Below are 65,629 nucleotides of genomic sequence, written 5' to 3'. Positions count from 1 at the left end.
AAAAAATTAACTTCAAGGAAAGAAAAGTTAGAATCGGTTTTGTTTGCTATCTAAATATATGCACCATTACAATAAATCACAACAAAAGTAGTTTGCATGACATTGCACTTATCACCAAACAAACAACTGTCAAAATGTCTTAAAGTAATGTTTGCAGAATTTTCACTACTGAATAACAGTCCAAATAAATGCTATTAATCAGAATCAATCTTTTGAGTCAAATTACTGAAAAGCAGCTTATCTTATTGAAAATATTAAATTTAAGGCCACGCTGTGTTGAACAATATCAGCCCTTGGCTGTGTACGTCCAAATACCTTTACTTGCAACCACACATATCCAAACACTCATGCAAGTGTAGGTTTTTAAATGCATCTTTAACATTTGAACATCAATTGACACTATCCATATTGCCAATATTGATAAAAAAAAAATAATAAGACAGGAGAAAACCAAGAAATAAAATATAAGAAAAAATTTGTTTCTTATATTTATATTTTATGCATTTGCTATTTGCGAGTATTTATGAAGAAATATTTTTTTAAATTTGGTTACAAAAGAAACAGAAAATTAACTAATAGTGTGACAGATATGCCATTAGTCTAACAAAAAGTATTTATTATGAATGACTATCAGACATTTTGCAAATAGCAAGTAGTGTGTAGCATGTATTTGGCTCAAAATATGCGGAAAAAATAAACACAAAATGCAATGCTCATAGTGGAACATACATATAAACATTCATTAATTAATGATATTTTAAAATATAAAAAACTAACACCCAACTTTAAGGGTAAACCGGGCCTTAATTAAACCTGAGTATTGCCAAGATGAGCAATATTATTCAACCTGTACAAAAACTCAAACCGTGAACAACATTAAAATAGTTACCCTTGTCCATGCTTTTTTTTTTACTTCAAAAAATTTGTGTTTGCTTGTAAACATTTATGTACCTACATATAGTGTTATTTAAACATCTCCCAGATTACTTAACGGACCTTAAGAACCGAAACAGGTTTGCAAATACTCATCCAACAAAATATTTGGCCTTTGGCACTTTGCTCACGGAAATACACATTAATTTGTTTGAACTGTTTTCTACATCTATGACACACAGGAAACATTTACTGGAAAACCCACAGTTAAAGAAATATTACTGAGAAAACAGAACAAAAAAATGACTATATTACAAACAAATGGAACTGTCACATTGTCTGCAAAATACTCGGGAGAAAGCTTTCCAGGACAGAACGTTAAAGGGGCAGCCGTGAACTTTAAGAGCACAAGAGTCGTATAAGTTACACTGACTAACTAGCGCATCACACGCCTCTACAAACTAGGACCCAACTGAAATACAGACTTCAGCGTGCGTTTATGAAACATAAAAGAGGTGGGCCTATAATTTTGTGGTAGATATGCACATACCCCACTCTATGATGCTGTGTACCAAAATCTTCATTTCTAAATATTCCTATTAACACACCAGTTTTAGCTTCTTTTTTTTTTTTCGCTGCCCGAAGAATACTTGTCGAATACCTGAAGCGAAACCACCACTGGAAAGTGCAATAGCTTTTAAATTCTATTCATAGGGACACGATCATATGGTGAATTGCGATAAAGCTGAAATAACATCAAAAATCATTTCAATATGCCATACAACACCAAAACTGGAAGTTAATACACCATGAAACACCAAAATGCAACATAAAATCATGAAATTAATCAGGATATTTTAACAAAACTCAATTCCATTTTTAAAAATTTGATCTTTTAATATATTAAATTCAATCAATGTAAATTATTTACTATGATGTTAATACAAAACTGTATGTACTAAATAAATAGATTTGAAATATATATATATTTGCAACTGTTAATAGTAAATAATTTTTACATTATGACATTGGTTCATTTTTCAAACGCACATATACTTGCTGATTTATTTGTATTGTTCCCAATAGTTTGACATGCTTATTACAAATTATTAGGTATATTGTAAAAGTGCATCATGTATAAGTCAAAATTAAACTATTTTGTTGAAAGTGTCATAGTGTCGTATTTGTTGAAAATTTTGCTATCTTTATTAATAAACAAGAGTTCATAAAAACAGTAACACCAAAATCTCTTGTTTTAAAAATGAAATGGGCCTAAAAATATACATAACCATAAAATCTTGTCTCTAGCTATTCGTAATCATAAATCTTAAATAAATATTGAGCTGTTTCTACATAGCGCGTTAACAACTGGAGCTCTGCAAGCCGTTTGGCCACCTTACATTTCTTGTGCAATTAGCTACTTATTCATTGTTTCCCAGTCAGTTCAAAAAAAATTTCTAATTGAAACTTTGTCTATTCAAACTACAATCTCGGCCTGAAGAGTTCTGATCTTATCATTACATTAATTTACAAAAAAAAAAACAATTGCCAAGAACAAAAAGATACATAATTTACTTTGAAGATGGTACAGGGTAACGCCTGATGTGAAACAATGTTTAGAAACGAAGTGAAAGCAAAACTTATAACCTTTGAAAGATTCAACTTCTCAAACTTACTCCGTTAAGTTTATTGCAGTAAGAATTAAATCATGAAAAATTTATACCTGTTATCAATACAAATGAGTATCTTTAGCGGTGACTCTGAGAAAATGATATACTAATTGGGAGGAAAATATGCACATTGTACACATAATTCTCAAACTAAATAATCATCTAGAAAAAACAAATAGGATGAATATAAATGATAAATCAGCTATTTAGAAAGTTAATCGCAAAACAAGGAATTAACCCATTCTTCCAAAAAAAAAACGACATACTGTCTTTATGAAAAATAGCAAAAAAATTGTCAATTTACAATAATAACTTGAAAACAATTGGAACATTATGAGCCTGTATTTATTCCATTCACGTGCATGAAGAGAGACACAATGATAAAATTGTCACAACCATGATAACAACTGTACAAGGTCAACAAAAAACTGAAAAAGATCACTTTTTGCTTATGATGAATGATGATATTTTCAAAAGTAGATATAAAACATGAATTTAAAGCAAATTCAAGGAACTTAAAAGTCGCTAAATGATTATGCGACAGGTCGTATTTCACGAAAGTACTAATGTCGCTGTTGCATGGAGTCTGCACATCTGGTGGGACTTAAGCTGCTGTTGCATAAAAAATAGAGAAGATTTTTTTTTTTCTATAATGGATTTACTAGCTTGAAAGTATTATTTTTCCCTTGTGTCTACAATTAACCACTCCAAGTGTTGGTTCTTTTTTTTTTGTATGTGTCATGCTTTACCTACTTTATGTGGTCAATTTTTATATGCTGCAGAATTCAAAATCAACAAGGTTACATAATTTACTCATAAATTGCCACCCAAAATTTATTACTGCATATGGATACGCAATATTGAGTCAAATTTCTGTTATTTAAAATGCTGTCCTAAAAGTCAAAAACAAGTCTTCCTTAAAGTTATAGTTTACCCCTTAAAAATTATTGTAACAACAAACTGTTAAATCTTCCATTACAACCTAGCATAGGATATAGCCAGAGAGAAAAAAATTAAGAAGGGTATTTATAACTGTCAATCTGTTACCAAAAGATTTCTTGCAACACATAAAGCCACCATTAAAGTCATTACAAATCAGAAAGAATTAAAGAGTTACAATATGACCCAGTGGCATATTTGCAGTTATTTGGTTAAGTGAATAGATAAAACATTAATGCCTGATATTAAATAAAATGCATTTTTGAAGAGTTTTGATGTAAACCACCACATTTTGACTAGAAACAAAATAAATAACATTCAAATGGTAACCATATTACACTTATCAATGGGACCACCGAAAACTCCATATTGAATTTTGACATATTTATTTAAAACTTAATTTTAGAGTTAATTTTTGTAAATCTAGTTCTATCATGGCATAGATAATATTGTAACTTTACTCACAAAAGTCTTGAAAAAGCTGCACTTAATTTTGTAATCCAGTGAAAATGTTTCAGGATCTCTTAATAAAATTTTATTACGATTTTATATACTACAGGATTAATTTAATATACTTATATATTTAAAGCAAAATTAAACATAATAAAACATAGATCTAATAATTGCAGGAAGTTGATAATTTTTTGATTTTAAAGCTAAAACCTTTTGAAGTAATTTCCACATGATTTACTATTCATACTTATTGTATGACTAAAAACTGAGTGTAACTTTGAAAAATCAAATGCAAGTTTTGAAAATATTACTGGTAAATAAAGTTTCTTGGCTTTGAGTACTGTTACTGAATGTTTTAGGAAATTATTTCATGATTTTCATTATCAGTCAAGTTTCCTTTCTTTTTAGTTACTTTTGAGACATGTAGACATCTTGGTAACAATGGTAACCATAATCAAAAGTTAATAAAAAAAATTTTTTTTAATACCTCTACCATAAAAAATGAATGTATCCTCTACCAGAAAATTCCTTCAGAAGATGCTATGTCATGATGTACTTATGATTTTTAATATTTTATCTATAATGTGAATTACGAGAGGATATAAAAGTTATTCAAGAGGAAATGGATTTCTCTACCTTAATAATTAATAATTATCCCAAATTAAAACTGTGGTACCCGGAACACTAAAAATCTAAGCATAAATAGTAACCAACCAGAAATGCAGTGTATGGAATCACAATAGTGCTAGGGACATGACGATGCAAATTAAATAATATTATAAACAGTCATGTTTGACACATCTGGGATGTCAGTGCAACAAAATTTGCCGGCATAACAGACTTTCAGATAAAAATTTTTTTTTTACATTACGCATCGCAGATGCAAAGTTACTGAAACGAGCAAAGGAATTTTGTTTTCAAAAGATGGTTGGACTAGCGAATTGATAATAATACAATGATTGTAAATTTTCAAAGTCTTTATTTACTAAATTTATCTTTGAAATCTTAAAAATTTGTTCACTCACAACTATTTTTCTGGAAATTAATTTTGAATTAAACATACTTCTCTCAAACAAGTATATCAAGAAAAAGCATTTAACCATTTGGTTGGATTTGCTTCGAAAATGTTTCTATATCCATGAATTATATGATAACCAATTAAATTTAAAAAAAAAAAAAAAATCAGGATTCACAGAAGCCTAATACAACATAGACTGAACCAAAATACAATATGCATGACCTTGTTAATTTACAGGATTAGCATGTACATCACTGACTTAATGATTGCGTAACGCTGTGAGATAGCGCCTGCCTGCAGAATGCCACTGTGTGGCGGGAAGTCTCCCATCAGGAGTCTGAGGCCGGTATTCTGCAGGTAGCCGCACTTGCTGTTTTACACACAGCAACACTTTCATTTTTTTTATATGTATTAAGAAGTGCATTTGAATTTTTCTACAAAAGATGGCACTAGAAGTTAAAGAAGAGCTTTTATTTTTATTTAATTTGTGAGATTTTAATCATTCTTTCACTTTTCTAATTTCAAATAATTAACTTCGCAAATTAAGCAAATATTCCATTTATCACTGTAAATCAATTTTGATTACACGAGTATTTCGTTATATTTGATTAAATATTATTATTATTGAATTAGATGATTCACATGCAATGTAGTTGTTCACGAGGTTCTTCATTAAAAACAATTTTTTGTCAAATACTTTTATTATATATATATAATTATCATTTGCATAATATTAAAATAAATTGATATTTCAATAAGTATTTTATGTATATTAAATTGTTTGTATTTTCATCATTTTTCAATTGGTTCCTTAGCAGCTTTACGACTAACTAGTTTCATATAAAATCCCTGACCAAAAATATATTTCCTTGATTTATTCATGCATTTCTCCCAAAATTCCGAATTTTTTTTACAGCTCCGTGTTTTCCTTAAGCCGGACATCCTGCTGATGTAGCCAGTCTGAAATCACTGCATATTTATTCTGATCAAGCTGTGTCCGTAATAAACCGGCACTGAAGGTTTAAAATGATTGGTACATGATACGCAAAACAAGAAGGAAAAGACAAGATAAGTAAAGAGCTGTGGATAGCAGACTGTCAAAACAGAAGAAGAAAAAAATGCCAAACGCTGTTAATGGGAGGTCCAGTCAACTCAAATTTTTATGTACCTTCAAATCCTTAGTATTCAATTTGATATTTAAGGAAAAAGATTCGAAGAAAAATATTTTGAGAAAGTAAAATTCATAATTTGAACCTGTGTGGTTGACAAATAACATGTTATTTACATCTATAGAAGCTCTCGCAGATAAATTTGTTTCTACCACCAGCTACAGTGCTCTGGGAATATTTGTTAAACACTTCGGAAAAACTTTTCAAACACAAAAAAAAAGGGGTTCATAATCCTAAACTTTAAACAAAAAAGAGCATGTGTAACTCAGGTGATACAAGAGAAACTTCTTTGGCAATTCAAACCTCGACTCATAAGTATATCATAAGGGGTGAAATGGCAAAAAGAGAGAGAGAGAGACAGAAGACAATTTCCTAAATAAATATTACTCACTGTTGAAATACTTATACCATAAAGAAAAATGTGCATGTTATTGTTTCTTCAAACAATTCTTCTCTTTGGAACTCGCCAAATCTCTGAACGAAATATGAAATTCATAACAGGTAGCGATATCTATGCAGGAAATGCAGGGACTGTCAACAGCGCTCTCTACACTGCTGGTTGAACAAGGAGGAACGCAAGCGCGCTAGTAGCAAATATAAAATAAATTCAAAGCATTCACAGATGATTGTACAGGATACTTGTATCTACATATTTTCTGAAACAAGCACTCTCTCTTGTCTTATACTTTCGTTCATCTATCTTGGGCAGGTGACGAATCATCGCACAAAGAGGAGAACGAAAATGAGCCCAGCAACGTATGTGTAGTGCTTTCTTTATATCTCTTTGGCCAAGTACCTGTTTTCTGTCCTTTTCAAGTCAGAAACGTTTACAAAAATGTTTCACGAAAACGTTGCATTAAAATTTTACTCGCATCGCGCCCAAAGAAGTTTACTTCAAAAAATAAACGGTTGAATGTTTCTTCACTTGACACTACACATTCAGTTCAGGGGCTATACTTAATGTTTTAAAAAAAATAAAGATGAAAAACATGCTATGATTACATAGTTATTACAATATATGAATATTGGAACATTCGTGCATTAACACAGTGCTAAGAAAAAATATTTGAAGGAACAAAGTCTTCCTCTGAAACATAATGTGTAGTTAGAGAAAAATTGAATTTTATAGACAGATTTTGTTAAACTATCTAGTGCAATAATCAAAATGTATGTAACTTTTTTACCACTGGTACAAATATTTTTCAGAAATTACTCAGACCAAATAAAAATCAACACATTTACAGAAATTTACCTCAAAATTGTTCATAATGACATATAGAATTATTCAAAAATTTGTTGTTCAACAAAACAACAAAGCAAGATATCAATGTTGAAACAAACCCTGTACTAAGCAAGTAAGTTGAAATTCACAGAATATTTATATAACTTTCTACAGTGAAACCTGATTAATGCAAAGAAAATAAAAGGAAACAGTGATGATTTAGTCAATCAGGTTTTTCTGTTAATAAATATTATTTAAATTATGATATTTTAATTGTGTGTTCTTGTTAGTCTTGACCAACAATAAAAAAATAACTGCACACAGATACATGAAAAATTTTTTACAAGCAAACAATTACAATCTTTGATGAAAGAGGTTTCAATGAATAAAATTTTGGTTGATGTTTCTAGATATACAATTAGGGGAAAATTTAAGTAAGCGAGTCTTTCATTAATCGCCAGTTATGTGTAAACATTAAACATCGGGTAACAAGTGAATTTATGTGTTCTCTTGCTGCAAATAAACTTATATGAAACTTGGTCACAAAATTTAACTTAAGATTCTTTAAAATAATGCAGTGTGTGATAAATATATGAAAATGGTATTTTCAACGACATTTATTGACGCAAATCACACGTATTTTCCACACTCAGCGCTACAATTTGCTACCGGAGCAGTTATGTCTACTATTGAATCATTCATTTTGCAGACCGAAAGGTTAAACTATATAACGAAACTGCTCCGAAAAAAATAAAATTGACTTGAAAAAATATTGCACCCCGTTTTTGGACCTGATTTTCGACAAGGAATTTTATTAAAATACTGCCCATCTTGTTAAAATTCATTAAACAGTTATTACTATAAATTTTCCCTTTGGTTTTGTGAACTTTGGTTTGCGCCATCCGCCACAGATGACAGCACCACAGTTAAACATTTCCGCTCAATGCAATTTCCATTCAATTCAAGAAATTACTCCTACCAAATGCTGTATTCAGAGAGCTAAGAAGTTTATAGATAAAAAAAATTAAAGAAAACAAATATTACAAAAATTCTTACTTTCCCTAAACATTGTTACTATCCAAGTTCCTAGTGTTCAGAAGTGGGAAAATTTTTGAAGCCCCGTAAACGTGGCTGAATAGGCAGGAGGCATCATTTTATGCAGAGGGTATTGGAAAGCTGGTGCATCGGTACGATAAATGTCTCAATCTGCACTGTGATTATGTGGCAAAATAGAGTAAAGATGTACGTTTCTTTTGACATTAAAATAATTTCCCAATTCATTCCCGTTTTTTTATTACAGTCGATCGGAGGTTGAAAAAAAAATAACCCTCGTATTTAACGTGCTACTAATAAATTGAAGTGAGGTGTAAAAAAAATGTGAGTCTTTCACTACTCACCACTGATGTGTAAACATCTAACCTCAGTAACGAGCAACATCATGTGTTCTCATGTTGTCCATGTTTCAAATACACTTATATGAAACTCTCACACAAAATTTAAAGTATAATTCATTAAAATGATGATAAATGTACTGATCAATAAAATATTTGCTTTTAAAATACCAAAATTTCTAGATGAGAATCTGAAACTATCTGAACCAGGCACTAGAAATCGCTGCCCGAATCGCAAATTGTGCCTACCACCATCATGCACAGATAGCAGCACAGCTCCGATGAAAGACTTGAAAAAATACTAAACCCTGGTTTTGGTCCTGATTTTCGACAAGGAATTTTATCAAAATACTGCCCATCTTGTTAAAATTCACTAGTTAACAGTTTATACAGTAAATTTTCCGCACAAGTTAGAAGTTATAATTCTACGGCATTACTACAGTATTACTTGAAACATTTTAAAACACATTTTAAACACTAAGTATGTGTGTGTGTATTTGTTTTTGCTTAAACAACTGAAATCAGTCATTAAATACTTACTAAAAACAAACCTTAACATTATTGAGCTGGTACAACATTATTATTACATATTATTATATTATTGTTCTTAAAAAGTGAAGAAAAATTTTTTTTTTCCAGTGACGAGGTTTCAACTACATCCCCTTAAGTTAACAAGTGCATGCTCTACTGCTGTGCTATTAAGCCAATCGAGAATTTAGAAGTAGAAGTATCTATTATAATAATTTTCTTAGGTATTTTTAAACCTGTGATTACTTTATTGTACTATGACTATTTTAGTTTACCAAATATATTCCAGGGTAGTTTCACTTTCATACACCAATACATTTGGTATGTACCCTAATGTTTCCAAAAGTGACTAAATACGGGTTTATGTTGCGACATTTGGGTCCGCAATCTTTGCGACGATTTCCGTTCACAGACTCATTTCCATTTTTTACGAAATCACTCCTACCATATGCCGTATAACGAGAGCCAAGATGTTTACACGTCAAAAACAAAATCAAGTTAGAAAAAAGGTGCTGGAAATTAAGTTTCACAACTTCCAGCAACATTATTGTTTATTTCGGGACTTAGTGACCAGTCCTAAAATTTCCCTACTGGTTTATGACTTTCGTGACCTGCAGTCACCCCAACTGTCCATGGGCTGTAGTATGTATTTTTGAAACAGATACAGTTCATAAGTAATAAAAATATAGTTTACTTTCATATCAACAACTTTACCATACATATTAAAAACTTACAGATTTTTAAATAGTTACTGTAATACAAATTTCTACTAAAAAAAAATCATAGCAGTCAATTCAACTGTAAAAATAAGACAAATATACTCAAGTTGTATTGATAAAATATTCAGCTATGCAAATTCATAAAAAAAAAAACATTTCTATGGAGGTTTCTGAAAATAAAGCAACTAACCCAACTTTATGCCATTTTTTTAGATGATTTGAATACTTAATATATCTGAATGTACAGAGAAAGATCAAGTCCCTACTTATGGTTTGTTTATACACTGTATGTAGTTTTCTTTGGCTTTCACAAGAACCACAAAATATAAAACAAGGTTATTTATGAAAAAGTAAAACCGGAACCACACACACTAGCACTTTCCACTGAATTCAGTTTTATAATCACACTATGTAAAGTTTTGCAACGTTTGTATGAGGAATACTTTTTCCCAGAGCTTGTAACAATTATTTCAAATATGTCAAAATTATTTATTTGGAAAAAAAAATTAATTTATCGCTTAAATTTTACATAGGCCTACATAACTAAGTTTTGGTAAAATTTATTTTGATGAGAATTTTCAGGTAATCCTATAGTTTATAGGCAGCTGTTAGTAATTGAATAAAAATCTTAACAATAATTTCTATACAGGAACAATTTTTATTTTGGTAAATAAGAATAAATTGTAGCAAAAAAACAGTGCTACAATTTGATAGCTTAAAGCAACATGTTCACAAGTCTAACACCTATGAGTGCTCATATTTACCATGAAAAAAACTTGTAAATTTCCAGAACCCATTAAATGAACTTTTTCTATATTCCAAAAAAAATAAAATTGTATTTCCCAAACACAAAATATTGTATGGAAAAATGTTTTTGGATAAATCATCGCTGTTGAAGGAAATACAATTTTTTTTTATGGAAATAAATTTAAATATGTAGTAGAAAAATATTTTCTATGAAATAATACTATAGAACAGTATTAAGTGTTACTGTTACCAAAAGTATGTCACTGCAAATTTTGGTGAGCTGCCAGCAGAACATTAACTTTCAAAGCTTGTAAGGAATATTTAGCAAGATTAAGTTTTAATGTTATACAGCCAGACATGATATCACCTTTAAAATTTTACCAAAGAAGCACTAATAATGCAAAATATTAACCATGAATTACTATGACAGGTTCAAGGCAAATAACAGATAAGTATGTATTACTTCAAGAGAGTAGAACTTGAATGATCAAAACTGGTTCACAACTCTTTTAACATTCCAGCATCATGACAGCTGGTCAATAAGAAAGCTCCACAAATGTTTAGACATTTCATTCATGTCAGTTTGGTGAGAAACTTGTAGAGCTTAGGAATAAACCAATTTTGTTTCTCTGAAACAACTCTCAATTTCATCCAAGGTCTTCATATTAATAGCATTAAAAAGAAAAAAACACTTTCATTCTTGTGAACCACTTTCAAAGCATGTGTTAAAAGCCATCAATGAAAAGTATCCTGAAAAAGGTTCTTCGCAACATGTTTTTATTTTGGGTGGAACCTGGCTTAAACTGTCGCAACTGTATTTCCGGGAATGTAAACTGTACGGGCACAACTTGAACCACTGGAATATTCATTCCCTGAAAGTGTGCATCATCAAGTCATAAGGTACAGTGAGAGTTATATGCCAGAAGATAGGGAACCTATCTCTTCACCTCACTCGAGCCAATCTACCCGCTTCAAGGCAATGATGGCGGCAACAAACGAAAACAGGGTAAAAGATGTAAGCTTTTAATCTCCCCACCACCATGACCAGGTATCAGTATCAGACAACAGGGGCTGCCACCAAATTTCAATAAATAAGACATCTAATTTTCTAGTTTAAGTTACATTTGAAGCAATTTCATAGTTTGAGAGGGACTTCCAATAAAATATGGTTGTGGTACACATTTTCTTTGGACATTTTAATCTTCAAAGTGACAAACAATGTGATTTTTCCTCTTGTTAATCCTTTAAAACTACCTAATATATGTATGGTGACTATTTTTTGTACAATTTTTTTTAACAAATTTTAAATTCTTTATTTTAGTGAAGTTAAATGTATGTATTTTTAAATGGCAAAAAAATCCCCTTCTTTAAGACATAGTTTTCTAAACAAAAATAGGTAATGTTAAGCATTAAATTTTGTTCAGTTTACAAAAGACTTTAGGTAATGTTCACAGACACTGTCCAATCTAGGGCATTATTCTGAAGGTTTCACACTCCTTTCACCTTGATCTTCAACCCTATAGAACATTCTTAATGAATAATCACTCACTAGATACCAGCCGAACATAATAGTATGATGTGTTACATTTGGCTGTAGTATGCATATGCATAAAACCTATATAGATATGCTTAACATATATAAAAATATTATAAATATGCCAATGCTTAAACATTATATAAATGTTACACATAGGTATAATATACTAAGTAAAAAATATGCATATGTATACTTAGAGGCATAAAAACATATGCAAGCAAAAGTATACATGTTTATCCCAGAGCATAATTTTACCAGACTTCTGATCATTTTCTGTGTGCTCCTGGTTATTCCTGCCAAGACTTCTTTTGGTTTTTCTCATTGTGCTTCTTGTTATTCTTGAGACTACAATCCTCTGTGGAGTTTTTATTAAATATATCACTTGAAATGTTGAAATATAATGAGATATCCTTTTGGTTTGTAAATTTCTGTTACCAAATCAGAACTTTTAATATTTCAATCAGGTGGCACTCAAAAAGATTCACTGCTCGATGACTATGCTTATTACAGCTGAGAAACACTATTATGCAAGATGATTCCCCTTCCCCTTGAAGTCTAGCGAAGCTCTTCTCTTGTGAGAGTGAGCGAGCATTCCGCAACCCACATTAAACAGAGACTGCTTTTAAAACACAGCGCATTACAAACGTTTGATACTTTTATTATTATACAAGGTAACTTATGCAAGGTGGATTCAGATATTGATTTTTAAAGCATAAACACACACTACGTCATAACATGATGCGACATATGTTGGGGAAAAGCAGATCTATTGAGCTTGAATTGTTCCAAATGAAAAACTTTAACTCCCACTGATGTATTATTTAAATTTCTATTTCAGTACACCTATCCCTCACTTAGCACGACTAATTCGTTCCTAGAAATGCTCGTGTTATTCGAAATCGCGTATTCTGAAGTATTAGTTTCCATATATAGCAAGGCTAATTTATTTAATGTGTTCCAAAATTGTGCAGGAATATACTTTACGTAATGTAAATGCTTTGAATAACACTCAACTATAAATATGTCACACCATTAATCTTTATATGCCTCCCATCGCACTTTGTATGGCAAATACGATACCGCGTAACGGGAGATACGTGGTTATGTACTTTATCGTCAGTCGGCTGGCTGACTTGCCCGCCCGGGCGTGACCTTCAACTCAAGTTGTGTACAATTCCAAACTATCCTTTACTTACGGTGAAACCGATATTACTGTCCGGATAATTATAATTTAATTTTTCACAAATTAAAGTGCTTATTCGCGTATCACCACCTGGTTCACACCAATCTTGTCAAGCCAATTTTTTGTCTTTGCAACATTTATTTAACAACGTTTTCCACGTGAATCATCTGTTCATTTATGTTCCTGTATCTAATGTCAAATATATTCCCGCTAGTACAACCAACATCATCAGATTTATGTATATAAACTTTTGTTAAGAATCCTTATTTCGTACGATTGTGCGCAGTTGACTTGCTTAAAACTAAAGTGCGACCAACATTAGCGTGGCCTTCATGACAATCTGCGCGCCGTAATACTTCTAGTTTTGTCTCAAATACTTGAACACGATGCATTATGAGTGATCAACCACGTACAGTTACCGGCAGCTGAATGGGCAGACGTTGCTTTTGCTTGAGTGAATTCCCTGTCACTGGCTAGACTGAGTTCACGGCCCGGTTTGTGGCCAGGCGACAACGGCACGGCACGGCGGCATACGCACGGACGTAAAAACATTTGGTCTTTTACACTCCATAGCCGCAATTTAACATGCCACAGCTGATGTTTGTACAACAGCCAATAGCGTAGACAGAACTGCGCGTGATTCTTCACCCCCCCCCCCCCCTATTTTTGTTTGGCTAACTGTATCCCACAGCACATGTTCATAGAAGTTGAAACAGACTTTGTGGCATCGTGGTCTACTTTTTTTTTTGCCTGCCGAAATTTCGTGCTAACTGAATTTTACAGACGTGCTATTTGAGACTGGGGCAGTAAAATTAAAATCGCGCTAAATGAATTCGCACAATCTGAAGCCGTGCTAAGTGAGGGATAGGTGTATTGGGTTTCAATATAAAATTTCAGTATGCATCCGACCACGGTCATTGAAGCTACTGTGGATTCTCAATCAATGCCTGCAGCATTATCTAAAGTCTACAAGTGTAGTCACTGCAACAAGGAATTTACCTTAAGAAAGAATGCTAGACTTCATGAGAAGAATAATTATGTTAAAAGCCCACTACATAATATGTTAAGTTGCGATCGGAGTGGCAGGATGTTTTCGCAAAGAGAGAGCATAAAAAAAAAGACATGGCAGGACTTGTAATGCTATTCACACTTACAACACAGAGATGAACGATGGAGCTACTACGTACGCTAAAGAATACGCAGAATGACAAAAATAATTTTCCTTGTCTTTAACATGATTATGTTCATAGCTCTCCTGATCTTGACAAAGAACTTGAATTGAAGGACATTAAAGTTTTAAGGAAGGCTGAACACAATGGAAGTATCATTACCATGGAAAGTGAGAAAACATTCAAGCCAATTTCAAACGGATCCTCTGAACTTTTGGAAAAATGGACACTTAGAAAGGATGCTTGTAGATGATGAAATAACTTAATCTTCAAAAATTTCAAATTGTTACAGTAATCTTGGTGAAGATGCAAATAGCTACGATGATGATAGTGACTTTCAGGCTGGTGATATAACATAAAACTAAAGAGATTTACAGAATATTGACAGTAAAAGTGTAAAGAAGAGACGGATTACATATCATTGGATGATCCAAATGGAATGGTTGACAAGCTGAGACATTTGACTTCTTCTCTGTGTACAGGAGACTGTTCTCACACGGATAAAATATCCTCCATACTTTAATTCAGGGGTGGGATTCAGAGAATAATACAATTATTATAGATAATAATAAAACTGTATTCTAATTTTTTTTGTGACCTACTAAATAATAATTTTTATCCAAGATGTCGAATGTGAATCCAAATGTGCGTCTTTTTCGTTGAGTGTGTGTCCGAATGTGTCTTTTGATGAATGTTTTGTACTATATGACAAATGTGTGACCAAGATTACAAATGTGTGTCAAAATTTGTGTCCTTTTTGTTGAATATGTCTCATATATTTTGAAAGTGTGTTCCAATGTGTTTTATAGATAAATGTGTCCTTTTTGTTGAATATATGTCCACATATGTGTCCTTTTTGTAGAATATGTGTTCTTCTTATTGAATGTGTCCAAAAGTGTGTCCTAGATGACAAATATTTATCCAAACAAGATGTCCACAAAAATCTGTAGAAAAATTTCCTTGACTTTCATGACTTTTCATAACCAAAATTACAAATTTCCTGTTTTTTTTTTTTTTTTAATAATTGATGTATTCTAAAATTTTCTAAAAGAAATAAAGATAATCCAGCTTCCATCATTCCTATAGCCGTACTTGTTCAAACAGAACCTTGCAAATGCCAAATTTACAGTGTAACTATGCATTAAAACACCATCTGAAAAAAGGTTTTTCAATGTCTGGGTTATGGCATACCAGAGCACTTCAAATTACTGACACTGAGGAATTTCTATGACTTTTCCAGGTTTTATAGTCAATTCCCTGACCAATTTCAACTTCCATAAATTTTCCCTGAATTTCCAGGCATCTGAATGTCATGTCCTTTCTGTTGACACCAAAATGTGCGTCCTTTATGTTATGGTTGTGGCTCCAAATGTGTGTCCTTGATGAGTATGAATAGTCCAGCCTTTGATCAGGTCTGAAGGTATAATGGTTCGGAACCCTTGGTCTTGTGGCAAGGTAAAACATTTTCCAGGACACTTGGGCCTATAGTTGGCGTAAAATATGTTTGGTTAGTTGGTTTATATGCTTGTAATACGTTATATCCATACTGTGAGGTCTAGCAGTTCAGACACTCGACTTGTTTGCCTGAAATAGGTCACTGCTTGTTTGAAAGTATGACAAGTAATGAAAAAGACGTGGTTTGGACACACATTGACTTTATAATTTTATTAGACAGTCTAGTAGTCATAAGGTGTACTGAATATGGTAGGCACAGTGATAGTGTGTACAATATCTATACAGCCAGGGAGGTATCTTAGTGATGCTTGCTCTTAGTAATGAAGATCAAATAAACTTGTCAAAAGATAATTCAGAAAAAAATTAAATATCTTTGAGCCTAAATTACTTAATTTACCTAGGATCAAACCACGGACAGAAATCAATTAAATTAATCAAAATATAAAAAAATACTTTTTATGATTTTTTTAATATTTTCCAAGATGGTAATTACTGATTTTTAATATAGCTGCCAAGATATCCGATAATATGGCGTACACAATTGTTAAAAATCTGGTGATTGACACTAGTGGGTTAAACTTAAATCACTGACCGCAGCAAACTCTAGCAGATGAAAGAAACAAGGCGGATCCAAGATGACTGCTGTGATATCATAATGTGGAAGTAATTTATGCATTGGTACTAGTGATGGGGAGTCAGTCTGATTGAGGACATCAATGAGGAAGGACCCATCGCCACGTATGTCCTCACTGGGTTTGAAACAAGTACTCCAAACGTAAACTTTTTTTATTTAAAATTTTTTATACATTTTTTATAATTTAAGTCATATTTTATTCAATTGAACTTGCTAGGTTTTAACTGGAGACGTAAGCTGGTTAGTAATCAAATACTGGAAATATAAAAAATTTTAATATATATTTTTTGGTTTTTTTTCATAAGTTTTTGGCCAAATTTAAATGTTTCAAGATGAATGTCTAAGTCAAGATCTCACAACCTCACATGGGAACTCTGAGGAATAAGTTCCTCTCTACAATAAAAAATTTCCCCTCTCTTGAGATTAATTGTCCCTCTCTCAAGAATGACTGCCCCCTCCTCTCTCAAGAATGAATGCCCCCCCCCCTCTCTCAAGAATGACTGCCCCCCCCCTCTCTCAAGAATGACTGCCCCCCCCTCTCTCAAAAATGACTGCCCCCCCTCTCTCAAGAATGACTGCCCCCCCTCTCTCAAGAATGACTGCCCCCCCTCTCTCAAGAATGACTGCCCCCCCTCTCTCTCAAGAATGACTGCCCCCCCTCTCTCTCAAGAATGACTGCCCCCCCCCCTCTCTCTCAAGAATGACTGCCCCCCTCTCTCTCAAGAATGACTGCCCCCCTCTCTCTCAAGAATGACTGCCCCCCTCTCTCTCAAGAATGACTGCCCCCCTCTCTCTCAAGAATGACTGCCCCCCTCTCTCTCAAGAATGATTGCCCCCCTCTCTCTCAAGAATGATTGCCCCCCTCTCTCTCAAGAATGATTGCCCCCTCTCTCAAGAATGATTGCCCCCCTCTCTCAAGAATGATTGCCCCCCTCTCTCAAGAATGATTGCCCCCCCCCCCCCCCCTTCTCAAGAATTATTGCCCCTCCAATTTTTTTTTAAGAAAAGAAAATGGGAAATGTTTGAAAATTTTTTTTAGATTTTTTGGTAAAAACTTTTCCCTACAAACTTGAAAATTAGGGTCATTTTGGTGAATTTGGGTCAATTTTAGCAAATTTTTAAGGTCAAGGTGATTGAATATGGCCACTGTGATCTCACAATCCAAGATGATGACCTGCTTCTTGGCTTCTCAGCCTGAAGCCTTGTGCCAGACAGACATATCTATACTACTGACTGTATCAATTTCTGATGAAACTTTCACACTTTCAGGCTAATTAAGGGGTTCTATGCAGTCAGAATATATATATATAATTTTTGTAATGTACATATTATTTATATACAGAGAAAATGTCATGCCAATCCAACAAATATTATTTTAGTTACACACACATTTTTTAAGATGTCTCTGAGCATTAGAAAACAATCAGGACTGAGGACAGCAGTAGTTTATCTGGAACGATGCACCTTTCATGACCCTTTCTATTGTATTCATATACAGTAGAACCCCTGTCATACACTTTTCAACGGAGGGCACATAAATGGTGTATGATGCGGGAAAGTGTATGAAAAAGGAATGGCAATAATGAAATTTTTTTCCAATCTAGCATACCAGCACAATGCCAGATTAAACATAAATACATATGTGTAAATAATTGCATTATATTAATGAAAGATATGAATTCATCATTATATTATACATATAATAAAACCACCAGAAATGTAAAATACAGTCCATAATCAAGTAAAGCTGACATGAGAAACAGTGGCCTTAAAAAATGTTATGAAGTCCTTTCTTGGAAAAGTCACCAAGCCTAAATTAGAAATTAAAAAAATTAGGCTATTGTAAAAAAAAAATCAGAAATTTTTGCTTATTTATTACATTTTACAAACAACTTTATGCAACAGAACAATTTTCAATAAAATTTTAACTTGAGAAATGTAAAATACAAAACAATCCAATCGTAAAAAAACAATAACAAACGGGTATATTCAGTTAAAAGATTAATGAATGCACAAAATATGAGATCCGTGCCTTGGTAAAGCGCGTGCACCATTTTCATGATCATTTCTTGTTTGCGCCACTAGTCTCGCTTGGTGCTGGCCATAGATGCTACTAGCGAAGTGCACAGTCTTCCTGATACTATCCATATCTATGGTGCGATAAAGTTATTTTCTTACGTTTGCAAATGTAAACAATGATCGTTTTTCAAAATAAAAGCATTAAAACGGAGTTTATAAGGAGGAATATAAAAAAAATTTGTGAATTTTAGGACTTTTCCGCTTCGTAAAAACGTATGAAACGGGAAATTAATGGTTTTATAAGTGTATGTTCCGGGAAAGTAAACCATTGTAAATATAGTACTTTCGGCGGGACCGAAATTAATCGGCGTATGACACGGAAAATGTATGAAACGGGAACGTATCATCGAGGTTCTACTGTACATTGAGTACAATGTAGTAGTGTCCTTTTTATAATTCTGAGCTACATGCAACTATTTCTCACTGCAAACTGGCAAATATTGAAGAGTAGTCAGTCCAAACAGCCAAGCCAAGCCAAGTAGTAAGGCCGTGTGCTCCTTTATACTTTCTGTTGTGGATTTTTCGTGAAAATGAAGTTTAGTTGAAAAAACAGGGCAGCTTCCAAGATGCAAAAGTCACGACCAAAAAACAAAAATGTTTTTAATCCAAAAACTGCTGAGACGGACAAAAGGAGTTTTAGTGCCTCTGCAAAAAAAAATTAAAAATGCACAGAGAGATTTTAGTTCCATGTGATTCAGCTAGTGAATATCGAATTCTGAAATTTATTACTGTGTTTGCAGCAATTTCTGAATATGTGAAGTGTAAAAACCTGTGATGGAGAGATGAGTTTGAAATTGCTTCTCAACGAAGACTTTGTTTTAAGATTGTTTTGCTGTGTGATAAGTGTGCAGGTTGTACCATAAATTCTAGTCCCTTTGTCAGGCATTCTCATGTGATAAATAAAAGTTTCTCATAGAGCTATGACGATACAAATTAGTAGAAGTCGATTTTGCCAATATTTACTTGAATCTGCATTTCTGCCATTCACGATACGGTTGTTAAGTTTTGGATGCTATTACTGGAAATTGAGTGTGTCTGTCATAATTTAAAAATCCACCAGTTTTCTTTTCACTTTTCGTACTACTACATACTTTGAACATCATCATCTTAGCTATGTGTGCCAGCCATACATATCAAACTTAAACATCCTTTTCTTTTAATGAAGTTCTTGAATCAAATACATCGTAAATAAATACATCACCAGCATGGTAAAGTTAGATAAAATCAAAAACTCTCTTTATTTAGAACCTGGTTACCACTACAAACAACAGACGATACCAACTGCATGAACTGCAAAGATATGTTCGTATTATCGTGATGAATACATTTTTTAACTGACTTCCGTAAAGTTTTTAAAATTTAATAAAAAAAATTTTACCAAATAATATAGGACTTCACATAACGTAAGTAATTTTACTGTTTCCCGCGCAAAGCGACCACATGAAATGCATTTCCGTATAAATGTTTGGTACTATAAATTTTCACCGCCGCATGCGTTAAGATGGTATTGGAATTATCAATCTTGAATCGTAAACATGTACAAAGTCTCACAATTTTAAATTAAATTTTTTTTAAACTTCGTATTTTGTGAGTCAATATATTCCATTGTTACCTATTATTAAATAATATTATTATACATAATTACGTCTTAATTAAATTTTCTAGCCTCCATTAGTAAATTCATGTTTCAATAAGAAACTAACCGGTCGTCAACAAAAAAAATATAAACACGCTAAAAATAAAGAGTTAAAAAAAGAGTATGTTCCATTTATAAACTAAAATACATTTTCTAAAAAGCATTTTCATTGCATGCTTTTCTTAGAATGAGTTATTTTGGGTAATTTAGTAAATTTATAAAAATTTTTTTTAGCAATATGCGTTTTTTCCTGTATCGGTTCGGAATCTGTGAATTGGCAACTGTTGTGTCTGCATTACGGTGTATCAGCATATCGGAAAAATTTTGTGAATGGGTACAGCTCTAATTCATATTATTGGTTGACCCTGTAGTAGAAAAAATATGTTCTGCATTAAAATATTTTCTTCACAAAGCATGTTTGCTGTGTTAACCAGTCTATGGCATAATGCAGATATTTCATTTCAAAATTATGTACGTTTCTAGTGTTTTGAGTTGTAAATAGCGGCATATATGTTTTCCGGATGTTGCAACTGTGTAAAATATACCATACAATAATGAAAATGTGTAAATGGCAGGAAAATGTTAATAGTAAGAATGTACATACAGGTTTCACAGTAAAATATTTGCATAATAGTTATATGTAATTTTATGTCACAGTTATTGGTGGTATAGAGTTAAATAAAAAAAATACTGTTGATTCTCATCTTGTCAAGTACAATGAACTCAACCTTTAAGACAAGTTGAGCTAAATTACTTGCTCGACTCAGCTGGAGTTTTCAAGATTTGGCCTATCTTTAATTACAATAGTGCAAATTGTTATAGTTATGCTAAATAGCTGAAGAGTCTTCTGAAATTAATTATCAAACTCAAATTTAACCTTTAGTGCATATGCACCGATTTCACTTTTTTTTTAAAGCTCCAATCACCCGTACTAATATCAACGTAATTTCAAAAAGAATAAATATCCAAATTTTTACAATGTACAGCACTCCGACATTTGTAGTAACTGCTCAAGAATGGTTTGAACCACCAGCAGATAAAACGTGTAGACGACATTACTTAACAGTTAAGTGCCAAACTCAACTGGCAAATTACATTAAATATACATTATTTGTACCTCAGAATATGTCACCAAACCGGCCCTCAAAATCATACATACGAAGAAAATGTCGCAAACAGCCAAAGAAAACTACTTTTAAAATAAAACTTGTTATTTTGGCAAAACTGTAGCAAGGCAGTTGCACATGCAAGGCAGACATCAAGATAATACTATGTATTTTATGTATTGAGAATATAATGAACAATAAATGTAGTTAAAATTTTTTTTAAAAGAACATCAAATTCAAATCATAACAAACTACTTCATACGAAAAATAATTTCTTTTAATTTACAAATTCTATGTAGGACAACAGTCCATGAGCCACACAGAAAATATGTTACATTTAAATCTGTACAAATTTTTTTTTGTAATTCTTTAACTAGTTGAGTTCTCCAGTATTTATACAAATATATCACTCTTCTATATTACATAATTGCACTTCTTCACAAAATAAATACTTAATATTATTACAAATTGTGCTAAGTGATGTGATAGTAAATTCAAAAAAACTGAATGATCAAAAATACTTGCTTGTTTTGTAATAAATACAAAGATAACAATTTTTTTTTTTCCACTTAGACTACAACATCTGTAAAAACTTCAATAATGGTGAACATTTAAAACAATGAAATACAGAATTAAAAAACAAACTGACATCAACTAAATCATACATTAAAAAAACACAAATACTTTGTGTAATCCACAAACAGAAGAAAATACATAATGTAGGTATGCAATAAGATGCTGAATGAACTGTTAGCTGGGTAGGAAGAGGGTAAAACGCTAACATCACGATCAGTGTGGTACGTTGTTTATGGCACACAGTCACCTCACTTTCTACCCCTGAGTTACGCCTGAATCACATGAAGCTGAAGAACCACACTCCTATCAACTTCTAACACAACTTTGGCATTCTTCTAGTAGATAGTGTACACGTATATCACAGGCCTTTTCCTAATCCGCAAAATGACTAAGTTCACTTCGAAGGTCTCCGGCAGACAATAGTTCCGTCCGACCTAGCAGCGTCTCCGCGAAACGACACTCTCACTGGTATAAAAACGAGCACCGTCCATTTGCTTCTTCTAAAAAAAAAAATCGTCTGAACGGTATTCTAATAATCATCTGGACCAACAACAACAATAACAACCGACTACAACATCAGACGAAACAATCGCGTCTCCGACTCGCGCCCGGGTAGACGAACCGACGAACTCCACGCACAAACGGCGGCTGGGGAACGAGTGACCGCGACACTCTATACTCCCTCGACCGCTCACCTCGACGCGTCTCGCTTCCGCTCGATCGCTGGTCCTCATTCCGTCTTCTGCTGGCAGTAGAGTTCCTTGAGCGACTTGAGCTCGTCTATGAGCGCCTTGTTCTGGTTCTCCAGCACGGCCACGCGGTTCTCCAGGCATTTGATGTACTCTTTCTTTTTCCTCCGGCACTCCCTCGCCGCCTCCCTGCAAGTTCCATTTCCAGGTAGTTCACCGCCAGTAAGTTCACTTCACATACACCATTACTTTAAGCTGGGCGGACAGTGAAACAGACTCTATTCCACAAGTTTATTTCTTTTCAATGATGCACAGTATTAATAATATTAATGTGGGAAAGGATATTCAAAGCCAATTTTAAGAAACAAATTCCTACCGCAGCAAATTCTATAAAATTTTGAGTATGGTGCTTGCATATATAAGTTATAATTTTTTGTGTTTGCAGTATAGGTTAATGTAAAAAAAAATATGACGACAATGTGCTAAATGACCGCAAATACATCCAAACGAAAACCATAAATACAGACCAAAAATTATGTAAAATCGACCACCATCGCTAGAAAATTCAAAACTGAATCATCTACATTGTTAATTGATGAAATGGCAGGAATATTATAAGCATTGCATGCTGAAGAACATTAATTGTAACAAATACCCTCTGAATCAGTTTTGCATCAACTTATGATTCCAATGAACTGCGTTGTTTGTAGGGATGGTATTTTTGAATCTTGGATTCGTCGAATATACCGAATCCTATGGATTCGAGGATTCGTAGGATCCGAGGTGGGATTCGAGGTGGGATTCGAGGTGGGATTCGAGGTGGGTTTTTAAGAGTTTTATGTAGTAATTGAAAATTGTAGTGCTGGGCGAAGTTTGAAAATTTTGAACCGAACCGAACCGAATCATTACGTTCGGTTCGAAACCTCTTAAAATATATTCGAAAAACCGAACGTTCGTTTAAAAAAAAATTACGTTTTTCTAATTTTCTAACCCCCATTTGAGACCATTCACAAAACAGCACAACAAAATTCCATTACTTGTAATATTCCGACTTTTATCGCATAATCGTCGCCTCAACAGTTTCAAGCGCAGACAAAATAATAAAAAAAAATTATTAATCGTCACATAACTCTCATAGCATTTTTTCATATAGGCGCGCTTTGTTTTTTGTTTACTTTAGAGAATTTTGTATGCATTTATCGTACTACGTAATATAAACTATCGTACAAATGCCAAAGGTATTGTATATTATACCTTTAACTATAGTGCGTGTACGAGAAGTGTTGTAAAATCACCAAAAATTGCGTACCCCATACGTTAAACTAAAGCGCATGTACGAGAACTCTCGTATTTCGGCAAAACTAACGTGATCAAGTTAACACAAGACAAATGCGGTAGGAAATGATTACGTAAATTATGTACATATTTAAATTACTGGGATGTATTTATTTTCTTTGGTCTTTTTGGTTATAACAGTCAGGTACTGAAAATATTAATTTAATCTTGTTTATTAAAAGTACTGATCCAGTAAATTTTACAGTACGGTACTAAGTTGACTAGCGTAGTCGCGGCACCCATCATTATTTCTCGTGTTTTCTTTTTTCCGACGCAAATTTTTATAACCACACTGACTTACGTTACGTTTACAATATTATTTTTCTTGAGGTGATTTGCGATGAGTAGGCTTACGTCGTTTAAGTTTTCCAAATGGAGAAAAGATAATGACGACCCAGATGACCCAGAACCACCCCAAAAAATGTCTAAAGTTTCTTCTGACGAGCAGCATTCTTCCAAGAAAACAGCAACTGCAGTCAGCGGGTTTTGTAATGTAGATTGGTAACTTAATTCACATTCGACTTTTTTTTAATGTCCTATTAAAAAGTTTTACTTGTTAAAAATGTTAGGTTATGTCTACCACAAAAAATATGTTATGTGGCCTTATGCTGAATGTTCGTCATCTTTATAATCTTATTTTTTTTTTTAATGAAGGTTAGTGTACACTGAAAAAAGGAAGATAGTCTTTTTGAAATTTACATGGAACTTCTTCATGAATTAAAAGTATACATATATAAAGAAATTAAATGCAAAATGATTTTCTCTAAACTGTTTTCTTTCCTTCATTATTTATTGCATAAACTTTACTTATAAAATGTTTTGCAATGTTTTAATAAAGCTAACCTTTATAATGTTTTAATTTTACATATGGCTGGAGAACCTTTCTTTCTCACCATTCAGTTAAAGACTAAAATGCTGGTGGTCGGTTCATTTTAATTCAAAACAATTATTTCTGTAAGAGGTTCGGTTCGGCTCGGTTCGAAATTTTTTTGCTATGGTTCGATTCAGTTTGGTTCGGTTCGAAACCAGAGAACTGAGGTTCGCCCAGCTCTAGAAAATTGTATACCTAAACTGTATTATAAAGGTAACGGAAATAGCACAAACATAAGATAAACTACGCTGCATTTTGTCAATTAGCATAACTACTCGATCATTTCCAACCTTCAATAATATAACATTGCAGAAAAAATGTAACTTTTTTTAAATGGTGTCTGTTATACAAACGTATTTTATTGAAAACATAGGAAAGATTAATTTAACAGAGAATTAAACAGATGCAAACTTACGTGTGTGGTTTTTGAGGTTATTTGTCTCTATTTTATATCAGGTGTAAACACTATGCACTTATTTTACAATTTTATAAATACACATGTGATTTTTTTTTTAATACATAGTCCTATGTAATTTTTTAAAATAAATGTGTGTTTTTTTTTAATAACATGTGGTGAAGTTTAGTGTGGGACTGGGATTCGAGATTCGATGACAAACACTGAGGATTCCAACAAGGATTCAGATTCGACCAAAATGTGGATTCGTCCCATCCCTAGTTGTTTGGCATTCACAATCTCTACGTATATAATCCTAGATCACTTCACGTTTGAATTAGTGATGTACTGATGTTTCACAAGTGTTTTATTATTTACCTAGAACAAACAGCAAACTACTCAAATTTTTTAACTTAGCAATTTGACTCCAGTAAAACTCAACTCAAAATTTTGGTACTCTCGCACCCCTAAATTAAATGTAATATTGCTGGGGTAGTACAAAGGCTTAATGGGTGGGTAGAGTAGATGGGATAACAACTAGAGCAAGTATAAGGATTTATTACACAGGTAGCGGAAACAGGATGACAACTAGATCAAGAATGCCATCACATTTACTTTACCAGTGCAATCGCTCCTCTACTATGAGCTGGTGGATCTCACAAAGGAAATGAGTTCTTATAGCCGAAGAGGAAGCGGAATGAACATGGAGGGAAGGACAACAGAATCCAGAGCAGAGCCATCAACTCACATGTCACAGAATCCAGAGTAAAGCCTTCACCTCACATGTCACAGAATCCAGAGTAAAGCCTTCAACTCACAAAGTCAAACACTAAGCCTGAACAAAAAATAAAAAATAAAACATTTTGTCTGTTCTTATAGAATTATAAATGAATATTAAACTAGTCTTGAATACAAATACTGAATAAGAATGAAAGGAAAATGTTTTCTCAATGAAAAAGTGTAGTTTGAACATCACAGTTAAGTAACAACATGTACTCATACTTTCATGCAACAGCACAGAATACAAATATCAATATCAGAAAAATTATTTTAAAAAAAAAAAACTGTGATTTCTGTTCTATTTATCTAATAAAATTAATTTTATTAGCGATGCACCATTTATGCTTAGTAGGCAATATTAGCCCTACTTTTTAAACAGTAACTGGTAAGTGACACCATAAGTTTGTACTAATTAGGAATGTGCATCGCTGCTGTAACATACTAAAATACTATAGCCAAAATCGCATTAATTAATTCCACTTGACTGTTTCCTGCGGTCAAGAAGTACCAATCTGTACACTGTGCTAATGTACATTTTTATGCTTGACACAAGTAAGAGTATGTAGTTATTTAAATAATACATTATTGGCAGTTTCATTTTTTTGACAACAGTTTAATTTTTTTCACTACTCTAAAATTCACTTGAAAACCAATTGATTTTAGTAAATTGCAAGACAAAGGATCTGATTGTTCGTACCTGTTTTTTAAGAGCCGCATCTCTCTCTTCCTTACTTGGTCTTCGGCGATAATCTGTCCGCCTCCAATGCCACCTCCTGGCGTCGTTACAACTTGAACAACAAAACGCACAAAAGCAAATGAGCACCTCGCAGCCAGAACTGAGCTTTGGGCAAGTGTTGCTCAGCTAGATTCACGCGACAGCCAATTTCACTGGTGCTTCACCTCAGACGAATTAATAAAGGCCGGCAGTTGGCAGAGCGCTGGCTGCTCCAGATGCAACAAATGACGTGAAATGAACAATCAAACATGACCAATCAAACATACACCTTTTACTCAATGGTTATAATTTATTAACGCACTTGAAAATCTTCTAGAATAACCAGAACCCTTTTCAGCCCTATCAATTCTGAACACTGCCAGTATTCCCGCATCTCCAAACGTTCTCAGATTTTTCTTGATGTGCGATCTCACAATAATTTAAACTTTCATCAGCAAAATTTTTCAAAGGGAAAAAATAGACAGTTTCATGGAAGAACATGGTGGGACCACAGTGTTTGACATCATCACTACCACCCCCCCCCCCCCCCCCCCCCCCATCAACCCACACAAGGCGATCCTGATTTGATTCCCGCCGGGGTCAACCCAGATTCTTCACAAGTGGAGAACCAGAACATGACAGACATTTCCATGAACCCGTGGGTTTTCTCAAGGGTGCTCTCATTTCTCCCACTCATTTCACTCATGCTCCATTATAACTAGTGGTGCACCGATATGACTTTACCGATTACCGATTCGATTACCGATTATGAGAGCAATAATCGGCAGATACCGATTCAGTTACTGATTATAATGAACAAATTTTTTTAAGTGTAATAATGCACACAAAAATTTTTATTCCCATGTGAATTTAATAACAAGATTAGGTAGAATTGAGAATACAGTTATAATAACAGTATAAAAATATATAAAATACACTATTAAGTCATTGCAAAGTGTAAATTAAATTAACTTCTATTTATATTTGTTATTGTAAACAACTTGAACTACAGTCTAATAATTGTAATTTACAGTGGGTAAGTTTTTGTTGCAGAAAACTAGCATTATTATCGACTATCACATAAGGTTGCATCGAGAAATTACCGTTTAACAATGTAAACATGTTGCTATATTTTGTTCACTTGAGTTTATAGAAAAATGTTTCCACACTTCACTTTTTTTTCTCCCTAGTCGCCATCTCACTATAATTATATAAAAATAACTCAAAACCAATTCTAGCACATGTGATTTTATTAATGTTGACTGAATGTATAAAATTATAAATACTTTTTCACTTTTCACGTCACATACAAATAACACAACAACGGATAATGTTACCAAAGACGCCCATAACGAGTTTGTAAAACGCAGTGATAAACTCTGAAAGGTATCGGGACCACGATTTTGAACCGCTTCTACGACTCGAAAAGATCGATTGTCATAGAATCCACTGCAACTGCTTGTGGTATTTTGATTGTGTGCCATCTATTTTACGTCTCTGGCTATAGGTAATGTACAAGGCCACTAAACAAAAGACAGAACAAAAGACGAAACGTAAATAAACGTGTAGGAAAAAAGGAATTTTTTATTGTTCGAGGCAATGAGATTTATCAAACTTAACGAAATATCTGTAATCTTGATATGACGGAGTTAGATGAATTTTGTAATATATACAAATATTACCGTATTTCGTCCTAAAATATGTAACAAAATATTACACGGTAAAAACAAAAACCTACTTAATTACGCCGGGACGTAGATAATCGGCAAAGTAATCGTTAAGATAATCCCCGATTACGATTAATCGGTAAGTACCCATAATCGCCGATTACGATTCATCGGTATCCGCATCGGTGCACCACTAATTATAACCTCGTCATCCTTCATATCTTAATGACCTCTATGCTGACAAGTAGTTTAGCCCAAACTAATTAATTTGTTTATTTAATTAGTTTTTGTGTTACGGTTATTCACAGAGGCTAAAGGCAACGGAACATCCTAAGATCATACAGGATGTATACGAATACCTAGTAAACCACTTTCTGGACTTTTAAAACTTTTAATAAAAAAATTTTAATAATTTTTTACATCATAGGGTTGATTTTTGATACAAGTAAAAGTAAACACAATAATAAATAAACCTGCTGTTTGCAGGAACTTGCAGATTTTCATATCAGAAAGCTGATACTTTTTCAGAAACAACTTTCACATGATGATTTTTGGTGACGAGGTTCCAACTGAAGTGAGACACCATAACAAAATGCAAGCTAGCGAAAGGCTGCTAGAAATGTACCATTTTGTGACTTTTAGCAAAATTACGGTTTGTCTCTGGACTTTTTCCATACCTTTCATGACCAGTCCAGTTTCGTGGCTATCATGACATGTACAAAACTATGGTTTGACATTTTCCAAAATATAACCCATAAAAATGAATATCTAAAAAAGTTATTATGTACATATAAATTATTCTAAAATAATCTTAAAAATGTTTTCATTTTCCTATTGCCAGCCATAATGAAAAAAAATATTGCTATGTGACAAACCGCAAATTTTTCTGGAGAGCTTAGTAACTTGATGCACCATGCCAAAATTGAACGATAGCAAGCGTTACAAAAAAAAAAGACCATAGCAGAGCATACTGTTGAATTTTTGGTGAAACACCTCGTCAGAAAATGCCAAATGCTCATGTTTCCATGGAGTAACCAAAATATAATTTTCGAAACAAAATTTTCTTTAGGCACACACACAGGCAGTGTTTTTTCTCAGAGGGACAAATTTTTTTTTTTTTGAGAGAGCAGACATTGCGGTTTCGAGATTCAATTAGGTCTTTGATCATGATGCACAGTGTCCATCAAATAAGGTTTTCTTCGACTGCAGATAGGCACGTGACAATTTGATAAATAAAAATAAGCACAACGTCATTGCTCTCGTGTTTGCTTATGGTACAGACAGCTGACTTTGCCACTGGGGCGCCGGGCCAAATCGGCGAGTGGACTTACCAGGCACGAAGAACTGGCCGTCCTGCCCCTGGGCGTACTGCACGATGGTGCCGCCGGCCCCCGTCGCATTGGTCATGGTCAGCGTGTGGAGTCCCTGGACACCCTCGCCCTGGCTGGACAGCTGGAGCGCTCCGGCCGGGATCACTGCGCACGCACGCACACACGCACGGGCCAGTGAGCCGACACCCTTCCAGGCACGAGGCCGCGACAGCCGACACTAGCACACGTGCACTTGTTCGCAAACGGCACCCACTCTAAAAGTACACATGGACGTAGTTATGCAAAAAAGGAACCAACCCACGTGAAACCTATTCTGAATATTTTGAGAAGTTAATTATAAATTGTAATTCTCGTATTTATAACATAACGTGGATATAATTTTAATGGTCTAGTATAAATACTGTATATAATAATAGCAACAATGGTACGATCAACCTTGTACTATTTTAATTTATTTTCCAAAAAAAATTGTAACAAAATTGTGGGTTGGTTCCTTTTTGCATAACTACGTCCATATTTTGTTGAAATTAGTTTTACCCAATTGGAATACAGACGTGCAAAGCACTGTGATGTTTTATAGAAGGGGTTCTCAAACTTTTTGAAGTCAGGTGCCATCTAAAATCCTACAAATGATTGTAGGCATACAGTGTACGAATTTCTGATAAACAATCAAGTCAAACATTACAGAAATAAATAATGCAACAACAAAAATAAACTGACACGTACGTTAAGTTTATTCATACTTGTGTTTATGAGAAACATGACCCTGTCAAATCTTTCAAATAACGAACAACAATGATGTGTTAACAAAAGGACTTGTATATTCATAACAAAATGGTATAAGAGAGTAGGTACGTAATATCTATATTTTTTTTTATATATCTGGACACACATTTCTCTGAAATTACACAGGTCGTGCCTGGAAATCAACTAGGGCGCACCAGTACACCACTTTGAGAACCACTGTTTCAAAACCTCAACAATGCACCAGATGCACAGTGATAACACACAATTTTGAGTTACACTGGCACGTAAACCGTTCCATGTTGGGCTCAAACATGTTCTACCACGCAGCTTGTGCATGGGCACAAACAAAACACTCTGCAGCACACCCAGCAATCACAGTCCATTCAGGCTTATCTCGGTACTGGTGAAATCACCTGTTGATGTAAACTGCTCACCATGAACTGGCAATGAAAAATATGTTCACCCTCTTTGGTGTACCGCACTCACGAAACAGCTGCTAAAATGAGCATCATCTGAAAAAATTCTGCGTGTGATATTTGAGGGCTGCTAAAGTTGGTTAAGGGCCCAGTAAAAACCCACACAATTTGAAAACTGCTCAAGATGAACAAGTGGTGTCTGTTTACGAAAAACATTTACAAATACTCTGAGGGAAGATGAGTATTTTTTTTTTTGTATTTCACTTTTAAACTGTATTTTTAGAAGAGTGAAAATGGGTCAAATGCATGTTTTCAGAATACTTTTTGGGCATGTAAAGCCCGGTACAGATTCTTGAACTCGAGGGACTTGCATTACATTTTATCTTCGCATAGTTGTCTTATTCTACTTGATGTCAATACTGCGTGCAAGTTCAGAGCCTTTCGCTTAAGAAGCAATACCATGCTAGAAGCACCAACAAGCATTACACCTCACTAACACCAGTAAACCCCTGACTAGCTGGCCCCTTAATTAAAGTTTATGTACATTTTACAAATTTGCACTTCCATCAATGCAACAGTTTTGCCTTGCATGACGCATGCCTATAGGCCACTAGACTCGTGGGCCAATGCTATTTTGACATGTGGCGGAATAATTCTGAAAGTAGGTATTATGCCTCTCTCTCTCGCTTATCCTTGATGATGTTATCGTGAAACAGCCTCAGTGGTCTAGGTTCCCGGCTGCTAATTCTAGAGGTTTTAGGTTCCCGTCACACTTCATTCAAACATTCATGTATTTAGATTATTTGATTTACTAAGCATCCGGGCATAAGATAAGGATACAAACTGCCTATTTATGATAATAAATCAACAAAAGTAATATTTTTACCAAAATTCAAAGAGTTCAGTAAAAATTTTTAAACTTTTTAATAACTAAGATTATGGAATGACGTTCTAATGCATCCCAGCAGAAAAAAAAAAGTTTTTGGACATCAAAAAAACTTATTCATATATATTTTTAATCTCAAAGGGTATAATTTTTTTTTCAAAGCACAATCATAATAAATAATAAATGTCAAAGCTGCAGTACTGTAGTTGTACTTGTGGTCACATTTAGTAGCACTTGTTTTATTATGTCCGAGATTCAAAAATGTAGAAAATAAAATTCTTTAGAATTTTTTACCTGGCTTGATTTATAAAGATTAGTTTCAATCTTAACTTGAGTCCACAGAAAAAAAAATCATCAATGATTAAACTCCAATGTTTGAAAACTTCTAAAGTAACTTGACGGACATTTAAAATCAAAATGCTGTACATACTTTATTACATATGAGCTCAATGTATTAAACACATATTAATTATATGATTTTGATGCATATTACACAAAATAAAACAATACATATGTGTGATTTCATAGCAGCAAAACTACTATCCTTTACTAAATATTATCAGCCTATTTAAGGATTTAACCATCTCAAGCACACACTTTTCTCATTGTGGCTATAATGTTAAAATTATGCACAAACAGCTTTAAAGCCACAGTTTGTATTTCAATATTTCACCTCCTTATAACTAAACTAATTCCATTAACAAGACCAAGAAATTATTTTTTTACATTAACAGTAACAATATAATTTATGCATACTAAACAAATAAGGTGGTATAGCCTGACTCTTTAAGTACACCATAATTAAAGGGAAATTCCTTTATTAACTATTTATAACCACCTTTCTGTTTTGAATTTCAGTCAACAAAATAAGCAACTTACTTGCATCAGCTATCACAAGGGGTAAAATGCAAGTCAGTTACCAGAAGAGAAAAAAAAATCCCTGATAAAGTCAAAAAAATAAAAAGGCAAAAGAAAGAAAACATCAAAGCAAACTATATGTAACAGGAAAGATGACAAAGAGGCAATTGTACCACCAATTGCGCAAAATCATACAAAATAAAAAAAGGGTACTATTTCATACTTTGTCCTATACTAAAGATCTTGTTAACATTAGTATGTAATTGTAGAATTTTCCTGTTTTAAGCTAGAAGAGAAATTCCATTATTTCTGGAGATTCTTCTCACAAAACAAAAGAAAAAGTGTATTCATATTTGGTGCACAGGTTATTTTACTCCATGTACTGTTATGTTATCGAAAGGCTACCTGGGTTTGGGTGAAAAACTGTGAAACGTACACAGCTGGAGAACTGTAAGAGAAATACAAGATGATCCTACACAATGTAATCACTGTTCTTCCCTCTACATATTTTGCTTCGATTTTTCTTCCTTTCCTGAGGAAATGTAGGTAAATGCAGCCTTGTTGTAAATGTAAGCTATGCTTCTAAGAAAATAAAGAGAGATTCTTCACCCAAGTAGTAATGCACTCAGTACAAAAAAAAAAGAGTTTGATCTAATATACATTGGAAAAACTTCAAAAGTTTTGTAAAGAGTTATATAAATATTATATCTTTTAAATGATGGCTTGGGCCAAATTGCACCCCTAAAACTGCATGTATGTATTGCCTATCAAAACCATTCATAGATTATTACTAAAAAATATCTAATTTTTGCTGTAACATTTCTTGAAACAATCAATTAGCTGCACTTCAAATTAATGCACTATAAAAAAATATATATATTTTAACAACCTAACCATCTCAGCCTTCTACTGGGTTTCTAACGCTTACAAATGTGTATCTTCTTAACACTAAACTAGCTTGTACCTGTAATTTTTGGTTGGTGTGTACCTTCCAAACTCTGAATAAAATCTCCTCTTCCAAACTTCGTTAAAAATCTCCTTCGCTCTGTAAACACAGTCAGTTTTATGAAACCACAGCACACACTTTGCATTCTCGAAATGCCATTTAAACGATTGTGACTGCAGTACCAAAATTGGCCAAATTTGTTAACTCAAAAGAGCAAAATTTTAAAATGAAAGGATAACCTATAAATAAATAATAAATTTGACTTTTTAACATTTGATGACTGAGCAATTTACATTGATAAGTTGAAAATCTACACTTCACGAAGACCACTAGTAATATTGAAAGGCACATATTTTCTCGCATAATCCACATGTTTATGAAATAATTTTAGCTGATAAAATGATAATACATAAAAATTATGCAGCTTAGTTAGCAAATAAACTAAATATATCATCCAATTAAAATAAAAAAGGTAGAAATAATAGTTTAAAACAATTATCTTTTGACTGTCACTTCATAAAACAAAACAGGATTCCTTTAAGGTAAGTGTTATCTTTAAAAGCTAGCTGATTTACCAGACACTGGCCCAAGCATATTGGCAACCAGGTCACAAAATTGTTTTCACTTCACAATATCACAACCCATGAAGTGTCTGGCATTCAAGAGGGAAACAAAGTAATTGGGCACAAATGTTCCACTACAAGGAAGGCAGAATAAAACGGATTTTAAGAAATCGACAAAGTACAGTCCGAGATCTGGCAGACTAGGCAAGGCCACTAAACAGTACACAGATGATTAAAAAAACCTACACTGGATTCGCAGAACTAAGTATGTATTGTGTGATAGCTAGGATTTTGCTAGTAAATAAGGTTAGTTGATTCATGTCACATGAACACTTCGGAAAGCAGTTAAAATTACTTGAACTTCTAAATAAAAAAAAATTATATGGAACAGAAATTTTTTTCTTAAATCAAACTAAAATAAAACAACATAAATAAAATTCTGGGTTGTAGCAAGGGTAAGCAGGAGGAGTTGATACTTAATATATTTTCAGTACTCCTTAATTTACAGTGTTTAGTGTTCATTCAACCAATCATTCCAGCACATCTTCTTTTACCTCTTCTTCCGGACAAGTCCACAATTATTTTCCCACGTCTTGCTTTAAGAAAACATTGCTTGGTTTGTTACATCTTCACTGCAGAATAAAGGGGTACACAATAGTGCCACTCGCATCAATTGATCAACAGCAACTTATGCAAGTCACTTACTTATTTAATTCACTGCAGTCGGGACGGTTCCACGTTTTACGTTTTTCACTTTATTCCATTAAAATGTCTGGTAATTTGTAAGAATCAGGGCACAATCCTTTTTTGTTTACATGAGAACAAAACCTGAGAAAAACACATCTATAGAGAGAGAGCAATTCAACGCAGAAAAAAATGCACAAACCCAATGACATATGGCAGTGACATTGAAGAGCTTTACTGCTGGTCCGACCAGAGTAGCTAGTTGTTTGCCCAAGAAATCCAGTTCTGAAAAATTGAATTTGTTAGCCGAACAACAAAACAGTAGGAAATAGAATTTTGCATGAACACTGGACTAGGATTTGAGAATATTTAAATCATTCATTTTGAATAAAATTAAGATAACAATTACGAGTTTGTATTAATGTGTTATTTTTATGGCACAAGATTCTAACTCAGAAATGCTCGAGATATATTTAATTTTTCATAACTTGCCGAATAGGAGCATCTATGGGAGAGCAAACAAGTGATTCATTAATGCATTACAAAATTAAAATTACAAATTTGTGGATTTGAACACAGAATAAAGTATCAATCTAGAGCAAGAAATATTATTTTATCTTGGAAAAAACTAAGCAACAAGTTAGCTTCAGCAATTTGTTACTTTCAGCACACACACTGCTACTGTCTATTTTTAATTAAGATAGCAGCAAAAGCATTGCTAGTTTTATGTACGTACTTGTTTAGGTATTTAAGATTATATTATGGAAAAACTGTATGATCCTAAAACTTTGTAATATACATTATCTCTGTGTTTTACATGTCTTTTACTACAACATGCACTAAAATTGCGAAGATTAAAACACTATGGAGGCAGACCTTCCAAGTGTAAATAAGAGCTGAATAATTCTAAGAGACAGGCGGATTGTGAAAAATAAATTACTAGTACAAAGTTTTTTATGATACAATGATTGTTCTCAAAGTATACAAAAAGGTGTAATTTTAATCAATCAACCTTCATTTGCTCAGAGTTAAAAAAAACAGAGTTTTGTTATTGATAATATAACTCACTAACTAACCATATGTTTATACGAATGATATTACTAAATCAGACTAAGTACAGTAAGTTTTTAACGCTTATTATAACTTTGCCGTGAACAGTAAGTTCTCATATTCTCATTGCTCATACTAAAATGATAATCATGGAAGTCCTAAGATTCAAACATGCAGTCAGTAAGCATTCATTTTATAGAGGTTTAATGCATCTAAAAATTTTAAACTGTAATATAATGAAACTAAAGTATGCTTGGAGATTAAATGAGTCATAGCTGTATTAAATTAGGTAATAACTTAAATGATATTAAGAAAAAATAATAATTCCTTAAAAATCATTCCTATTTCTTAATATCTTTCAAAATACTTTAATCATGGTTAAATGTAAAAAAAACAGCATCAGACAGAGTAACTTAACTTTTATACTGACCAAAAGTTCACCACTTGGTCAACTGCTTATATTTTATGTTCACATTTCTCAAATTTAACTCATGTTTATCTGTGATCAGTACTAAATACTTAAAAATAATATCCCATTCAGCATGAACAGCAGACATTTTGCTTACGTAAAAGTTTTTCTTCAATGAATGGTTCTTTATGGAACTTTGTTCTTCTCTTGTGCGAAATCTTCAGTATTTCTACACTTCCATGAATCATGTAGCATTTAACTTATCAAAAATTATCCATGCTCAGAAGCTCAACTTAAAGGAAAGCCTGCAATCTAGATTTAAGGACACTAGATGACATTTAACCTTAAAATATATGAAAAATTATATGAACAAACTGTAATGTGCTACATCCTGATACCTATGCAACAGCTAAAAATCTGTGTTGATATTAGGCTCTTCAATCTTCATGTGATTAATTATATTACATGTTAACCTTTGTAGATAGTTAAGTAACAACCAAGACATTATTTTATATTACAGTTTTTAATGCATTAGGAATACAGAGAACGACTATGTTAATTAATTTAAATTAATAGCCATACATATCTAACATCTATAAGATGATTAAATATGATAAAATAAATTTTATTTCACGAAACAAAGCAAATAATTTTATTGTAAACTGTATGAATTAATAAAAAGGTTTCCTGCAATATATAATGGTCAAACTAGCCATTTTGCTTTGTTAATGTATTATTCTATGCTAAATCATATATTAAACATGCACTAAAATAAGGTAAAGCAGGTAAACATCACATTAGTAACATACGTAGGCACAATTTACCCTTAATTAATGTTGCCAACAAAATCTCTTCACCTCCACGTCATTTTATAAATCCTTTATAAAACTAAGAACTATTTTTAGTTAGTCTCACACTATCAATCAAATTATATTAATGGCTAATATGCCTAGTTAAGAACATAAGAAAATGCCAGTTGTATAAAGATTATCTCATAGTGTTACCTAACACCATGTTATGTTAATACTTAATATGTTGCTACATATGTACTTTGGAGTTGTATCATCACATTTACACTTCTGGTTACTTACCACAGTGCTAAGAAATTTAACAGTTATTTTACAAGTATGTCTGGCATACTGTTACTAAAATTTATCACTTTTCTCAAGAGTAAGGTGAGTGATAAGCACTCTGAAGGCCAAATATTTCTCTCCCTACATCTATCCCGCCACCCATATATGTATTATTATACAGTATGCCCATGAAAGAATGTCCCAGTTATCAAATTTAATAGTATCAACTGTAAGCGTTGTAGTAGCGCTTTGGTACAAGGTCACAAAGAGTAATTCAAACAGTTTTAGATAAGCGCATGTGCGAATATGCTTTGTTTTCTCGCTTGCAGCGTGAAAGAATGGCTCTTTCCCCAATTAGTAGAGGATGAACATGTTAACTTCAAGGCAACAGGATGGAGCCCCCCATTGGAATCTCTTTGTACAAGAGTGGTTGAACGTCGAAGTCCCTGACCGTTGGATTGGTCGTAATGGTCGAGACGACAGAGCTCTCTTTAGCTGGCCTCCACGTTCACCTTACATAACATCATGTAATTTTTTCCTTTGGGGCTCTATAAAAGATTGTGTCTACATTCCACAGCTACCTAATGTTCTGCCAGAGTTGAGACACAGAATTGAAGAGGCTCTTGCTTCATTTACTCCGGACGTGTGGAAAGCATTGGACTTAAGGTTCGATGTGTGCCATATAACTAAAGGTGCACATATTGAACATTTTTAAGAAAAACTGGGTTGTTTTAGCTTCATTTTGCTGTATGACTTGTAAGTAGTCGCTGCTTCCATGTGCAAAAACCAAGGGACCTCATTCATACCTTGATTTTGATATGAGGGTGCAAATTAGTTTGCTGATATTAAATATCATTTTAATAATAATAATAATAAATTTTATTACTGAACAGCTAACCTCCTCTTATATTAGGTGCTTTCATATATATTGTAACCTACAGCAAATTTTATTAGTGTAGTGAAAAATAAATGGATTCCTTAGAAATAAAAAAAATAGAATAATTTCTAGTGCAATATATTAGCAAAACTTAATTGATGCTATACATATTTATAAGTGGTATTTTCTGCCCACTTAGTATATACAGTTCGAACATGCAGGAGATTACAAAATATTAAATTTTTTGACTCTTGGGAGGGAAATTTGTAACCACTTTGCCTTCGAATTCTTTTCTTTTGTTGGTGAGAATAATAGATATTTGACGATTTTTGGAGGAAGGGGATAATATCCCCCCCCCCTTCTTTTTCACCCCTGTGTATGCCTCTGCTAACATGCTTTATCAACCATGCATGAAAAACAACAGCAATTCAGGGTACAGTTAGTTAAATGTAGTAAAACCACGTTAAAGGGATTTTTAAGGGCCGTAGCAGGACAAAATTCTTAACTGGGAAAAAATGTATTTGTAAATGTAGGTTAACATGTTAGAATCACCCATTTCTACATTAGCAGATTTTCCACTCACATTTTCGTAAGCAATGACATATTTGTTTTAAAATCAATAAATCCAACCAATTGATGCTTGAAAACCAATGTTGATTTTAACACCATTCTCCTAAACTTTTCCTCGTACAAAGGTGCCATTCTGACAATATTTTGTACCAGTCTGCTGCCTTTTTCTGTCTCTTCATGTTTTCCTAATATTTTTTTTTTAATTTGATGCGTAACTACTTTACCTAAAATTTCCTTATGTCTCAATACAATTGAGATCAGAGTCAAAAATGTGTGTGTGTGTATATATATATAGCACATACATAAGATCTGCTCACAAGTGATGCTGTTGGATTGGAGTACATAATTTAAACACAACATGGCATTAAACTTCTCAAGAGGAAAATAATGCTGTTTGTTTACATCAGACAAACTTTAAGAAAGTCACAGAATGTGTGACAACTTGAGCAAGTTTAAACAAAAAAAAAAGCATCGTACTAGTGTGAAACTTAAAAAGATACTGATTCAATCGAACTTTGAAAAGAGGAGTTGGCAAACCCAGACAATTTCACTGATATTTATGATTGTTCCTAATCAACACAACCCAGACGTAAAGTAAAATTATTTAAACAAAAAATTAAACTTATTTTGTAGATATTCAATACATACTGCACTGTTTTACAGGGGAAATCAATTACACATGTTTTAAAATTTTGTTATGGCAAAATTGACGGGACCATAGCAGTTCACGGTTTCCCACACACTGAGTTTTCCCTGTCTACGCTAACATTTCCCCCCGTCTGAACAGATTATCTAACAAGATGACAAGATTATTACTAAAACATTTTTCAACAAATACACATAACATTCCGAATAGACTATAAAATGTTTTACTGCACAATATACACTTTTTACTCTCCATCAACACTAAATAACCAATTTTGCCAGTTGAAAAAAACAAAAACTAATATAGATGTTAAATAAGATTTTAAAAAAATACATTAATAATTGTAATCACGTGACCATGCTTAAAAATTAATACAGTGTTTCTTGTATCCCTCACATTAAATTAATGATACTTAAAAACAGTCCCTGATTATTAATGGCACACAAATTTATCAACAAAATAAAAACTGGTTATAAGACAATAAGGTACATATTATGAAAGAAAACATTACTGATACTGTTTTGTCACACAGATATTTAAGATTTCCCTGTGTTTTCCTGGTTTTTAAGACACCTATTCAACTCCCTCAGTTTTACCAGTTTTACAGATTATCCCCATCTGTAGGAATCCTGCAGTTACATGTAGCTGGGAAAACATCTCTCTGGGACATGACTTTTTAATAAATGTATTTTATACTTTTTACAGCACTGTAAAATTAAATTTTTTAAGTGTTTACAAGCTTTTTCAAAAAAAAAAAATTATGACTGCTTAAAGCTATTTCAAATAGTTTTCCTTAAGTTCTACCTAAATACTGATAAATCTTATTTAATTTTCTATTGCAATTTACTCAAAACGTGACATGAAACTTTGTACATCATTTTGACATTTTACAACAGAATGAGAAAAACTGTGTGCTTGTCAGCATAGCCATGAGAGAATCATATGCATTCTGGTCGAAAGATATGATTTAAGGATATGCATTTCCATAATAATATCCTTAAGTGGCTTGTTTCTGTCAAACCAAAAATTTTTATCAATAATATTCTACGTTTTTATAATTTAAATTCCACCGCTCATACATACATCAGCGAAAATTCCACTACACATAACCGCTAACAAACAAGAGTAATACACATCACAAAACAGATGCAGCTGCACACCTGCTTACATCACTGAGAGAAACAAGGACTGCCTATTTTTCTTTGTTGCACTCCACTCGTCATCTGAACATTAACGTCTTCCATGCACTATGTACAGAATGCAGGCTTTCTGTGCACGTGTTTAAAATCGCAAAATAAGGGTGAATTCAATCTACTATGGACGGTAAAAAAATTAGCATCAATCACTTACAGCATGACAGCAACCTTTCTTTCTTCTTTACCCAGAAAGCACTGTGATTAAGTCAAAACTAGCATGCAATAAACCAGAATATCAACGAAACTCAGGAGGGACAAACATTACATACCCGGTAAGCTTAAACTATAAAACTGCACACTTTACCAACCATTTACTTCACATCCTTGCCAATGAAATATCTGAACTGGTAGTTCATTATCAACATAAAGCATGGTTCGAGTTTCTATCTCTTACTTGTTTCCAACAACAAGACACAGCTTCGCTGTGACCTGTTCTTGACATTAACACAGAAACTCTTTTCTTACCGTTTAAAGATACAATTTTGAATAAACAGACAGATGCATTACCTCAGACATAAATACAGCCCGTTGCCATGTAAGTTTGCGATAGTAAGCCTGCATCCACAACACATAGCAAGCAGGTTGAAAGCTAAGTTTATCAAACTGAACGATTGGATTGAGAACTGGAGAAAATGTCACCCACTATTAAAATGAACAAACGATAATGCAATCCACCAAAAGCTTCACTTTCAAGTGAAACACCAAAATCACAAAAAAACTTTAACTATACATGTATGTATTGCATTAAACTTAACTAAAACTTTACAACTGAAAATGTTCTAAATCTTTATGGTCTATGCATGCGGACAACACACACTAGAGCACAATCTTACTGGAATAAGTGTGCTTTGGTGCTTCACTTCTAGCTTTACTATAAACAGCAAATTTACAAGAGTAAAGAGAAGTTTTTTTCCATTATTGCAACAAAGGTTATCGACAAGGGGAATATACAAGTGGGGGGAAGAAATGTTTACGCTAACCGGACAAGCAATGTTTGAACCAACCTGTGTGTGTCTGGTACTGAGAAGGAATCGAATGAGACGACAGCTCGCTATCCTCATTAGTATCGCAATCAGAGGAGGTTTCGACTCGACCCACTGCAAAAATATGGCTACTTTACATTTCTTGACTATGTATTTGCATGGGCTGAATTAATTTCTCCCTCCATGCTATGAACCAGGAATCAAATCAAGAAATTGTAAAATTAAATATATAGTTACAGAAAGAAATCATGCTAAAAATTAAAAGCATTAACAGAATAAAATGTTAACACACAAAACCTAAGTTAAATTTGAGGTCTGTATTACTACCTCCAAATACTATACATATTGAGTGACTTGGTAATTTCTGCCTAACAGGATGTAAAGTACCTTGAAACCACAGTGTTTTAAAACTCCCTCGGTAGTTACAAATATTTACCAACACTACCAGGTGATGTTGATAACATATTATTAGCTTAAAATTTTGAAAATAAAAATGAAAAAACAAACTCCACAAACAATTCAGTTAATTTTTCAGTATTCCTGTGGTTTATACATCATTATTTATTGAAATGAAATCTTAATTTAAAAAAAGTTCAGTTAATTTATGTACAGGATTCACATTATGTAAATCTTAGTTTAGGTGTTTTTATAAACATTTTTTTAGTTTATGCTTAGTAAATTTAATACATTCTCATATAGACAGTCTTAGAAGAGACAATCTCAAATATACAATGACTTCTAATGCAGGAAGTCATATTATTCATAATATTTACTAAAACTGACCCAATAATGCATGATTACCATCACCGCATACAAAAATTATGTTTTAGCACAAAAAATTTGCTTCAGCAGAAATGTATTAGTATTCAGATTTTTCCATTAATCTGTCGCTTTTCATGTTAATATTGAAATTTTCTAAAAAACAAATTTGAAATATTTAGGCGATTGGCAGTTCCATAAAAAAAATAATTAAGAGTTTGTTGTGATTAATATGCAATAAAATAAAATTTTAAGTTTGTGAAAGAAACTTGAAACTTTAGCATAAACAATATGAAAATCAACTAAGAGGTTGTTTGGACAGGTTTGATATTAAATTTTCATCTGGTCCTGTTGAACATATACACTAAGTTCTGTGTGTAAAAATTCATGCCAGGACTAAGAATAACAAAAAAATTTAGTTTGTTTACTTTACAGAAACTCATTACATTTCTTGAATTACAAATCAACAAAAAAAAAATCCAAAACTAAGAACACTATCCACAGAAAAGATTGAACAAAAAACAAAACCCCTCATTGTCGTTATTTATAATAAATAAACATTAATGTAATAAGTTACATAAAAACAGTAATAACTTAAAACGTTAAAACTGTTTAAAAAAAAAAATTAAAACCAGTACCGTCTTTTATTGCATAATGGTCGCACGTGCGTAATCGTCGCAGCCATATTTTAGGGAGTCAAAATTTGGATTAAAAAAAACCTCTCTCGTAAACGTTATATAATGTTTTTGGTCCCGCTATTTGATTCAGAGCGCTTTGTGTGGGTATTTTATCCGTATAAAACAATGTATTTTAAAATATAAATCTAATATATATTTGGACATTACCACTTACTTCTTTAATTAACGGAAATACGAAGTTTTCTGACGTGTAAATTTTCTTTTAAAGACTTTTTAAACATTATAACTTTCATCCGTTCGTCAGCGTCGCCGCGGTGTATACCGTACAAAACTGTAGCCAGCGCTCGTTGCAATCATTAATGTTTGGTTATGTTGCTTTCCGTATAGAGCGCGCGCACGTAGCTGAATATCGATATCTCGCCGATTGCATACAACGCGCGCTCTCTATCTGGTGCTGAGTTAACTACATTTGATAGCCCGCACTCTTTCGTGTTGTGTACTACGGTAGTTACGCATTCGTTTGGCTTGCATTTGGATCACAGATGTTTTTCTATTTAAAGTTGAATAAATGTTTTTGTTGTATGACTTATTAATTCAAATTGTTTGGCGTGCTCTTTTATAGTTCCATTTTTTAAATAAACGTACTTTCCATGAATGGGTTTTGTTTTTATGAATAACTTTATCTAACAAAAAAAAAATTTTTCCACATAATCGTCACACCCCTACTTTTCAAACTTGATTTTAGAATAAAATGTGCGACTATTATGCGAGAAAACACGGTAAATGTTGATATTACTAGATAATAAGACTCGTAACAAATATTCCAAAGAAATTTGCAATAAACATTTTTGCCAATCCTAGATCTTTTTTTTTTTGCATTATAAATGTAGAAATCTCAGCTATTTTAACAAAATGACAAATTACTAATGATATTTTTATGTAATATGACATCATCATGTATGCTTATTTTTTTTCTCTTATAATACAAGTAAGAGTAACACAATCACTTTCAACTGCAAAACTATATAACCACACTGCAAAGTACTTATGTCTCATTTTCAAAAAAGGAAGCACTAGAAGGCCAATCTACAAAAACATAGTAAGTACGTGCAGTCCCTAAATGATAACTGGAGGTAAAATGTTATCGAGAACTTAATTTGGAGATAGTATTCCAGACCTTTTAAAAAGCTATTTCAATAAAATAAAACTTTACAAGAAAAATTCTACACACAGTAAGAAAACTCTCGTTCTAGCACCTACCTGCTATTTCAGCACCTCCACCTAAATCATTCAAAATTTTTCTGTAAGACGGCCTTCTTGTCAAAATATCCCTTCGTTTCTTGGTCGCATCATCTTCATTTGACAAACTATCATCACTGCCACCGTCCACAACCTAATATGCAACACAAACTTTACAAGCAAACTTCCTCTAAAATGTGTAGCCACTTTACTACACTAAATGAAAAATGAACTCATATATGCAAGTTCATTATATTATTATCTATCCTAGTAACAAAACTGTTTGAGGTAAAAAGTCTGTTTATTGGATGAAACAATGAAAACTTGATTGGAAAAGGCTATTTATATTATATTATTTTTAAAATTTTTGCTGGTTTGTTTTGTTTGTTCCAGCATAAACTGAAAACTACTTCACATATTTGATTAATTTTTTTCCCTTAATGGCTTAAAAACTGGCATTCCACCCCAAATGGAGCGAAGAAGAGGTAAATAAGATAATTAATTCTCAGAATCTAATCAAACATAAGAAAATATACTGGGGATCAATAAACATACAACTACCAAACCACAATTTCACCATTTCGTGAAAGACAACGCCTAAGGGGTTAAAAGGGCTAAATTTGGTTAAGATAAATAAATGCATATACAATTCTAATCAAGCATAAGAAAATACAGTGGGTACCAATAATAAACAAACGAATACTACCAAACACAATTTTACCACTTTCCAAAACAACCTCTAAGGGAGTAAAAGGGATAAGTATGATTTTAAAAATAAAAAATGAACCCTTCAGATGCTGTTAGAACTTGAAATTATAAACTAAAAAACAAGAACTTGGATGTGACGTTATGTATTGCATTTTTCTCATTTATCGGAACTAGTCTTTTAAGGGGGTGAAAAGAGGGTAAGTTTTCATTTATTTTCAAAAAATATTATATCCGAAACCAATTAAGTAAGACGTAAATTATCTGGTAAGAATAATAAAAAAAATTATACATTATTATTTTACCACTTTGCGAGATTCTGGCTCTAAGGGATGTATAAGGGATAAGTTTGGTTTTAGGAAACATTGCATACTTCTAAATCTAACAGATCTAAGGGTACAAAATTAAGAATGAACTACAAGCGTAACTGACTGAGCATTGATTATGCAACTTTTTCATTTTTAAGGGTCAAAGTATTTGTATTTAACTTGAGCCAAAGTAAATGAAGTAATAATAAAGTACCAAAACAAGCAAAAATACTAGCCACCATGTAAGTAAATACATATGTGTCTTCAAATTTTAAGTACCTCCAAGTACACATACTGTAAATGTATGTTCACACATTTTACTGAAACAGTTAAAATTTAAAACATTCCCTGAATGCATTTATTCATGCAACACAATGTGTGTGATTACTGTACTGAGAATATGCGGTAGTTCCAATGTCCAAAACAATGTATAAAATGGAAGAAAATATATTTGCGTGAATGCATATTGCTCAGGTAGGCAAATAAAAAGTGTACCAAATGTATTGTGCTATTTTTACCTGCATTAACAATTACGTTATACATGAGTGTGTTTAAAAAAAAAATTAACGATTATCTCCCGCACATGCACAGAACAAACAAAAAAAAAAAGTTAAAATTTTCAACTGCAAAAATAAATCAAGACAGTTTATAATCACCTGTAACGTTTGTAAGCTCCCTTGCGTGGTCTGGATGACAGAGTTAGCTGGTTTGCTTACTAGAATAACATTTCCCTTCTGAATCTGGACTGGCTGGATGTTTGCAGGTGTCTGGATCACAGACTGCTGATTGGCTTGTATGACGGACTGCACCTGTACATTTAAACTGGACATGAATAAATTATAAAATAAAATGAAAAAATTATAACAAACATGTCATTCTGAAAAAGTGTTAAAAAAAAAAAATCAGAAAACTACCAAAAAAATTCCAACTTTCAAAATTTACATTTTTTTTTAAGTACAAGTGCCTTTTGACACTATGACTAAACTACTTAGTTCGCAACTGACTTTGATCCTACAGTCCCCGAACACTCAGGCAATGTTCAACGCAGTCAAATCTTATTTTCATAATTCGTGTATTGGTAGGATTAGATTCAGGTGTATTCATAATTCACTTGTTTTGCAATCCATAGGATCTCAGCTTCCGCATTAAATTTAACATTAAAAATTTTTAAAATAGTTTTAGAGTTTATATCAAATGCTACAAACAAACTATACTACCAAAATAAATTTTTTTACGACTATTGGTTTAAACGTAAGCAAATATTAAAAAATATTTCAGCCGAGTATCACAGCCTATTGCAATTTATATTTTAATTGAAATACTTATATATTTATAAATTCAAAATAAGTTATTAACACAACTTTAATCATTTACGTTAAAATCAACATTGCAAATTTTAAATTCTGTTTGTAATGATGTGTGTTTTGTTAAATCCAAATACAAAAAATAAACTTATGAAATGATATTGTTATTTATACAAAATTGGGTCAAGTGACCATTTTCTCTACAAAACCTGCCAATTTGAACATTGCCCTAAGTTAAAATTCCATAAATATAACATTACATCTTAATACAAGCTGTGGGATGGACATAAATTTAGTTTTTGGCAGGTGTTTATAGAGATTTTCTCATATTGTGTTGCAGTAAATCTTACTAAGAGAGACACATTAAAAAAAAAAATGAGACTGGTGTGATTTTCTCTGTAATGTTTTTATTTTTGGAGTATAATTTATAAAATAATAATTATTTTTCAGTTCTTTGCAATATATTTCAGGCAGCATTTTGCCAGCACTTGTGCTACACCAGTGTCATAAGGGGATGCAAGGAGCCATTTCAGCTCTGCTTACGGCTGCTGTTGAGGTTCTCTGCCCATCACATACTTATACCATTATGAATGCTATCAATGAAAAAATTAATGTTAAATATTGTGCTGTAAAATAAAGAGATTCCTGGAGATTTCAAGGAAAACAAAACTGGCACCTGAAATATTATCAAGTGTTTTCCTTGAAAATGACATAGAAACAGAGCTTAGTATTTCTGGATGCCTTTGAAAGAATGGTGAACTTCTGAGAAACCAACAAATGAAACGGTTAGTGACCACAATTTATGAAAATCACAATGGTTGGACATTGGAAACAAGGAATATGTTTTGTCATAATAAGTCTAAAGTCACTGTAAGATTCAGAGAATTGATCTGTTTGAAGAATTTAAGAAATACAAAAATATCCAGTGAAATATTACTCAATAATTAGTATGTATCTTCCATTTTTAGTAATGATTTTGTATCATTCTACAAATCTTTTAACACACAGTTTGTCAATAGTTGAAAAAGAAATTACAGTAACTGAAAAATTGTTAACTATGTTGAAAAAGTGTTAACTACCATACTGCAGTATTGATTTATAAATTGTTTGATTATAATTTTTAATATAAATAGTGTCTGTTCGAAAATTGACTACACCCACCCCTAGTAAAAAAAACTGTGGTAATGTTATGTTACTAGGGTTTGAACAGAAGATGCCAAAATCATAATTGTAACATAAATGCTTCACGAAAACAATTGTAAATAAAAATAATTGTTCTGTAGCTTTTATAAAAAAAGAATTTTGGATATGGTTATTTGTACATAATCAGAATTGTTGATTACTATTACTTATAATATAATGCTTTATTCTTCACTTAATTGCATCATTAAATCAAAAATGTATAATCACCAGAAGAAGAAAAACCTTATCTAGTGTAATTTATGCCTGACAATCATTAAACCTTTTCAGCACAATCCACATCATGACTAACAAAACGTAACACCACGGTAGTTCTACACAAGGGACTTGCATAAATTTTTATCACCCACCCACAATTTGTAATAAGACTTCAAACTCTATGTAGATACACTCATAAATAACATTTATTTCCCTTCATTTCTAAAACATAACAAATAATTTTTTATTTATGAAGCATAAATGTGTCAATCAAAAATAAGAACCTAAATAGCATATTTTCTGGAATAAAACGAATACATACAGTAGTTTTACAGTGTGATAATGTATAAACAAAAAGTCACATTTATGAACCAAAATTAAAATACATTTGACAGTGGTAATAATTGAAATATGACTCATGAGGTCTCAAGCTGACGAACGAACATGCAGTAATAGCATCACAGTTCTCATGCAACTTCGGTGTTACGGGGAAAACTTCACAACAAAATAAAAAATTCCTGACCACATTACGATGCTCAAACAAATTAAATATGCAAACCATATAAGTATGAGTGTATGTATTCCAGTCAAACATGTACAGTCTAAAGAACTTCAGAGATCAATACCCTGGGTGTAAGCACGGAAAGGAAATTATGTAGGGAAAAGGGGGGGTTTACAAGAGTGTATGCAAAATTTTATTTGCGGAAAAGGGAAGGGGGATTAGACCCACTTTGCCTGCTGTTTGCTTTAAAATCCTTATTATTGGTTGGTGGGAAATAGTTTTTTTTTTTTGGGGGAGGGGAATTCGAGGAGGGGGTAGTTCTCTACCTTCTCTTTACCCCTCGTCCTTTTTTGTACACAACCTCTGGGTGGATATATCCCCCCCCCCCCCCCAAACTGAAAAAAAAAAATTTCTAAAAAAAAATCTATGAGTTCACCTACAAATGGAAAGATTTTTAAAGAAAAGAGCGGTGGTTCTAAAAGCCCCACCTCCCTCCTTTGAACGCAAATAATGAATTCTTTGTATGCTTCTGGTCAATACTACAGGATAACTATCACCAGAAAATTGTCATACTCTCGGCCATGGGCGTAGATCCCGGGGGGACCAGGGGGGCCCTGGAATTAATGGGTCCCTCCTTGGGGGGGCCCATTTCGTGATTTTAAAGGTAATGGTGTACACAACATATATATATCAGATTATTATTTACAACGACAGACACTTTGACATGCTTTACATTCCTACCTTCGAGTTCCGTAGTTATTTTCCCTTACCCCTTCTGTGAAAGCCATGGTATGGAGTTTTCCAGTGAGAACTTTGAAACCCTTAATTCCTAGAAACCGTTCATTCCAAAGGACGAAGCTAGGGTAGGGTTCCGTTAGCATTTCCTCCCCATTGATACCCACACTACCTTGTCCTCTGAAACGACAGTATTATAGGTTTCAGGTAGTCTGTTTTCAAAGTGGTTTTGCTCTCGTGTGCGCCAGTCTTCTGCTTTCTTGGCAAATATGAACATGGATAAGTTCGTGACGCGGAAGAAACGGAAAACAGAATCTGATTCTCACCTGGTAAGCTTGATTGTTTTATAAGTAGTAACTATTATTTAGGTAATATATTTTATTTAAGTGATTATGTAACATTATTTTTTCCAGTAAATAAACAACTTAATACTTTAACAGTAATTATAGCAGAATTTAGTTTATTTACGAACTGAAACTTATATACCATTTTCTGGAATTTTTTAGCTCATCTCCATTCTGTAAGGCTAGCTGCTCTGTACGTTACATGTGAATATACAGGGAATAAATTTTTTCCTAGTCAATATGGAATTTAAAATCACTCCCCTTTTATTATCAAACGATAATTTTCACATTGGGCGATAATCACTTTATAACATTTGTTATTTGATAACTGCAACACTGCACGAGTAAACAGAAGTAAGAGCGAGAAAGAAGTATTTAAACGTTACACATCCGTATTTAAGTTAATAAGGATGCAAACGCGTCTCTTTAATAACTAATCCAGCGGCATATTTTAACTAAATAATTCACTGCCAAAATACTGATTATACTAAATATAAGCCGAGGAATGTATGTGGTTCAATTACCTGTAGGATAAATTTTATAGTTATATCTCTGAGATTTTTCATTTGTGTCATTAAGTTTTTTTTTTGTTTACCTGGTTGATGCCTTTACTAAATAAAATAGTCTTTAAGGGTTTTAATGTGATTCGATCGTTCATTTGATGTTGATCCATTTATTAGCTTTGGCGCTTTGGGTTTTTAGGGCGCATCAAAATCTGTGAACAAACAATTTCACGAACAGCATTTGAATCGCAGTAATTATGTGATGTGGCATAAAAAACCCGACAAAGTGCGAGTCGAACTCGCGCACGAAGGGTTCCGTACCATTATCTTAAAAAAAATAGGCAAAAAAAAATAATGTCTGTTGTATGGGAGCCCCACTTAAATATTTATTTTATTCTGTTTTAGTATTTCTTGTTATAGCGGTAACAGAAATACATCATTTGTGAAATTTTATTCTGTTTTCACGTTTGTTGTATGGGAGCCCCCCTTAAATATTGGTTTTATTTTAATTTAATCATTTATTTTTAAAGTGAATATATAACTAAATATTCTGTGAATATTTCAAGCGTCTACCTGTTGCCGTTTTCAATATCGAGCAAAAACGAACAAAAAAAACACGTTGGTTGCATGGGAGCCCCCTTAAATATTTATTTTACTATGTTTTTAGTATTTGTTGTGTCTAACTATCACGGTTCATGAGATACAGACAGAGGAGTCATGGTTAAGTACTATGACTCAAACCCGTCTCAACTCTGTGACTGTGTGTCATGTTCACAAAAGTCGTTTGGATGAACTTAGTTTACATGAATTAGCTAAAGATTTTGCTTCAAGATCTGAAATTAGAATAAACACTTTTGGAAAATGGTAATGTATGGGTGGGGTGTTATCTATTTGCATTATATTCACGTATATTATTTTTATAGATTTTTATGGATATTTTATGTATTTAGGTTAGCAAATTATTCAAACATGTTTGAGAGATCACTTCTTATAGTCATTAATTAATAATTACTAAAACATATGTTGCTCTGCTTTATTGTTAATATCACTTACGTAAAAATAAAGTGTATAACATACGAGCTTATCATCCAGAGAAGACTTGTTTCGGTTGACCTCTAGCGCAAAATTCTTAAACCACAGAATTCACGGGCCCCCCCTGGAAATCCTACATATTTGTGCCCATGCTCTCGGCTAATAGCATTATTAAAAATACTACTTATTTTATGTTTGTTTTTGCTTTTTACTAGCTGTGCCCACAACTTTGCATGAACAGAAATTTTCACATGGGTTATATAGATCAAAATATGCAACAGTCATTGTTTAGAAACAATACTCGAGTTAAATTTACATTAAAGCCTACCCTATAAACTGCATTTCTGTTCTACATCAAGGAACAAGTACAAACAATTTAGTGATTTCACACGAGAAAACAGTACTAATATCTGACCACGACAAACAACTTTTACTGTATTCTATACCTACAGTAGAAAACTGTCTGCCCTTGGGTTTGATTCAATGTCATTAAAATAATGAATTAACGAAAGTTGTAATCTTCTGAACTGAAATGGGTAGTTTGTAGGTATCATTGGAATTCTTAGAACATAAACTTTTTTTTTCCTTTTGCACATCCTAGTCAAAATTCCATGTTGTAATGCTTCACAGAAATAAATTTTAAGTTTTTTTCAGAGCTTTTGAAGTATCACAATAAAATAAAGATTTTTAATTATTCATGGGGTTAGGATCTAAAACTTGTTTGACTTTCAATGCAATAGTATACACAGTTTTTGAGTTATTTCATTCTGTACAGACTGACATACAACTTTTCTTAGCCTTTGATTTTATTTAGGTATATAATTTGCTAACAGAAAAAAACATTCAATATGTAACATTCCACATGCAAAACACATAAAGAAAATAATTCTACTGGTATGCCGCATTATTATCTATTGATGCTATTTTAACTCTAATGCATCACTACTTTATCTCTGATAATAAAATTTAACACATCTAATCATGACACATTTAACCAGCATATTGCAAACCACTTTATCCTGAACACACTACCACAAATGACAATCTACAAAAAAAATTATTAAAGTAAAAAAAATAACAAATTGCAACTATGGCCAAAATTGAAATACAAAATAAATTTTGGATGGTTAAAGCTGACAGTAAAAATTACAAACAAAACCACTGGTTGAGTGGAGGTACAGTTAAGTACAAAAATATATGTTCATACTAGCAGTATTGCAAAACCAATGTAACAATTATGTACGTATTACCCAGCTGCGGAAAATCAGTCTTCTAGTAAGCGACCTCGATGGAATTAGTAAGTCAAACAATTTTTTATTAATTGATATATTTACCAAGATTTTTAAAATTGTACATAATGTGTATAAATTATGTGTATTCAAAATTTGCTCCAGAATATAAAATGTTATACTTTATATGAAAACAACCGTGTCACTAAAGTAGAAGTGTTCGCAGCAATACTGGGTTCGAATTCTTACCCAGGCATTTATGCTTTGTGTTGTCCCAGTACCTCCAATAGTTAGAGTTATTTGCGAACCGTTCCCCGAATAAATTTCCATTATCAATTGCGCACAGAATAAAGTTTACAAGGATCACACACTGCATCTAGGATTTTAAAAATACTAGTCTCAGCTTGTAAGTATATTAGGTTTTATATGTTCTTAATGTGCAAATGTTGCACTGAGAGGTATTCTTTTAAAGAGATTCCATACAATTTTTGAAGCTCGAAGTGGAACATCTGTAGAAATTGTCCTCGGTAAAAAATAACAGAATTAAAATGTAAAAACCTTATAAATATGTAAATCAGAGCCTTAAGGAGCCCGCCTAGTCAGGCGTGTATTTGTGCTAGCGAGGCAGGATGATTAACTGCGACACTCGCTGGTGCTTCTAGTGCAGTGTCTCCTCTAGCGCTAGGCTGTGGACTGGCGCGCAGTCTTCTCGTCGTGCCTAGGACAACTACGAGTTATGAGTGGTTACCATTACATTATATGGCAGAGAATTGAAGATGAAGGTGTAATGCAAGTCCCTGGATTGCTTTCAAGAATCTTTACCAGGTGTTTTATGCCTAAAGGTTAATTTAAAAAGATGTGTTTTAGACTTTTTTCTCTTCTAAAAACAATGTTTACACAAAATAACTGGAACAGAACTACCCAATGCCCTCAGTGTAATCTTAAATGCTTCTCGTAAACATATATATTATACATCAGAGTGTATTTTTGGTCTAAACACTGTCCGATACTTTTCTTACGCACACAATATTAATGTAATGACAAAAGTGTCCATTGTAAACGTACCTTTAGCACTGCAGGTAATACTAATGATGTCACCATTGTCACAAGACAATAAATGCTTGCTTCTGTTTCCCATATAATTATTTCTTGAACTTAACCACACTATATGCTGCACATTAGACAGTGCTTACAAAAAAACTGTATAAAATATTTTTGTAGAAAAATTGGCCAAAGTTAGCATCTCGATAGATATAATACCAATTCAATGGACATGTAATAAAACACAGTACTAAAACTTGGTTTGTTTTTGAGTCATATAAAAATTAAAATCTAGGCTTAATATTAGCTATAGTGCCAAGTATAATTTGTATTAGTTCACTGCCTCCATGCTACATGTACAAAATAAACACTTATCACCCATCATAATTCAACACCTGTGCACATAACTGAACAGATGTGGATTTTACGTTTCAACAACTACGAGGTCATTTGAGACGGAAACATAAAATGAACAGAATACAGGGATATTGAGGAAGAAATTGGCTATGGCTTACAGAAAGATAGCATTTTAATGCCAAACTCTCTCATCAATTTACTTTATCTTAAATGTAGCTAACATAATCCAAACTGTTAAAAATGGTAAAGCTTTGGTAAACTATTTGTATTATCACAATATTTTACAGAATTAAATGTGAAGGGAACTCAAATATAACATAGGCCTACTCAGAATTTTATTTTTATTTAATATTTCGGAACACCTACTATGGAAAATTACTGGCATTTTTTTTTTTTTGCTAAAGATGAAAAACTAAGTTCTGTTTTGCTTCATGAGTTAAATCATGGCTTCTAGGTAAAATGCCAAAATAAATTTAATAAAGACTTTGCATATAATTGATGTAGCTTAAGCTAACCTAGCTTAACCTTTCACTTGGTTATTATTGAACTTATTTCCCACAAGTCACAATTCTACACATTTACTTGTGTTTTGAATGAAATTTAACATATGAGAGCTTGTGTATATGGTTCTTTCTGGCCACCCTGCAAGCGCTAGTCAGTTAAGGGGCCCGCCTCGTCAGGGGTGTATCTGTGTTAGTGAGGCGGGATGATAAGTGTGACGCTCGCTGATATTTCCAGCGTGGTATAGCCTCTAAGCACAAGACTCTGAACTGACACGCAGTCTTCTCGTCGTCACAGGATAACTGTGAAATTTGAGCGGTGACCGTAACATGATATGCCGGAGAAATGAATATACAGGTGTAATGCAAGGCCCTCAAGTGCTTTCAAGAATCTGTACCGGTTGTTTTACACCTGAAAATTACTCTGAAAACACACATTTTAGCCATTTTAACTCTTCTAAAAATACAGTTTCAAAACTTAATCCGAAATCAAAAGTACTTTTCGGCCCCCAGCGAACTCTTAAATGCTTTTCGTGAGCAGACCCCACTCGGATATCTTTAGTAGTTTCGAAATCGCGTTGTTTTTCCTGTAGCTCTGCGCACCGTATGTGCGCCCGGGTAGGCTTAAATGCTTAAAGGACCAGGCAGTCAGGGGTGTACTTGTGTTTGTGAGGAAGGATGATAGGACCAACACTCAGTGGTGCTTCTAGCGCGGTATCTCCTCTAAGCGCAAGGCTGTGGACTGGCGTGCAGTCTTCTCGTCGACCATAGGACAACTGTGAGATTTGAGATATCACCATAACATTATATGGCGAAGAAATGGAGATACAGTTGTAATGCAAGGCCCTTGGGTAAATTCTTACAGCGCTGCTTTCACATTAAGTAATAACAAAATTCCGAAAATACTTTTTTCAAACACTAGACATTTTGCTGTATTTAGCCTGAAAACAGCATTTTTGATTTCTGACTGGTTCCTGAGAAATCACCCATTACATCATAACGCATGTGCATTGACGTGGCTGCTGCCATTTTTTTCGCTTTCCCGTGTGAGTCTGTGTGTGCATATGATTTGGAGAACTTAAGAGTGGGATAAATAGCTACTAGAAATTCCAGCTGCTTGAAGCGTAACATGTGCGCCTGATATTGTGCGTTAGACCGATATTGCTCTGAGTCCCTCGCGATAGGCGACACTTCTCAGTCCCACGATAAGGACCGAAAGGGGTGGGGTGGCACTGCGAGGCAGTCTGATTTAGTTTTCCTTGCTGTCACTGTGTTAGCTCGGGATATATGAATGGATGTTCATTTATAAATGGCGAAAACAAACGCACGTTTTGTAAAAGGTAATGCTCGTGGTAAATTGCATTTGTCTGTGCGAAGAAAACGGAATAGAGGTAAAAATTTAGCAAATTGGAGAGAGAAAAATAAGTATGTACACAAATTATTTATAGTATTCATGGGTCGTTTTCAGTGTATAGCTTCAGGCAGTGTTATTAATAAAAACATGTGTTTTTTACCTTTATTTAAGGTTAAAGGAAAGCACAAAGAATGAAGAAAGTACACCAATTGCAGAAACTACATCTGAGAATGCTAAAAGCAAGAAGAAATTACGTCATGAATAGTTTATATTGTGTATTTTATTTTGTAATAAAGGAAAAACCTTTTTACTTCAGTAACTACTATTCATAAAATATACATGTGTTACATATGTGATACATTATATATAAAATACACTTTAGTGTTAAATGGGATACAAACAAGAAATACTTTTATATGCTACATAATGAAACGACATGATAGCTTTGAAAATTGTAATATTTGTATGTATATTATCAATTTGTATGTAACCGCGAGGTAAACTATTGTAACTTATGTATTTTGTTTACAAATCAGCTTTACAGTTTTGTATAATTATTCATTTTTTGTGCTGTGCTTATAGTGTTGGAACTGCAAAAATCTGTAAAACTTATCCCCCAATAAATGCCTTGCAAAGTAATATCCCACGGTATATTTAGTTAATTTAATTTTTATACAACTATTATTATTTGGTTGAAAATAAGATGTATGCCAAGTAACCTAAAAGCAACTAAAAATTATTAATTGTATATCCACAATCCAGTTAAATATTTGTACATAAACGGTACTATAAAATATATATGTGCAAAGAATACTCTAAGACTAATGTAAATGAGGTGGACGCGAATGCAATGACAAGAGAAATGCAGAGTAACCAAACAAGACAGGTGTTATCGAAAACCTGACCTTCCTCTACACCCCTTCCACACATTCGTCAACAAGCCGCAGATAACAACCGGAACCTGACCACTCTAATGGCGAGGATTATCTACAGCGCTCGGGTCTTGCTGAAGGGATGGAATAAAAGTGTCCTATCTCCAAACAGTGAAGTGGCAAATTTTTAGCTCAAACATGAATGTGCAGTGACTTACGCGTGTGCAAGTAATTCGCAATTGTATGAAGATAATTATTTCCAAAAATCATATACTATAAAAGAATGTTACATGTAAATCGTTCAGTTTTTACTTTTTTGTTGTTCCGATTACTTTATTTTCTGCAAGTTGTCAAATTTGCGCTAATATAAACCTTTTTACTATTTAATTTTGCTTATTAATAACAACATTAACCGCATTATTACAACTGGGATCAGTCATTATACCTTTCCTCAGTGATGTGTAAAAATCTCATTCATCTGAATTAACTGGTTTGACCTCTACTTGCCGTCGCATTGACCACTAAAACAGCTCTAAATTAAGCCCTTTATCGCCCTCTTAAGTTACATCATGAGAATTGTTGACTACGTTAGGTTAGCTACATTAAAAATAATTCAAAACATTGTTGACGATTGGTTGGATTTGTTGATTGTTAGTTACACTTGCAATTGGGCTTCTGCCCGATGGCAAGGATTCACTCCCCCCCCCCCCCCCTTACTCGCCCTTATTTCTGAAGCCTTTTCCTTGTGTCCTTTCCTCTTCTCACATCCAGTATCTTTCCCTCAATCCTATTCCACTCCCTCCCCGTCCTCACCAGGAATATTGCCTTCCTCTTTCCGTTCTTCTCCACTCTCTCTGAATCTTCCACCCATGATCTTTCCTCCCTCTACACACCGCTTTGTTCAACCTGTCTTTATATCTAGAGCAATTTTCAAATCATGTTTTTTTCTGCACACAGGTAGGCAAGCCCTTAAACAGTTTTCAGTTGCCATGTTGTATTGTTTACATGAAATGTGCAGTGGTTTGCATTACCTTTGAGTCAAGCTAGTGAAAAATAAAATATTACTCAAGTGACTTAAAAAATAAACTAGAAATATTTTTCCAGCGTGTGTTTAGACAATATTTTCAATGTGTAATTGTAAATGTGCATGTCTATAAATAATTTAAAGAGCAACACTCATAAGTATTACTTTTTTTAAATAGTTACTTTTTAAATCAAACTTCAGATTCACAAATTTAAAAAAACATACAGCATATTAAAGTTATTATTAACACAAAATTAGTACTGTATGTTGTTAAAACTAATTTATAAGTATTTATCTCAGTGAGTATGTACAACATTAACAGGGATAACTACTTGCGTCAGCCTATATTACGGTATAATTATTTAGCTAGATAAGTTTCCAAGCCGTATATAAAGCATTCAATCTAAATACAAAATTATTCACCTTTTTGTTTATACTGTAAGTACCACTAATATAACATATTTCCACATGAACAAACACCTGCTGTTCTATACCTGAGTAAGTAAATTAACGAGGGAATATTTAAAATAGCACAATCAATCACCATGCTTGTGTGCAGTACACAGATAAGTTGGTAGGTTAAATTTTAATATTAAGGCCCAATATTTAAGTTTTGCATTATGATCTTTTGGTATAAATAGTTAAACACAGTAGTCTACACACTGAGAAGGTAGCACAGAGATATATGTTTGTTCACGTAGGCAACAATTCTGCAGAGTAGCGTCTTCTGGGAAAAAAGATGAGTGTATAATCACTATAATGAAAGGTTGTTCAGGTTACACCCACTACGTTAATAATACATATTACATTGTAAATAATTATTTAATATAGCCGACCTAATCTTTCACTTTAGTTGTTAATAAGTTTTTTTTTACCTGTAGCAACTACTCAACAGATATACCTACTATGGATGTAACTCAAACAATTTAATAGCCTAAATTATTAATCTATTACTTTTTCACCAATAATTTGGCCAGGCATAAATATTTATTTTTACTATTAATGTTAATAGGTAAATGTTTGTGTTCTTGAACAGATCATAACAAAGGCAGTTATTTGATCTTTTTTTAAATAAAAATAAATAATTTTCTATACATAAATTGTAACATTTATAAGAAGAATATTTAGCCACAATTTTAACTTAAAAAAGCCCTACAAATTAATATGCAAATCAAAAATTCTAGTTAAGCAGAGCCACATATTCCCTAAGATGTTAGGTATACATAATATTTAATTTAGGCTATATCAGAAAATAAGTTATGGAATGCTATTCTTGATTAAAATTCAGACTTTAAGGAATGATACAGATTATTCCTACATGATAACAAACAGGCATTTGTTAATTTCTTCTGCCACACTGTTTTGAAATGATGCAGTGACATCTACATCATTATATAATAAGCTACTGAATTAGATATGCACAGCTAAACCAATCATACTTACAAGAATATTTTAATACCGAAAAAGTTCAAAACAAAATTTACTGTGCTATATACATAAATTTTAGATTTTGGATGTTACTATGATGCTTATCTTATTGTAATGACTCAATTAAGTTTTTTAAAAACAATTGTGTCTTGAGATAGAAGTTAACAAATCAAATGGTCTTACAGTTTTTAATCCAATTTGGGTGAATAATACAGGTTTAGCCTGATTCTGCAATGAGTAATAAATTAACTTGTGTATTTACTTACGTTAAGACTGCAAAGTCAATGTTTATTTACTTGGTAAGGTTAGGTTGCCCATGTTTGTTTGACATTTTAGGTTATGTTATCATTGTTTATTTACATTAACTATGTTTGCTTACCCTATTTCAGGCATTACATGCAAAACAAATAACAGAAAAGGTAAAGAAAATTTGATAGAAGGGTGAATCAACACATCTAGGAATTGTAAATAAATTAAAAATCATAGGTACCTACTCATAACTTGTAATAGGCTTTTAAAATTTAAATATTCTATGTTTATCTACAACATAGGAAATTGGCACAAAAAGCTTTGCACATCTCGTAAAAATAAAAAACTGAATGGTCATCTAAGCATTACTGGACGACAACACGAGTATGTATACTACTGTCATAGGGAATAGGTCACACGAAGCAATCGTAAGATGTAAATGGGGTTTACAGGTACCCCTGTACCTGCGGCATGGTACTGTTGTTAGTGACATGTGTTGGGAGCGTGAGATGCACGATACTGGTAGCAGCTACCAGATGATGGTGCTGAGAGGAATTGTTCTGTACCGAAGTGACAACCACCGACGAGGAGTTGTCCCCTGGAGAGGGGGCTAGTGGATCACCTCCAGAGCTGCCTGTCGTTCCATTCTCCTCTACCATACTGTCCATCTCCTCGGGACGATACGCCCTAGAATATCACAAACCACAAAACCGCACATTATCTCCACGAACTATAAATTAACTGAACACGTATTAGAACACAATCGCCACAGCGGGCGGAAACAAAACACAAGCACAACGCCCCAAGTTACGAGCGCGCTGTTTATCCGTGGAAAATTTACAGATTTAAATCAGATGATATTACATAATGACGTGCACATTGTCTACAACAGATAACAAACTTGCTTCCCCTGCTTGAAACCAGGCGGGAACGGAAGTCGAAAAACTGCTCCGACGATGCAACTATTCATATGTACCGGGTCCCCAACACACAACCAGGTAAAATGGTCGGGCTTAAATCTAAATTTACACATACAATCATTCCTACAGACGCCATATTATCTACCTTTTCGTGAACGAGTCTTAAAACGATGCTCAGCATTTTTAGGGTCTTATCTATGTAATTCCTGCACCAAATCGCACTCGAATCATCCGACAAACATTACCGCATGCTGGGATGTTATTATTCTTCAGCTGAGCACTTACCAGTTACGTATTCCTCGTCACCAAGTTTGCTGCAATCGGAGTGGGCAAACGGGCAAGTACGTAGTAGCCACGTCAAAATTCCTGGGCTTCGTCACAGGGTGGCAGAGTGGGGGAAGCGTCGCGACCAACACGGCTATGTATCATTGCGCTCCCGCGAGGAACTCATTGGTTACTCGTATCTCGGCCTTGTCACGCTGAACGTGAGTCAGTCCATTCTGGCAATGAAGTAAAAACGTTATTTATCGAAACGACAGCTCCATAACGTGACGTTAAACTGGTGCTACGCTCCTGCAAGTGCTACCAATAGCGGCAAATACGTGCGTATTTATTTCAAGTAACAGCATGAACGTTTTAATTCTGGAACTATTTTATTTGTTAGTGGCGCTAAATATGAAATGTTCATGGATAAAATCACATTGTTTCAAATGTATTATTAGGAAAAAAACAAATAAACTTTAAAATATCGAATTTGGATTACTGTGGTAAACTGTCGTTTCAATCTGTTTCACGGTATATTTCCAACAAAACGTCAGTTTAAAATATTTCCAGAAAACCGTAAACAATTTGACAACAGAATATTTGTTTGTTATGCTTACGATTTAAATTTTGATGTCAGAAGTCGATTCTCTGAAGATAAGTAGTTACTGTTTCCGCTGAACAGCATTTCACGGCAGCTTCTACGAGCGACCCTCTGTAGCCCGTTGCTCTCAGAGTTTACTTGCATCCACAGCAACGTGTGACGTCATTATGACGTCATTTCTGGAAATTACTCATGGTGTGATTTTGTCAGATATAATCTTGTATTTACCATCTAATAAGTTTATGATAATTTATATCAGCACTTGTAACATTTTCTCAACGAAAAACAAAACAATGGCATGGGAAAAATTCTTTCTTACATTAATCTACTGTCTAAGCAATTACCACCGTAAGGTTAATTCGTTAAAAAAATTACGTTTATACTGAAATACCTTTTTTTTTAAATAAAAGCATAATTCTTTTAAAGTTTTAATTGCAATAATAAAATAGACCACAACTTTTTAGTAATATTGTGGCTATCAGAGTATGACCTTGAGTTATGTAAACGCTCATTGCTCTAGACAAAATACAAATAATATCTAAACGACTTTAAAAAAAAATTAGTTTCAGAACACAGCCCCTCCGATCACCAACCCTCTCACAATATGTTGTATATGCCACTGTGCTCACTCAACCATATACGGATAATATCAGGATCCTGTATCATATTTTGGATACTTGCTTTTATTTTTTAAACTAAAAATACCATTGAAATGACACAATTTTAAGTTCACCTGAAAAAAAAAATTCGGGGATTACCCAACACTTTTAAGACTTAGTCTAACACGTCATGAAGGTTAGGCATTTCATTTTCTTGTCATTACCAGTATTTTAAGAATTGCAAATAAATTTATCACGTTAGATATCTTGTGTTTCGTTTCAAATTTTCTCAACAGATATTTATTAAGTGTTACACAACATCGATACAAAAAATATGTACACAAGTGTTCATAATTATGATCACTTATTTTGCATTACCTTTTTGTAGCACGAAAAATATCGTTAAGTAAATATCTGGTGAGCAAATTAGTGACCTAGCAATAAATTCAAAAGAGCTTAAGTAATATATGTGCATGAACATCTCTTAATTAATAGTAAAAAAAATCAAATAATCGATTCGATTGAGCCTTAATAATATATTCGGCTAACTGCACAACACGTTTTAATTTCTAGGCTCACATCCAAGAGAATATTTTTATTTATTTATTTATTTTTCAAACTTCATGGGGCCAAATATCTAATATATTTAGCCCTGCTATGTCTGACCAACGAATTAATTTTTGTTAACTGCGATACCAAATTTCAATACTGTCCAAAAAAAAACTTTTTATGGCACGCTTTTATTTAGTCTAGTACGAAAATTATGAAAGAAAAATACTATTTTTTTACGTGATGATAGCAATGTATAGCAATAATGTCATATGTTCACCACAAAAAAAAAATAATAATACTCAAGACACACATGAAACTTCATCTGTAGTAGTCTTGGTTTTGTTGCAGTTGCAGATTGCAGTAACATCGCATAGGTCTAATCTCACGGAAATTAATTTTCACTGAGTATCGTGTAGGTGTTATTGACATATATGCCACGTAGGAATGTTCGCAGAATTTCACTTTCGAGTGAATTGGGAGAGAGAGAGAGAGAGAATAGAAACTCTTTGCCTGCTGTTTGCTTTCAAATTCTTTCCTTTATGTTGGTGGGCTTCTATAATTTTTTTTCCAGATTTCAGGGGATATTTCTCCCCCTCCTCCCCAAAACACCCGCTCCCTCTCACTCGCTGGCTCTCGCCCTGCTAAATGGCACGTATTTTTACGTAACGTTTCACCTTCCAGTGTTCGACAGCCGGATTCGGATACAATATGTGGGCATCGTACACCTTTAAATCGAAATGACCGAGGAATTTCCACTCCCTAATTGTGTCTTACGTACAGTTGGTACTATGCTAATAGGTTTTAATGTAATACTACCTACTTATTATCTTGTTTTAGCAAAACCGAATTTTTTTAAGTGCTGATTTCTGTCCAGCACGTGTATGTCTATAATTAGCCTTTTTTTTTTGTTTTATTAGGTAGATTTCGAAGAAAGACTACGTATTGTAGCCGTAACCGTGGTGCGACTTTCGGAAAAAAAATTATAGTCTTTCGTTTTATGGTCCATGGTCCCCAAAACCATCGTCAACTCAAAAGATTATATATAAATATATATCACATTTTATGGACACGATAACTGCCGTTATTTTGCATAAATCACTTCCAAACTGATACATAAAATAAAGTAATGGAAAATCTCGGTTGAGTTTGTTAATGGGCAAAATTAGAACAAAGGGGTAGAAATGGGGAATGTTTTTTTTTTTTTTTTTAAAAACAGACAAAATTGATATAATTCCCATAATATGACTCGTAGAAGTAATAGCAAAAACTTTTGTCAATATATTTTTGATACGATCAACCATAAATGCAACTCCCTTAGCAGACACGCCATAGAATCTATTAATTTTTTGTAAATGTTATAATTTTTAACTAAAACTTTTGTTTGAAACAATTTTTGATAAGAAAAACCATTGCTGCGAGGGGCTGAAAAAAAAACAGGCAGGGGCGCAACAACAGGGGGGGACAAGGATATTTTGTCCCCCCCCCCCCCCTCTGAAACCTTGAAGTGGGGGAAAACGGGGAAAATAAAGTGCTGTGTAATCAACTTTTTGATAATAAAACTGCTTAAATAGCACCATTTTCCACCTTGAAATACAAATTTTCCCGGGGGAGGACCCCCGTACCCCTCTTCAATAGGGGGGATCGATGATTCTTTATTAAAAGGTATATTCCTCCCCCCCCCTTCCCCTTTTGGAAATTTAGTTGTTGCGCCCCTGAAAACAGGGATAGTATTTTTTTTTTAAAACTCATAATTTCCGTACCATGTATACTATTAAATCCGTATTATAAGCCCTTAAAATATCGTCTACAATTTTCGTTTGAAATTTTTTTATACAACAAACCATTACTGCAAAAGGAGGAAAAAAAACAAGGTATGAGGGGAAAAAAATTATAACTCCCTTAATATACACACTATTAAATTTTTGATAAGACGAACCATTACTACAATAGTTGGGAAAAAACAGGGGTACAATTAAAAATAATAATAAATTTCATATCATGTAAACTATTAAATCCGTTTTTTTTTATATTATCTACAAATTTCATGTGAAAATAATTTTTTATACAACCAACCACTACTGCAATGGGTGGAAAAATAACACGGTTGAAAAGGGGGGGGGGGTGGGGCGGGGGCGGGGGGGGGGGAAACTCAATAACTTGTTTAGCAGATATACCATCCAATCCTTTATAATTTATTGTTCAAGATCTAAACATTTTCTAAAACCTTTGACTGAAACAGTTTTTAATGAAACGAATTATTGCCATAAAAACAGGGTTGGAATAAAAAATAATCATTATTTCCTTGCTATCAACTTCGTTCGAATATATTTTAAATAATCATAATATTATTTTAACCTTGGTAGAAAGCAAATTATTACCTATACGGCTACGTATTAGTACAACGCATGAAAAATTGTGTTTAAAGGTCAAACAAATTCATAAATACCTTAGTAGCCATAATATGAAATACGTTCTAAGCTATTCAATGCTGGATGCATTGAATTAAAGACATTCGAAACATTTTCGCTACATGGAGTAAGAGAAAATATTTTATCAATCATTTTGGATGTTACGTACGTTAAGTTCTTAAATTGTTCCTGAAGTTTATAGAAGTTTCCAGAATAAATAGGTATTTCGAAATCTACCTAAGCCTGTGTGCTATGCCAAAAGCGATTTTTTTTGTAATGTTTACCTTTCTTCTTTGTATTTAGATAAAGCTTAATTCTGCTTTCTATCTTGATAACTTGTTTTTTGAAAATTTTCAATGTATGATGTAGTAGCAGAATATGTGTTTTAAGTGTAATAAAGGTGTATCTCCGTAACTTCGCAACCATAAAAGACATAAATAAGTGTGTCTCAAGTCTCGCGTGTAGCGTTAATGACCCCTGCAATCTCTCAAATATCTTACAAGCGCTTACTTTGTTATTTATAACGTGCAAAAACAATTTTACGGCTGAGTACGTAATAAATAAAGGTGAATAATTGGAAATTTCCTTTTACCGGCGCACGTTGTCTTAAGCTGGTTAGTTTTTTTTATGGGTGCTACGTTTTCAGTTTATCACCTCTCAAGGTCTTGCTTTTGGACAAAATGCACTTTTAACCACGCACATAAACACACAACGTTTGACGTTGTTTCTAGTGGCATACAACAATAAGATTCTACGATATGACAGGGGGAAAAAGAAAAAAGATATTTTGGGTTAAAAATAGTTGATTAAAAAAGTAAGACACTATTTAAAATGATTTAAACTGCTCTCGTGACTTTTTTTTTAAACACAGTGTGCCTACGAGGTGCAGAATTGTATAGTCACCTAAAAATATAAGCTTTTCGACATAAAAAACCCAATTTTTTAAAGTAAAACAAAAACATGTAGTGAGAATT

General features: G+C 33.2%; 1 protein-coding gene across 26 annotated transcripts; it reads right to left on the bottom strand.

Annotated features, from left to right (window-relative positions):
• Positions 1-21,783: 21,783 nt before the first annotated feature.
• LOC134539282 (cyclic AMP-responsive element-binding protein 1) lies at positions 21,784-61,241 on the bottom strand. Of its 26 annotated transcripts, none has more exons than XM_063381119.1 (9): positions 61,113-61,241; positions 59,878-59,998; positions 46,096-46,248; positions 44,448-44,580; positions 41,812-41,904; positions 33,758-33,838; positions 29,887-30,030; positions 26,871-26,961; positions 21,784-22,982 (listed from the first exon to the last, which is right to left on the bottom strand). In XM_063381119.1, exons 1-9 carry the CDS (start codon positions 61,238-61,240, stop codon positions 22,835-22,837), a joined length of 1,092 nt encoding a protein of 363 aa, XP_063237189.1. In that variant the 5' UTR covers position 61,241; the 3' UTR covers positions 21,784-22,834. The 26 variants fall into 26 exon arrangements, with proteins under 26 accessions (XP_063237189.1, XP_063237179.1, XP_063237190.1 ...); XM_063381109.1 differs by having other exon boundaries at positions 26,871-26,969; positions 29,889-30,030; positions 59,776-59,998; positions 61,113-61,234; XM_063381120.1 differs by lacking the exon at positions 61,113-61,241 and adding an exon at positions 60,517-60,695 and having other exon boundaries at positions 26,871-26,969; positions 29,889-30,030; positions 59,776-59,998.
• Between the last annotated feature and the right edge of the window lie 4,388 nt (positions 61,242-65,629).

This window comes from Bacillus rossius, chromosome 15 (assembly GCF_032445375.1).
Source record: "Bacillus rossius redtenbacheri isolate Brsri chromosome 15, Brsri_v3, whole genome shotgun sequence".
NCBI classification, from domain to species: Eukaryota; Metazoa; Arthropoda; class Insecta; order Phasmatodea; family Bacillidae; genus Bacillus; species Bacillus rossius.
Note: the sequence above shows the minus strand (reverse complement) of the source record. Positions and strands in the feature narration are given on the sequence as shown.

What these genes read in the sequence shown, in the direction of transcription:
- LOC134539282 (XM_063381107.1), bottom strand. Translation starts at nt 60,344, where the DNA reads ATGTGTAAATTTAGATTTAAGCCCGACCATTTTACCTGGTTGTGTGTT. An exon ending in GGAGCTTACAAACGTTACAG is followed by an intron (nt 44,581 to 46,095) that starts GTGATTATAAAC and finishes GTTGCATATTAG; the next exon opens with GTTGTGGACGGTGGCAGTGA. An exon ending in TCAGTACCAGACACACACAG is followed by an intron (nt 33,839 to 41,811) that starts GTTGGTTCAAAC and finishes CTGTGTTTACAG; the next exon opens with AGCGAAGGAGATTTTTAACG.